Source organism: Mirounga angustirostris, unplaced genomic scaffold (genome assembly GCF_029215605.1).
Source record: "Mirounga angustirostris isolate CCGP_5_RB_7025 unplaced genomic scaffold, mMirAng1.0.hap1 SCAF_4, whole genome shotgun sequence".
Taxonomy (NCBI): Eukaryota; Metazoa; Chordata; class Mammalia; order Carnivora; family Phocidae; genus Mirounga; species Mirounga angustirostris.
In genome coordinates this window covers 107367528-107439616 of record NW_026991712.1, presented here as the reverse complement: position 1 = coordinate 107439616, position 72089 = coordinate 107367528, and the positions used below count along the sequence as shown (strand labels likewise).

At 38.2% G+C, this 72089-nt stretch overlaps 1 protein-coding gene across 1 annotated transcript; it reads left to right on the top strand.

The window, feature by feature from the left end:
- Positions 1-23292: 23292 nt before the first annotated feature.
- PLPPR4 (phospholipid phosphatase related 4) lies at positions 23293-63360 on the top strand. The gene is made up of 7 exons (XM_045897126.3): positions 23293-23546; positions 46458-46643; positions 53177-53306; positions 55451-55646; positions 56744-56801; positions 57565-57738; positions 60790-63360. The coding sequence occupies exons 1-7, from the start codon at positions 23325-23327 to the stop codon at positions 62113-62115; spliced, it is 2292 nt and encodes a 763-aa protein (XP_045753082.1). The 5' UTR covers positions 23293-23324; the 3' UTR covers positions 62116-63360.
- Positions 63361-72089: the final 8729 nt, after the last annotated feature.

The window sequence follows — 72089 nt, the reverse complement described above, 5'->3', positions numbered from 1 at the left end:
AAGAGGGCGCCTGGGTGGCTCAGTTGGTTAAGCGACTGCCTTCAGCTCAGGTCATGATCCTGGAGTCCCTGGATCGAGTCCCGCATCGGGCTCCCTGCTCGGCGGGGAGCCTGTTTCTGCCTCTGACCCTCCCCCCTCTCATGTGCTCTCTCTCTCTCATTCTCTCTGTCTCAAATAAATAAATAAAATCTTTAAAAAAAAAAAAGAATATGAGGAAAAGAAATTCCAGAAACCATTCTGAATCCAGCCTAGAAATTAGTTTAAATTATAACAGAAAGTCAGAAAGCCCTCAGAAGAATGGGACTTAGAGAAAAAAAGTAGATTTGAATAGTAAATTATATGTTCAATTAAGAATCCAGAAGTATCTTAATGATAAGACAAAAGTATATGTTTTATTTAATATATTAAATCTTGTCAGCTAATATAATATGAAATAAAAAATGCTGGGGAAAAACTGAGGGTTGCTGGAGTGGTGGGGGGTGGGAGGGATGGGGTGACTGGGTGATAGACATTGGGCAGGGTATGTGTTATGGTGTAACACATATGAGCGCTGGGAATTGTGTAAGACTGATGAATCACAGACCTGTACCCCTGAAACAAATAATACATTATATGTTAAAAAAAAAAAAAAAAGAAGATAGTAGGAAGGGAAAAATGAAAGGGGGGAAATCGGAGGGGGAGATGAAACATGAGAGACTATGGACTCTGAGAAACAAACTGAGGGTTCTAGAGGGGAGGGGGATGGGGGGATGGGTTAGCCTGGTGATGGGTATTAAGGCGGGCACATACTGCATGGAGCACTGGGTGTTATATGCAAACAATGAATCATGGAACACTACATCAAAAACTAATGATGTTATGTATGGTGATTAACATAACATAATAAAATAAAATTTAAAAAAATGCAGGGGAACATGACAGCTGTTAGGTAACTATTATTCAAAAGAATAAACCAAGATAAAGATTTGAACAAAATTTTGAATAAATAATGGGGAGTGAGAAAAGATAATCCATACGAAATTGTTCTTTAGAATATTCTTTTGACTAGAAAAAATAAAACGGTGTAAGGTTATGTTTTCTTCTTTATGAACACAATCACATTATTGGTTCCTCAGTGAATATTTATGTGGTAATAATATTGAATGTCCGTTTATTGCTTCTCAGCTTTTAGAATCAACCTATGAACAAGTATTAACATTTCAGGTGCAATGGCAGAATAAAATATAAATCTAAGTATTAGAAATACCTGTTAACACATATCTTAACAAAGAATGTGTCTATATCCTTCAGGAATTTATTGGAATAGACCAGTTTCAACCTTCATAAATCTACTTCCTAAATACAAAAATTCTGTGTCCCCTTCCGAGAAAATGGAAAATATTTCAGGAAATCTAATTGGGTGAAAAATTAATAAAATTAGCCCCAAAGGCATGCTACAGTTATACCGAAAATTCACTCAGTGTTTAATTTCCCACATGAAACTTTGTTATGCCATGTTTTCCAACATAGATGGTTCCTTAATCATTCTTATCACTGATTCTATCCCTGTAGCTTTCAGGTCGTGCCTCCCAATAATTTCCTGTATTTGATTTCTCCTGAGAGTCATTTGCTTTCCAAGATGTTACCTTGTTTCTCTTGGGTTAGGCCATACTTGGCTCTAACCATTCCTTCTGATTTATTAATCACTATAATTCCCCTTTTTTGAAATGTCATCTTTGGGATCCATTTGATTTGAGTCCTTCTTCTTTTCTCTTTCATTACTTTGTTACCTAGTCACTCCCAAACCTCTAAACTGGTCACTAAAATTTAAACCCTTTTAGAAAAGAAGGTACTTTCTTATTTTTTTTTTTTCCATTTACCCACTTCCATCCTTGCTCTAATTTCAAATTTTACTTTTTTTTTCTTTTTCCCCTGAAGCAACTGAGTTTGCCCCGGAAAATCTAAGCAAACTTGATTCCTTGAGACACTGTCCAAACTACAGCTTGCTTACATTCCTTCTCAGTTTACCAGGGATTATAATAATTGCATTGACTTAATTCTGTCCCTGAGTTCAAAAAATATCCCTTTGGTTCCCCTTTTCTGATATTGTTAAATCCCTTTGTGTTAGAACCCAAATGCTACAGACTGAATTCTATCTCCCTAAAATTTACATGTTGAAGCCCTAACCGTCAATGTGACTGTTTTGGAACAAGGAAGTAATTAAGGTTAAACGAAGTCATAGGGTAAGTCCCTGATCTGATGGGATTAGTGTCCTTGTAAGAACAGACATAAAAAAAAGAAAAAAGAGACACCAGAGAGTTCTCTCTCTCTCTCTCTCTCTCTCTCTCCACCATTAGAGGGCATAGAAATAAGGTGGCCTGTCAATAACCCAGGAAGAGGGCCGTCACCAGAATTGAGTCTGCTGGACTTTGATCTTGGACTTCTAAACTCCTGAACTGTGAGAAAATGAATTTCTACTGTTTAAGCCAGCCAGTCTATATTATTTCGCTATGGCAGCTCAAACTGACTAAAACATTAAACTCTGGGTCCCTGATATACAAAACATAAATAGAGCCTATGACATTAAAATCCAACCCACAGGCAGCATGAGCCCACTACTGATGAATTCAAGAGCCTCAGAATAAGACCTTAAGGGGTTAGCCCTTCCACAAGAAGGTTCCTTTCTTGACCCTGAATAAAATTCAAAACAGGATAAAGAAGAACAGAATTTGGGCTCTCAACCCAAGTGCCAACTACCTATGCTTGGCCCTCCACATTTCAGTTAGAATCTCATGCACTAGGGCTCTGAGAACCATGTGAATCTTATCTGTCTTTATATTATAAAGTTTTGGCCTGAAGTTCTAGATAAGAACCAAACAAAGACAGCAAAATTGATTCCATCCACCAGCGCCAAAAAGACATAAAAACCCTGCATAATGATAGAATTCCTGATATTCAAACCCCTCTCTCAGTCGGCCTTGCCATGGGAGCTATAGCGTGCTGTGCCCATTGCATCATTTTTGCGACGATAGAATGAATGCACTGTACTTACTGAGATCCACAGGGCCTTGGCTTGTTAAAAACAGCCATTGCCTTACAGACTCCGGTCACCACAGTGGCTTTAGGAGGCTGGATAACTTTATGTGGCATTTGTTCACAAAATCTTGTGGGCAAGTCAAACTTTCTAAGAACTACATAAAGTGTTTTCGATGTACTAGATAATCAAATCCCCCCCCATTCTGATAATGAATTCTAAAGAAATAATTTAGATTTTTATAATAAAGAAAATTTGATAACAACTCAAATGTCTAACAAAATATAAGGACTATACATACTAATGCGTTAATAGTTATCACAATATAGTGTATTTTTCTGTTGTCCTAGATTTGCTAAACTTTGTGTACTAAACACTTACTAATTGAGCCTGTGCTTTTTGAATAAAGACTGTAAGATGCCTAGAAAAGGAATCATTAAAATTTGGGGTGCATTTTTTTTGGTCACATATTTCTTGTAGCCAAAACGGAGTTCAAACACTCTGCTTCCAATGGTTCTGACAAACAGCTTGAAAAGCTCTTTCTTTGGCCTTAGGAAAACAATGGACCGTCTGTGTCTGGCCAGATGTATGGTTACAATTACAATGTCATCTTCTTTTAAAAGAATGGCTACTTAACCCAGATGAAAGGCCATTCACAAGCATGCCCTAAATAAGTGGACACAACTGTTTTGAAGCTGTTTTGGCAATTGATGCTAAATTGTATTCTGTCACATATTTTAGGCTCAGAAATATGTGAGAAAAAGAATATGCAGACCAGCTCCAACCCCCCAGAGGAAATGGAGGCTTAACAAAATTTCTAATTTTTTAAATTTATTGAGTCACTTGTCAATTATTTATGTAAGACTGAGGAAGGAAAGATGACTAATGGTCTACGCATGTCCTCAAGTAACCTTCAACCTAATGAAAAGTACCAAGTACAAATGTAAACAATTGTACCCCAGGTGCTAGAATGGATTATGAAAATAGATACCAAGCGATTCAGAAAGAGAAGTGAGAGAGTGACAAATTGTAAATGTAGGACAAACTGTGTATGGCTTTTCCTGTCTTTGTTTGTGTCATTGGATAATAATGCAGTGGGCAGAGAGCTGTCTCGCTGCACAATTCTGGTCAGGATATAGAATACACTATGAATAGTGTTCCCTGCGGTTATGCAGCATGGCAGCCCTAGAAAAGGAAAACATTATGGCCTTCAGAGGATTACAAAGACCGGCAGGTGGCGGCTTCGAATCCACCACTCCCTAGCCCTATCAGTAGTAATGCTTTTAGTTGCAAAAACCTAAGTTTATGATTTATGAAACAAAAACATCATTATCTCAAATTACATAAACTGAAGACAGACATGATTTCTTCTTGAGAAACCAATTCTCAGTGCTCCGATTCTTTTTTGTGTATAGATGATCTGCTTTTTCTTCCTGAGAGCTGAAGAAGGTAAGGGAGAAACCACACAGGTAATTTAGAGCTGAGCGTGCCAGGTCGAGAGAATTGGCAAGTGCAGAGTGCTCTGGCTTCAGCTCTGCATACAAACTAACCTGGGCTGCTGGATTTCTTCCTTCCTGTCAACGATCTTCTCAAATGTACTTTCTCACTTCACCTTCCCTGACCTCCACATAGAAAATAATGACCACTCCTCATGCAGCCCTGCCTGTTTTAGCCTCCCTTTCCTTTTAATTCCATCACCTTCACTATACGACATATATTTATTTTTGTATTTGTCTATTTCCTTCCATTAGAATGTAGCTCCTTTGAAGGGCAGGGACTTAGTCTCTTTGTTTACTGCTGTATTCCCTATGCCTAGATTGTTCTTGCATGTGATAGATGTTCAGTAAATATTTGCTCAGTGAATGAATGAGTGGAGGGCTGGTAGCTAGCAGAAATGCATGGCTACCGTACTACTGTTATTGTGTACAAGGCATGCATTTTTGGTGCAGTTCTGCTGTACTGAAGTGCAACTTTTCAAACTCCTGCTGTCTGATTCTCTCCCATAATAAGGTAATTGAATCCAGGAAAAACTGCAGTCCTCAGCATGCACTTTTATCTAGGCTTTTTCAACTTCCTCTGTTTCTGCTCAAAGTGGGGAATTAATTTCCCAGGATGCAGCGCACCATTGCAAATCTCTCCCTGTTGCATTTTGGGAGTTGTAGTCTCTGAATGAATACAAAAATATCAGGATAGTTATACAAAAATTAGCAATTCCAAAGAAAAGGAATAGCTCCTCAGTTTCTTGGTTTGTAAAACAAACAAATAAAAACAATTGCTTTAGCCTGGAACCATGTCCTTGAGAAGAATTTAGTTTTTTTCCATCCTCTTTCAAAGGGGAAGAATTACTTGATTTCCTGAGACAAAGCATAAGTATTGATTACCTCTCTCAATTAATGGAAATTTCACCCTGGTTCTAATGAAAAATTGCTAACACTTTCAATGTTAGTACATTTTCACTATTTCATCATTTATTTTTCAGTACTCACAGGTATGTTTTCTGAAAAATATGCTAAGCTATGTTATAATTCATTAACCAGATACTTTTTTAGCCCCACTGTCAGAAATTTTCAAGTAGAGGCTAGTAAACATCTGTTAGTGATGCTAAAGAAAAAAAAAAATCTGCATCTAATTCCTAGATTGAATTAGGTAACGTACATTTTCTTCCAATTTTATATCCTATTGACAGTAAATACATCTGAAATTGATTCAAAGAAAGCATGTTTTAAGAATTCCTCATATCAGTTAAAAAAAAAGAAGATAGCAGGAAGGGAAAAATGAAGGGGGAGAAATTGGAGGGGGAAGACGAACCATGAGACTATGGACTCTGAGAAACAAACTGAGGGTTCTAGAGGGGAGGTGGGTGAGGGGATGGGTTAGCCTGGTGATGGGTATTAAAGAAAGTACGTACTGAATGGAGCACTGGGTGTTATACGCAAACAATGAATCATGGAACACTACATCAAAAACTAATGATGCAATGTATGGTGATTAACATAACATAATAATAAAAAAAAAAAACAAAGAAAGCATGTTTTACAAATATAAAAACATTGTCTTACATTTAATTCTTCCTTAGAGTTCACAAATTACCTGCACAAACAGTTGACAGAAACTGCTAATCGCTCACCCAAATATCAGAATTGTGATTTTGTTGGGGAAGGCAACATGCCCAGCTTAAAAAGTATGTTATCCAGCCCCCCACACAGTTAGGCTTTTTGCCCTACTCTTGGATGGAGAAACCATACTGGTCATGACTGGGCTCACCCTTGTATAACAGTATGAGGTCTCTTGAGACCTGCTTGCTCTTCTGCCATATCTGAGCTATCCTGGACAAGTGAAAGTTATTGACTTCTGTGAGTCACAGACTGAGAAACTACAGTCTTATGCTCTCCCTGGTACACAAGGTTACCTATGCGCCTCAGTAACATGAGGGACTGGTGGTTGCTGAGGTGGTCTGAGACCCATTCCTTTAGACCCGTCTCATGCACACTTTTCCTGCTCCTGGGTTGACAATTGGAATGCTGAAATTTTAATACCTCTCTGAGCTTTGCAGGTACATTCTGCTCCCAGATCGCTAAACCATCTGAGTTTTTATTAACCTGCAACCTCATGAGTGTCAGTCCACATATGAGGGGTCAGAGTTCAACCTCTTTTTTGAGATCTACCAATAAATAAGCTCACTTTGCTCTACTTCTAATTTTTTCTCTTCCTTCAATTTTTTCTTAACCTCCCTCTCTGGGTTTGCTAAGGGTGCCAAAGGTGGTAGGTAGAGAAGACAGGAAAAATGATAAGCTTTTTCTTACTCATTCTAAATTTCTTTTCTATACTAAGAACTGCCTTTTTGGTTCACTGCAATATATTTTATCTGTTCTCCAAATAAGTTAGGATATAATATATTGGCTATTTGGAATAAAAGAGTCATAAGATTATATAAATTACTAGAAATGAAAAAACGCATTATAATATCAAAATCCTATCTTATTCCAAGTGTATTGGTCAGAGTTCTTAGGTGTAAGCAACAGAAACCATTTCTAGCTGATTTAAGCAGAAAAGGAACTTATTTAAGGAGCTGAAAACCAGGCTTGGGAAAAAAATAAAGATTTTATAACCAGAATTGCAGGCAAAATCCTTCCAACTAAAATAACTTTTGTTGGATAATGAATCATTCCAAAATTTAGTGGCAACCATTTGTTTAGCTTACAATTTTGTGGTTCAACAATTTGAATTGGGTTCTCGCATGGGTCTGTGATCAGATGCCATTGAACTAGGTGGCTCTGTATCTGATGTTTGGCTGGATATTGGTGATGCAATAGGTCTATGTGATTCTCATCAACCAGTAGGCTAGCCCAGGCTCATCTACATAGCTGCTCAACAGGGTTCCAGAGAATGAGAAGTATGCCATTCTTTCCACCTTACAAAAGACAGATATAATTTTCACCCACCTTTACTCTTGTGGTGTATCAGATCCCACAATGCAAACTAGAATTTAATATGATGAATTTAAACAACTGGTTTCAATTAATTACGATCATTTTATCCTCCTAGGGTAGAGATGTGCTGTTCAAATTCATAACTTTAAATGTAATCACTTTTAACTATAAAAGCTATTAACCAATTTTTGTGCAATAATTCTCATGTCCATTTCTCTGTTCATTTGTTTTAAATTTTAAAGTACTCTGAGTGGCAGGACACCTGGGTGGCTCAATCAATTAAGTGTTGGAGGCTTGGGTCCTGATCCCAGGGTCTTGGGATCAAGCCCCATGTGGGGGTCCCCGCTCAGGGCAGAGTCTGCTTGTCCCTCTCCTGCTGCTCCTCCCCCCACTCACGCATGTACATGCATGGGCTCTCTCTCTCTCAAATAACCAAATAAATAAATAAAATCTTTTTCAAAAAGTATTCTGTCATTTGAAATAGATATGGCATAAATATATGTTTTTACTTGAAGTTAATAGACAAACTCGAAAAATAATTTCTAATTTTATAGAGTTCCTTTTACTCTTGTATAAATTTCACTTGATAAACAAAGTGCTTCTAATTGAATGAATAAGGTATAGTTTGGTAATTTGCTATGTCTTTGTAATATATTTTGATATACTCATAAGAAATTGAGAAAACAAGTGACTGTAATGTCTAATTAACAAATCATTTTCAAGATAGGCAAAATTCTTTTCATATAAATTTTAGAATCAAATTGTCAAGTTCTTCTAAGAAATATTTTGGAGGGGCGCCTGGGTGGCTCAGTTGGTTAGGCGACTGCCTTCGGCTCAGGTCATGATCCTGGAGTCCCTGGATCGAGTCCCGCATCGGGCTCCCTGCTCAGCGGGGAGTCTGCTTCTCCCTCTGACCCTCCCCCCTCTCATGGGCTCTCTCTCATTCTCTCTCTCTCAAATAAATAAATAAAAATCTTAAAAAAAAAAAAAAGAAATATTTTGGAATTTTTATTGGGACTTCCTTAAATTTACAGGTGGTTTCAGAGAGAATCAACAAGTTTGTAATATTGAGAGTCCCGCTCCATAAACATGGATAGCTCTTCATTTATTTAGGCCTTTAATTTGTCTCATTAAAATGTTTTAGCTTTTACTGTAGAGATTTTGCAAAACTTTTGATTAATTCCTATGAGACCTTGATAACTTTTTATTCCATTGTAAATTAATACAGCTATGTCAGTTTCTTCGGGCAAGTTTTTATATGGTGTATTATTTCACTTCTTTCCATTTTCAAATTTTCAAAATCTTCTGCAAATTGGACATAATTAACTTTTAAATCTGATGTACTGGTCCTCATGTTTTAACTAAATAGCAGTCAACTTGAAGGCCTGCAATTGTATCTAAATAATGATACAGTATATATATTATGCATTATATATCATGTATTTACATCTTCCATTTTCCTATGTTCTTTTTATTTGTTCCACCCCATATACTCTTTTTCACTTGATACATTTTCCTTTTCTCTTTTCTTCCTCCTTCAATACAATGAAAGAATCTTAGAACACAATAGACCTATTTGACTCTTCCCTGGCTTTCATGCTTTTTCCAACCTTGTGCTTTCATGAGGGTCTAATCAGTTGTTAGACCTATCTGTATAATGTTTCAATTATATAATTTTTAGAGAGGTCCTCTTCAAGTCTGTATACTTAAATCCCTTGAAAAAAATTAAGTTTGACTTTTATCTCTATAAACAGAATAAGTTTTTTTACCCTAGTGTGTGTCTGGTAAATCCAGTATCTGGAGTTCTTTTGAGTCATTCTATTGCTCCTGCTGATTCTGGCTCATGCAAACTTATCTTACTATATGCCTTGTAATAGTAAATTATTTGATGGTCAATTTTATTTGAAAAAATATCTTTTAGATAAAGTGTGTCACTTTGGGCGATATTATATTCTTCAGAAAGGATTTTATCTCCCGCTTTCAGTTCCCTGTGGACACTGACAGTAGAGGCTCAATGTTTAAGGCATCTGAGCTGCCTAGGGAGTCCCCAGAGTAATCTTTACATCCTGCTTCCAGAATGCAGCTCTTTGAGGTGTTTGCTCATAACAGGGATGGGTTATTGCCAACTTTGGCAGTTGTTGAGCTCAGGCTCAGTTCCCCGCCTTGGGAAACCTACCCCAAAGCACAGCTTGCCTCTCTGCTGTTTATGGGGTGTTTCCACTCAAGTCACCCCAATCCTCTGCACAGAAGTGTGAGTTGCCTCCTTCCCCTGGGCAAACACCTCTGGTGTCAACAACTCTAGTTCACCTCTCTGTGGTGTTCACCCTCACTAGTCCAAGATTGGTTATTTTTCACTAACTTGTTGAGTGTTCAATGTTATTAGGAAGATATTTTCCTGTATTTTGTCTAGCTCTTTTATTTATTCTCAGCAAGTGTTAGTCAAATCCCCTAAATAACCACTACTGGAAGCATCTTTTTTCATTTATATTACTAGTGAACGAAGGTAGGTATCAAATCATAATGGCAGTTAGAGTCTACTGGACACACATTCTAAAATGATCTCACAGATTTATCTAATATTACCAATATTTACAACATGCCAAAATTATATCATTTTCACTAGTTTAAAAATATCTTAAAATTTAAGATGCTAACATAAAATGGACAAGGAAAAGCTTTTTTCATATTATTTTAAGAGGCATATAAGAAAAATTTTGAAGGCTAGTGTCTGTTTTCTTTTTTTTTATTATGTTATGTTAATCACCATACAGTACATCATTAGTTTTTGATGTAGTGTTCCATGATTCATTGTTTACGTATAACACCCAGTGCTCCATTCAATGCGTGCCCTCCTTAATACCCATCACCAGGCTAACCCATCTCCCCCCCCACCCCTTTAGAACCCTCAGTTTGTTTCTCAGAGTCCTTAGTCTCTCATGGTTTGTCTCCCCCACTGATTTACCCCCTTCATTCTTGCCCTCCTGCTATCTTCTTTTTTTTATTTTTTTAAATTTTTTTATTGTTGTTAATCACCGTACATTACATCATTAGTTTTTGATGTAGTGTTCCATGATTCATTGTTTGCGTATAACACCCAGTGCTCCATGCATAACGTGCCCTCCTTAATACCCATCACCAGGCTAACCCATCCCCCCACCCTCGTCCCCTCTAGAACCCTCAGTTTGTTTCTCAGAGTCCATGGTCTCTCATGTTTCATCTCCCCCTCCGATTTCCCCCCTTTCATTTTTCCCTTCCTGCTATCTTCTTCTTCTTTTTTTTTTAAACATATAATGTATTATTTGTTTCAGGGGTACAGGTCTGTGATTCATCAGTCTTACACAATTCACAGCACTCACCATAGCACATACATAGACACTAGTGTCTGTTTTCTAAGTATTTGATTTCACGTAACTTCAGTTAGTATAGTATAAACTTGTTTAGAACAACAGAACTGACCTCATTTATCTCTACACCTTTAGTATCTGGTATAGCACCTTGTATAGAATAGGCCCTCAATAAATATTTCTTGAATTATTAAATTTTTATTTTTTTCCCAAATTTTAAAATTGTATTGTGTATGATGTCAGTGAGTAACTGACCAGCAATGGAAAACAACATTATTTTCATTAACTCTAGTCATTTTCTTTTCTAATCAATACAACAGTTGGTTTCAGTATTCAAATGACATTAAGACCAAGGTTCCATCTGCTTTTTCTGAAATATTGGTTATTTTACTCTAGTTTGCATGCCATTTTAAGTAACCTTGAAAAAACTCAGCACAGATTGAACAAATGGAAGATATTTGTATAATGTGGCTTTTGCCATTTTATGACATTTTAAGGTTTAAAATTTCCTCTGAATAGTATTTACAAAGGCAAATAGATATCTGAAATGTAAATATAATATTAAATTTTTCTCTATTGGATTTTATGGCATATTAGGGAATATTTTTAATTTCTGCCAAATATTTTGTGAAAAATAAACTATAGACTATTCTGTGTGTGTTACTTCTGTGTATCTGAAGTCATGTCATAAGTTCGCAGTGCTCCATGAATTCACGTCCATAGATGTAACATTAAAGAGTCAAGACTAGATATTGCAGTGGGGGAGAAGGTAGTTTACGAACTCTGCTCTGAGAGTGATTGGTGAGAAATGGTATATGCAGAAAAAGTCAGGGTCTATCCTGGAGACAGTAAGATCAAGCACTTGGGCTCAGAGACTAAAATTGGAAATTAGTGAGAATTAGGAGAGATGGGGTGAAGGGCAATTCTGAAGGCTGTTTATATCAGGTGTCAACACAGTTTTCTGTAAAGAAACTGAGAGTAAGTATTTTACATTGTGTGAGCTACATGATCTTTGTGACAGCTACTTGACTCTGCCTTTCTGCCACTGATATAGTGCCAAAACAGGCACAGACAGCACGGAAAGGATGTGTGTGGTTGTGTTTCAGTAACATTTTTATAAAAGCAGGCTGGGTTTGACCTGTGAGCTGGTGGCTCACCAACCCCTGCTGAAGAGGGGTTCCAGGACCCCAGGAGCTAACTTTTTGCTAGAAGGGTTCAGTCTACTTTCAATGCCCGAAGAGAGAATCAAAGCCTTGCTTTTTCTGTGGCATCTTGGCTCCATTTGCTGCCAGACCCTGGTCCTCCATAATCCAATGGAAGTTAGTCCAAGGCTGCTGAGATTCTCTCAGTGACTTGGAACCCTGCAGAGCCTGCAGCGTTGCCCATTTGGAACATTCATTGGTCTCAAAGCACAGCACCGTGCCAGGGCCAAGTCCAGAGGGGCTTTCCAAACTTAGTTACATACCCCTCCAGAACTAGCTCTTCCTTAGCAACTCTGGGTCCTATTATTTTAGATTTGGGTCATGAAACCAGAGATATTTTCCCTTCTCATGGGTTCCTCTTAGGAATCTTTATGACTCCTCCTACATGAAGACCTCTTGTTTAGAGACACCACAGATCACCTTGAGAGTTGCCCTTATTTTTTTATTTTATTTTATTTTTTGCCCTTCATTTTTAAATTGTGGTCAAAGTCTGGCTCCTTTTCTTCCACCAAGACCTTAGCTTTTTATAAAGCTGATTCATCTATCAACATACCAAAGAAAATAGAAAAGTAGTCCCCTGGCAAAAGAAGTTGTATGATACCCTTCTCTAAGGACAGTGGGTTCTATTCAATTTACATTTGCCTATGTCAACCCTTCTCAAAGCAGAGATCTACTCCAAGGTGACTTCTTTCTTTGCCTATAGAATGAATGTGCAGTTTGTCTTTATAAAAAGAAAATTTAGCCCTGTCTAAAAGAAGCTCTTATTCAGGTGTGAGGTCATTTTTTGGGGATGTAAGCAGCTCTTTCTGGAAGAGCTAGATTTTCTAAATTGAATAGAAGCTAAATTATCTAAAACGCAAATTAGACGAACACTACATATCTTGATTCTTTTAAATTGCCAGTGCACCACTTATCTTTATTCTGGCATCATCTCACATGGGCTGGCCCATCACACAATCTGCACAGTTCACCAACCAAAATCTGTCAACCTCAGTTAACCCCAGTGAGCTCCGTGCATGAACAAGATGTGTATGCCTGCAAGTAGTGAAGCTCCAGAACCAGTGCTTAGAAGGGCTTCATGGACACTTTTGTCATCACCCCTTTTTGCAGATTGTGGGTGGCAGCAAAAAATACAGTCAACTTGTGTTGAGCTTTAATTTATAGTCTATTGGGATACATTTCAGGATGATGGCATGGTAGGACTGTGGCTTGAAATCAATTAGATACCGCCTATTAACACCTCATACTTTATTTCCAGAGAAAAACTCTTATAATATCATTAGTATCAATCTTATAGAGTGTGTATTAACACAGTAGTTTTTGGTTTATAAGTGACAGGAACTCAAAGAAAAGTAACTTGGGCAAAAGTGGCTTGGAAAGAGGTGATTACTGACTCATGTAACTGAATCCCAGAGAAGCTTGTGTTGCAGCTGGCTTTGTGATAATTTAATTCAAGAACTCAAAGCTCTCTTTTATATATTCTTCTCCCTTAACATCAGCTTTATTCTCTTCTACTACTATAAGACTTTGTTCATTTGGCAGAGGGAACAGGACCATGGGCAGCTTGGGACTTAAACTGGCAAGACTTGCTACCTAAAGAGAGGGAAGGGCACACTTCCCTCCGCCTCTAATTAGGAAGCCCCTGCGAGGGTACTTTGATAGGTTCCTGTTGGTTTTATGACCATCTCTGGGCAAATCTCTATTGCCAGAAGGTAGGATATCATATATGATAGGTCTCACTTCAGTCATGTGCTCACTCTATGACCAATATGCAGAGTTCTGAGATCGTAAATGTCCCCATGCCTTGGGACCACATATTGGCTTGTATTTGGAGAAGAGGTCCTACCTCAGAAGAAAGGATGGATGTAAACCAAAATACTAGATGTTTCCAATGCCTGGAATCTATAAAATATAAACAATTGATGAAATAATAGTTTACTAAATTATAAATCAGTGACATATAATTCAATGTAAAGGGTGAACCAAAGAATTCTAGCATTTAACTGGGCACCATTTCAATGGGCACCATCTCCACATTTGCAAAGATCTGTCATTTGTGACTCCATACCTGTGTGAAATCAACTTTTTATTAATATTGTACATCAAAATAAGGTCCAGCCTTAATATACCTATTTTTCAAATACCAATGAACAAACCTTTATCAAAGGTATAACAGAAGGGGTAAAAATTATTTTAAGTGTATCATTTTCATGTAGTTTATATATTACTGTGAAATTAAATTGTAATTCTATTTGTTTTATTTTAAAGTTATGTAATATCTTAATTTTAAGAATTCTTCTTGTTTTAGCTCTTTTCACAACTGTTTCCAGAACATACTGAAAGAACAAAAGTGGTGTGAGTGGCAGCAATGGTTAAGAACCACTGATTTATAGCATCTTACATTTCCTTCCATGTCTCTTAATAATTCCTTCTTAAAATCTTTTGGACTCTTGTGCTAATTTTTCTCATAATTTGTTATAAAACATAAGCATGGTGACTATAGTTAATAATACTGTATGGGATATTTGAAATATTGCACATTTGAAAGTTGCTAAGAGAGTAGATCTTAAAAGTAGTTATCACAAGAAAAAGAAATTTTAACTATGTATAGGGATGACTGTTAATTAGACTTATTATGGTGACTGCTTTGGAATACATACAAATATTGAATCATTACGTTGTATACCCAGAACTAATTGAATGTTAAACGTCAATTATACATCAATAAAAAAAAAACCATCATGGGTATTATCATGACATTCAAATTAAGAGGGAACATGGAGAAATTTTAGTTTAGTATGACAAATACAATATAATTCCCAGTCCACAGAGGAGTTCAACAGCCAAGGAGACCAGGATAGGTGAAAAGATATATGTAAGAGGCACCTAAATGCACAGGTGCTCAGAGGAAAAAGAGAACAGCTCACATTTGGATTCTAGAAAACATCTGGAGCTGTTACAGACTGGAGATAAGGCTGGAAAACTTCACAGGGGAAGTGAGTCTTCAGTAGACTTTAAGATAATTTGAGATGCAGTATTTAAGAGAGTGCATGGTTAGCCACACACGAGGAAGAGAAGAGACGAAGATGCAGAGCTGCTTTAATGGAGCACAATTTTCTGCAGCTCCAGAGAGAGGCTCAAAATTCTCATGTTGGACTAATTATTATAAAAACTCTATGCAATCAATGGGTAATTGCAGAAGGATCAAGAGAACTGGAGTCGCTTTGGACTAATTAAAATAGGTTCTTATTTGTGTGTCAGACGCCTTTCACACTTCTTGTGAAAATTGCCAATGTGCTCGAAGTGTTGAGAGAGAGAAGAGAAAGAAGAAAGAGAGTGCTAATCCCAGTAGGATCATAAATCATGAAACGCTAAATTAATCAAAGTATTTACTCAGAATCTTTATTGTTCCAGGGTTATAACAACCAGTGTAGGGGAGAATAGAAATTATGGAATTTAGTTATTCAATAAGTATTCACTGAACTCTTGAAATGTATGGAATATGATGCTAGGGGTTGTGTGTAGGGTCTATACAGGGAACAATGGGAAATGAGAAAGAAAGATTGGTGGAGGCCAGACCAAGGACCCTTAAATGCCAGGTAAGAGACTGGAGAACCATGGAGTATTTTTTAGCAAATAAGTGACATGATCAGAATTGTGTTTTGGGGGAATTATCTTGCTGCAAAATTAAAGAACTGATCATAAAATGAAGTAATGAAGTCGGGGAAATTGACCCAGAGGCTATTGTAACATCAAAGTGATAATGAGGACTGGAACAAAATGGTGAGAGCAGAAATGTAACGGAAGGGATGGATAGCAGAGAAATGACATGTGTCATTCCCCCAATCCACTCCTAAAGATGGAAATACAAGGTTCAAATATACTAAATGAAACAAAATAATCAAGGTCATAATCAAGTGTTACATCGTGCAGTGCAAAATAAGGTCTACTGCTGTTCAGACGGAGGTCACTGGAAGCATGGAGTAGCATCAATAAAACTCAGAAATGTGAGGTGTGCATGTGTTCCGGGATAGGTGAAGAGCATATGAGTGGGCTCAGAGGCAGAATGAGCATGATCCAAGTATGGCTCAAACAAGTGCATCACAGGAGAGGACACAGTCTGCAGAGAGGAAAATGAGGCTGTTTAACAGAGACAAGGGGTGTCCAGTGGAGCCCTTATTTAGAGATGTGTTGTAGGGCAAAAAGAGCTTGGAGGACACAGCAAACTTTTGTAGGAAACCAGGTATTAAGTGATGCCAGTGGAAATAGAGGAGACACAAATACGAAAGAACAAAATTTCACTGGGAATTCAAAAGGATTTGGAGACTCAATATAAGGGATGAAAGGCACGAATAAATCCAAGAGGATAGTGAGCGAGATTTTTAGACCGAGTGGTTGGGTCCATCTTACACTTTAATTAGTTGTTGCTTGTTACTTACTGGTAAGATAGTAGAGAACCATTTGCCCAGTGTGACACTGAAAGAAAAGGAAGCATCAATTTATATTCATGTATTTCTCAACCTTTTCACACACAAAATAGTGTATTCATGCAGTACACTAAGTTAAAGTAAAAGAAAATTAAGGGCAGCTATATAAAACTTGGTGGGAAAAATTAATTATATTTTTACAGTATGTAAGCATGAAGACAAATCAAATGAGAAACTCGAGCTTACTGTCATAAATACGATTTTGTGGAATGGCTATATACAATTAAAAATTTTGATCTCTCTGACTTTGTGATAACTACCATTGAAAAAACTCTTCGTACAGTAGCTAATAAAAATCTAAAATCATTGCTTTACAATCATTGAAAATAGAACAACCCTTGAAATGACACTGAAAGAATCCAACAGCTCTGCTTTCGTTGACCAAAGTCATGTTTAAATTTCTTGTGATAATTGCATGATTTCAAATCCAATTAAAATTTTTATATCAAATGTCTCAAAACAAAAATTTTGCTCTTATTTCCAAAATGTGCATGTGTTTTTAGGGCATTCGCACCCCCATAAAAGAGACATTGTTCACCACGGACAAAATTAACAGATATAAGACAGAGAGGTATTAGACACTGCTTTTATTTTATTTTATTTTTTTTTTTAAAAGATTTTATTTATTTCAGAAAGAGAAAGAGCAAGCACGCAAGCATGAGCAGGGGGAGGGGCAGAGGGAGAAGCAGGCTCCTGCTGAGCAGAGAGCTCTATCCCGGGACCCTGGGATCATGACCTGAGCAGAAGTCAGACGCTTAACCGACTGAGCCACCTAGGTGCCCCGTAGTCACTGCTTTTATCTGTATCCATGAGGAAGCTGCTGGGTCTCCCCACTCTCTCACCACCCCCAACAGACCTGGGGTTGTGCCCAGTGCCCCTTGGGCAGTAACATGCTCTGCGGCTGATTGTCTGGGGGGTATGTCCAGTGGGTTTCCAGGTGGTGGGGCTCCTTCCTAGCTCTGTTCATTGCACTGGGGTGGAGAAGCTGTTTCTGATGCTCCTCCTCTGTTCCTTTGGCTCGCAGCCCTTTGGGCTTGCTGTCATATGATGCTCTACCCAAAGCAGAATGCTTGCAAACAGAAGCAACTTGCACTGAAGGTCCCGCACAGACCCTGCCACACTTCTGAACAGGTAAATATTTTGTGGGGCAACTGTAACCCATTCTCAACACATTAGTATATCAATGTACACCCACAGCAAAGCTCAGCAATGCAACTTTTTGTTTGGTTCCTTCTGTCACTGTATGGGATTTCTTAGGATAGCCGCTACTCTCAGAGCAAAGGCATGTTCCTGTGGAATGGGGCTCACTAGGACTGTGTAAGCCACATTTTACCATGCCTTCATGGGAAATCATAGGACCCATAGGACCATCGTGGGCAAAAGTCACTGACAGTAGGAAAATGTAAAACTCAATTAAAAATTATCTCCTGCCAGAGAATACTGTTAGGTGTCAGATTTTTTTTAAAAGGTCTTAAGTTAATCCTTTAGTGAATAAATGTCTTTGTATTCATTAGGGGGTTTTGGTTGCAGCCACCGAAGTGGACTCTGGCTAAATTTATGAGAGAAAGGGAGAGGGGAAGAGGGAGAGAGAGACAGAGACAGAGACAAGAATTTATTTGAAAGGATATGGGAATTTGCAAAGGAACAAAAGAAAGAAGAAAACCAGACTTCTAAAAGGAAAGGAACAGGTCAGTTCTGAGAATTGAAAGACCAACATTAATTGCTGTTCTCTCTGCACCTGCCATGGATCAAAACCAAGAGTTTTCCATCTCCGTATCACTCCCTTCAAAATTCAAATTCCTGAGGAATTGATTACATTCGTTTTTACTTGGCTCCCCAACCCTACTGACCCAGTTGGCCTAGAGAGGACTGAACACCTTCACTATAGCTTTGAAGGCAAGAGTAGACAGTTCATCATGAAAATTCAAGACACTGTCACAAGAAGGAACAATGGATCTTGGACCAACAAAAACAACAGACGTTCATTTTACCATTCTGACTCCATTTTTAGGTGAAGAAACTGAGTCCCTGAGGTAAAATGTTCTCCTCAGTCCATGATGAGACCAGAATTAGAACATCACTTTCCCATCTGCCAGGACTTTCCTCATTTTACTACTTTTTCTCCTTCACACATTCAGTCCTTTTAAACCTCTCTCTTTTAGGAAAATGAAATAAAATCTTACATTGCCTCCCCAAACTGCTGTGAAGTGGGCTGATGTCTGAGAAATACATTACTAAATTAAATACACTTTTTTTCAACCTTAAAGATAAATGCCAGACAAATACCCCAAGGATGCATGGTTGCCAAAAAACTGAGGAAGAGTTTGTATTTGGCTGTGAGCACCCAAAACCAATGCATAGGAAAACGACTTCTTTCTTATCTCAGGAGTCTGACAGTTTTAATGATCATGTCAAATGCATTTTCAGTCATGTTTTTTCCAGGTTATTTGTGCTGTGAAGTACTCTGTCTTGGGAAATGTCAGAGTGCTGTGCTTTCAGTGGGTGCCGTTTTTCATTTGAATGCACTGGAACAAGATTCCACTGAAAAATATTCAAGTTCTGCGAGGCACATTAAATTGTTTTTAATGCCGCCATTATTATGAGAAGCTGCAACCAGCAAACCTGAAGCAACATTCAACATACAAGTTCTGCCCTTGGCGCAAACGCGGACGTACATGGTAAGTGTGGGGTGGAGCATTTTTAGTTCAGGAATGTCCTTTAGTAGCCTCAGTGCTGGAAGTGGCTCAGAGGTCAACCCTTCCCGAAGCCTTCCTTGGCCACCACACTTGAGAAGTTTCTCCATAGTAATTACAACTGCATCCTAATTGTGTGTAGTAGCCCCTAAGATCATAGAGCTTGGAGCGGTGCCTGGGTGGTTCAGTTGGTTGGGTATCCGACTCTTGATCTCAGCTCTGGTCTTGATCTCAGGGTCGTGAGTTCAAACCCTGTGTTGGGCTCCACACTGGACATGGAGCTTGCAAATAAAAAAAAAAAAAAAATCACAGAGCTTGAGTAATCTACTGGGTTCAAAATCTCAGCTAATTGCAGTTGTTGCCCTTAACGTACAATAACTAACCTTTCTGAGTCCCAGGTCCTGTAACTGAAAAATGTGACACAGTACTACGCAGTTCTTAAAGATGTTGTAAGATTTAAATGAGGTTAACTGGTGCAAAGCATTTCTAAAAGTGACTCATCTGCAGTGAGTATCATGTAAGTGCTTTCTATTGTTATGATTAATTTATTGTCCTGTGTCTCTCCCCTTCCACCTGCATTAGACTCTGATTTCTGTGAGGGCAGGAACCATATCTCTTATTTTATCCAATGGGTATCCAGTAAGAAAAGTGCCTCCCACATAGTAGGGGGTCAATCAATATTTGTAGGTCAAAAGGATGGATAGATGAATGGATGGACCAATCTGATAATGTCCCAAGTGCTTTCACATATATTGTCACATTCGAGCTCCCAAGTGGGGCTGTCATGTGGCACTAATACGTCTTTCATTTTATGTATTAAGAAACTGAAATGTTGGGGCACCTGGGTGGCTCAATTGGTTAAGTGTCTGCTTTGGCTCAGGTAATGATACCAGGGTCCTGGGATCCAGCCCGCTTGAGGCTCCCTGCTTAGCAGGAAGTCTGCTTCTCCCTCTCCCTCTGCTAGTCCACCACCCCACTCGTGCTCTCTCTCTTAAATAAATAAATAAAATCTTAAAAAAAAAAAAAAGAAAGAAAAAAAGAAACTGAAATGTGGAGTAACTTGCTTGAAAGCAGATTTCAAATATAAATCCTGGGCTTGAGCTCTGGTCTCTGACTCCAAATCTCATTCTCTTCTGGTTCAGTCTTTTATTTCTTCTTAATGTTTTCCACCTCTGAATCCCGTCTACAAGATTATTCTATAAAAGAGGGAAATAATTTGCCCTGTTCATTGCGTTGTTTTGAACATCAAAAGTTAAAATAGGTAAAATACATCACACTGTTACCCCAATGTAAAATTATTATTGTGTTTAGTATTTGGGGGATTGCAAAAGGTAGCTGGATTGTTTTGTGAAATGACTTTAGAAGGGAAAGAAAATATTTTAAAACAGGTGAGAGAAGAAAAGAGACTCTGGTAAAGGGAGGGATAAAGGATTTACAGTAGGAATTGGCCTTGAATTTGAAGCATTTCCTGATCCCGGACCATGTGGTCAGGTCACGCTGGTCAGGCCACCTAGAGAGAAAAGGAAAGTACCTTTCTAATGTTTCAATAATTTCTTGAATTATTGAGGTGTGGTCAGCATGCATTCTGACATTTTATCACAGGTTTTCAGCTCTTGCCTAATGACATTAGGGAGCTTCAGTTTTAGCCTTCTGTTTCACCTCCCCTTCATATAGAAAAATTGAGTTTCCTGGATGATAAATTCAGAAATCTTCTTATTTTTTCCCGCTACCGCAACAGAATCACAAATTCTGTTGAGCTACCAAGAGAGTTGAAAAAAGGAAACACCCACAAAAGAACTTTGGTAGTAATGAGAAGTATAATTGCCGATTAATAGCATGATGATTGATAAACAGAATCGACTAACAATTATTGAACAGTTAGTATGTGGAAGAAACTACGTTACATGGTTTTATATGCATTGCTTATTTCTTTCCACCCATACCCCCACCCACCTCCACCATTTAATTGATTCATTCATTTCTTCAACAAATATTTACTGAATGCCTATATGCCAGGCACAATTTCAGTTACTAGATAAGACTTACTGACCTTTTAGAGCTTATATTCTAATGGGACATAAAGTCAATAAAAGTCAATGAAAAATTGACCAATAAATACTGGATAAACTATCAGATAGTGACAAATTCTATGAAGAAGAACAAAATAATGTGTAAGAATAAAGAGTAATGGAGGCCTGAGGTGATTAATTCTATTTAGGTGGAGTGAGTGGTCCTGAAGAGTTTAAATTTGGGCAAAGGTATGAATTAAGTAAGAGGTTAAGCCACACAATGTTGACAGAAGCGCATTCCCGGAGAAAGAAACAATAAGAGCAAAGTCCCTGAGGCTGTACAAAGCTAGATCATTAAGGCATACAGCAATAAATCAGGCAGAGCCCTGGGGTAGGGCTTTAAAGAAGATATGGGGAGGTTGGATTTTCTCTGAGTGTGATGGAGAGCTCTTGGAGGGTTTGGACAGAGGAGTGATACAATTGGATTTACTTTTCAGAAGATCATTCTGGCTCCTCCTGCATAAGAAATAGTTTGTACGTTATAGGGCTAACACGAGTAGAAGCTGGTAGAACAGTCAGGAGGCTATTGTGCTAGTCCAGGAAAGAGACAGTGGTTGATGTGGAGGGTGAGGGATGGGGGCAAGTAGTCAGCTTTGGAAGGTAACATAGTTCTCTTCTGATTACTTCCACTCTCTGGGTGAAATGAGTTGATGTCATTAGCTGAGAATGACAAGATTTGAAGAAAAAAAAAAAGTGTGAGTTGGTCCCCAGAGAGTGAGAAAGTGAACAGACTTTGGAAAAATACTAGGATTGTGGGGTAGTGGGGCCTGTTTGAAGTTCATGGTCGTCAGTCGAATGTGAGACACCACCACATGGTTGTGTGTTTTTCTCTACACACCTTCAGTTGTTCTGGCGAGGGCAGAGAATCTGGTTTAATTGAGGCTGGGATTTCGCTTGCTAGGAGTGGTGCATAGGGAGGTGGAAATGAAGGTTTGTATAGCTGGGCTCTGGAACCCAAGAAAATGAGGGCATAAGGTTGTACTGCCTGTGAAATGTGGACATTGGTGGATCAGATTGTGTCCCTGCTGCCAAAGATCTACTGGCGTGTGCTGTGGACTGAATTTCTGTGTCCCCTCAAAATTCTTAGACTGAACCCCTAACCCCCAGTGTGATGGTATTTGGAGGCTGGGGCATTTGAGAGTTCATTGTTTAGATGAGGTCATGAGGGGATTGGAATTGGAGTCAGATGCTTGAAATGGAGACCTTGAAGAGATTGGGGCACGTTATCATGGAAGTGGGTTATCTTTATTAGTATAATACAGTGTGTACAGTGTTTTATATTTGCTGGATGTTTTTCTCCTTTGTATCACTTGACTCTTCTCGGTTGTCAGAATAATCACAAAGTTGAGACCAGCCAAGCTCACTGTCAACAAGGTGAAGGAAGAAGAGGTGCCTCCTATTACAGTTAAGACTGTGATGTTGGCTTTGTTCTGGAGGTGTGATGATGCGGTTAGAACATGCCCTGGCCTTTGGGCTCAGTGAGGAAACCCACACATCTGCCTCCCTTGATGCAGGGAAGCCTCACCATTCCCAGGCAGGTGATGGTGTTTATCAGCAGGAAGGTGTTGTAGGGAGCCAGAGAGTCTCCTAGGGGCCCTCATTCCTGGAGAGCTGCCAGCTCTCAGTAAGTTCCCACCACGGCCTACTTTTCAGTATGGGATCCAAGTTTCAATTTCACGCAGGTAGAGGTCGGTGTGCATGCTGTAGGTCAGTGCGCAGGAGCTGGGCTTCTGCTCTCCAGCAATCCTTAAGTAAGAGCCTGGAGCGGCCCAGGAGGCTTTCCAGGGGGGCGTGGGTGTCTTAGCTCCTCAGCCTCGCTGCTGCAATATCCAGGGGTGCGTCCCCCCTTTTCCGATTCTTGACGTCAAGCTCCGACAGCGCGGAGCCCGGCAAGGGCGGTGGAGAGCAGAGGGAGGGTGCCAGGGAGGGGAAGCCATTGCAGCAACAGCTTGTAGGAGGGAGCTGGACGTCTCTCGGTGGAGCAAAACCGGCAGCGGGGGCCAGAGGAGGGGGAGGAAGGGGACCTGCCCGTTTAGAGAGCCGCCGGGTTGCTGCAAAGAGGGGCGGGGAGAGGCGGGGGCGCTGCATGCAACGCGCTGGCTCCAGCGGCGCCCGCGGGGAATGTGACATCAGCGGCGCCGGGCGCTTGCGGCTGGAGAAGGCAGCTCGCCTCGGCTGCGCGGTGCACACCTCGCCCGGGGGAGGACGCGGACTCGGGCAGGCGGCCGGGATGTCGGCGAAGGAGAGGCCGAAGGGCAAAGTGATCAAGGACAGCGTGACCCTCTTGCCCTGCTTTTATTTCGTGGAGGTGAGTTGGTCCAGCTCCTTGGCATAATGCAGGTCTTGCGGGCAGCTCCGGAGCGAATTCGGGTGCTGGACGGTGCCGGAGGCGCGGAGACTGTGCCGGGGCGCGCGCCGCTGCCCTACATGCCCGACCCTCCCCCTTCCCCTAGGTTTCTCCGGAGCTCCCCCGAGTGTGCCTGTGAGTGTCTGCCAGCCAGGGGTGATTATCACTGGTGGTGTCGCTGCTGGGTGGCCTGCAGGGAAGAGATACCTGTGTGAGTGAGTGTGGGGCTAGTTCCCTGGCCCTCCTGCTCTGCCGGTGTGCACAGCGTCCGTGGCCCACGGGGGCCATGATGCCAATATTTCGGGATTTGTGTTTTCAGTCCACGAGTACGTATCTAGAACTCTGTGAGCTTTTGGTAAGAATTCAACTGCATACAGCCATGCTCAGGAGGTATGAGGTCTGGGGATGTTTATAGAGCACTAGAATTACTGACTGCTTTATTAAAACACACACACACACAAGCGTTCCCCTATTATAATTACTATGGTGCTCATATCTGCTTCTAAAATTGGGTCTGCATCTCTAGGCATCAATCTATTGGCCCTTTTCCATGGCTAACAAAAATTATACATACCTGTATATATGTATGTGTATACGTATGTATATATGTATGTATAATATTTTTAAAATATGTGACACAATCTGCTTTTGCATGATTTCTACATGTACATTTATTTTGTGCTGAGCAGTATTAAGGATAAGCAATTAACATGCAGATGTAATCATAATGAACCTCTAACTTACCAAAATGCAGTATTTAAGAAAGGAACAATTTATGGGAGGGTTATAAAGATTGACAGGTACAGTGATTCCATGCACCGTGGTCCATTGCATTAGGAAGACATTTTTTGGGCAAGAGGTTTATTAAGTCAGAGGTAGAAAAGAGACACAATGGATAGGGTTAGAGAAATTAAATGGTTTTAGTCATAAAATTATGTTCTGTAATTAAAACTTGGATTGCAATAGAGAATATTAGAGTGTTGCTGAATTATAAATATCTTTCATTGGCCGTCTTTTCAGCCAAATATGGAGGTTTAGCACTTCCAAGTACAGATAGTAGATTCTGTATTTGATGAGGGTGAGGCTTATCTATATTGAGGGATAGCCATTGCCTTGAAATTTGGGCGAAAGGGACATTGTCAGATGGTTCTTGTAGAGGACAGTATATTTGCAAATTTCTCTTAGGTGTCCCAAATTCTAAAAATGGTTTCAGTTTTAAGAAAGACGTATGTGACTTGCATAAGTCTCAGAAAAATGATGGGTGACTCCTTCATCCATGACCCGTAGGAAAAGAAAGAAAAAGAAGAAAAAAAAAGAGAGGTATCCTGTTTATTTAAAGTAATTAATTGATTCATTTATTTTTGCCCTTTCTCTCTCACAAGGGATTTTGAGGTCATGGTTTAGATAATTTTGTTGAAAGATAATAGTTTCTCCAGAAAAAAATGTGGACAGCAGAAGATTCCATGATGAAAAGGGAACATAAATAGAAAGAAAATGGGATACCTGACTTTAAGCTAAATCATGTCAGGCCACTTGTCGCATTGCTAAGCCACTGTGGTTTTATACTAAAGCACTTTCATCCATGTCCGGACCCCTTATGTGTTCTAGGAGAAATCAGTTCATTTCTGGGTTCCACCTCCAGGATGGAGCACACCTGAGGTCAGCTAGAAGCTGACCACAATACGGATTGCAGCTGTATGGCTTCAGGGAAAACACTTTTATGAAAGAGGATGCAAACCAGAGAATTAAGGAGATGCCTTTGAAGAGTCTGTGTGTGCACTTTTGAAGTACCTTTCACAGGGGTACATACATATCACTTAATCTAAAATTTTATAAGCAAAAATGCCTCATAATGCATTTGAAATGTGTCTCTAGGAACAAGCATCTCACAAATGTCACTTCTTTTCCATGAGTGGAAATAGCCCCAAATCATTACATTCCCTTTGACCCATTCAAATAACCCTCTACAAATTCCTTAGCAGGGCAAGCTATAGAATAATTACTTGAAGACTATGCATGGAGTTTGAATGAGCATTAATAACATTATATCCTGGGGGTAACAGATTTCAAAGTGAGAGCCACAAAAATTGGATTGCAAATTATCTCCTTGAAACTTCAATGCATGATGAACCACTAAAGAACCTCTAGAAAATTGGAGAAGACATTAGTACACCAATTATTTAAGGGGTTGACAGGATGCACTACCAAGCTTCTTTGGAATGACTCATTTAGAAGCCAGTGAGAATGAGCTTTGTATCTCCTTTGGAGGATGAATAAATAGCAGGAATTAACATGTCAGTAAAATGCTCTAGAATAATGACACTTTGTTTTACACATAGTTTCCCAAGACCTTAGTAATTAAAATGGAAAAGTGAAACATGAGCGAATCTTCCATCACAGACCAGCCCAAAGTACGTATCTCAAGCCTTTCTCTGTTACCTCAGACAATAACTTAAGCCCCCACCTCCTCCCCAAATTCTAGAGGTGGTTCGGGTTCCAGAGCATTCCTGAAATGGACCTATTTTAATGGACAGGAAAGGAGAGAGTAACCAACGGAGTGCTATTTACAGTTTGTACAGTAATAATGACAACCATTTATGAAGCACTTAATAGATACTAGGAATAAAGCAAGCTGAATGCTTTACCTGCACCATCTCATTCAGTTTTCAAAGGTTCTCATTAAGAAAGACGCCATTATTGTCTATGTTTCAGAGAAGAAGAAACAGAAACTCATGGAAATTGAACAACTTGCCTGGGGTTTACGAAGCCGGGTCAGAGGTAGAGCCAGGTGTTGATTCAGAGCATGTGCTCCTAACCACTACCAACTGTCTCTCTCCACACACTGAAAGAATATTCACAGGGGCAAAGTTACTGCCTGTGGTCTCCCACTGGTAAACATAGGAATATATAGTTTCAAAGAAAGGCACATCGACAAAGATGACAGTTTTTTCCACAGTTTTCTTCCTCAGCTGAGTTCCTCCTCCACAGGATCCCTCTGGACATAAAGCGTTGGTGGACAGTGTCCACTCCCCATAATGACTCATTAGTTAGCTGCTAGGGTCCCCTCAACAAGTCCCCATGACCAGGTACAGAGAAAGAGTGGAGACCCTGGCAGTCCATGTGCAGAAGGTCAGAGGGCGGAGATTACATCCTTGTGGCCACTGGGTTAAGTGGTTCAGCCCCTAAAATCAAGTATTCTTGTCCCAACTCACCACCAAACTCAATGTTAAGCAAACACTAAATTAATGGATAGAATTCATTTTTCTTACATCTTTGGTTTATGCTGCCAGTTGTCTGCTGATGAAGGGGTTTATGCTTGACAGTAACTAAATATATTAATATTACATGGTGATTTGAAAAACACATGATGATTTCCAGCGGGGTACCTCGCTTTATGAACAAGTTTGTTCATTTGGTTTTGCATTGTTCAACTTCAAAGAAGCTCTCAAACAAGCATATCCAAGGCCTTATCAGGTTGAACAGAAAAGCAGGTTAAAAAGGAATGTTCCACTGAAGAAAAGGTTTCTTTTGCCTTTAAAGTTCCAAAGCACTCTCCAACTGATGGTTGTAGCACTTACGGTGGCGATTGCAGCCGGCAGCACACCTAGAATTAGTAAAAGGTCTTTCAAGCTTAATCATCCAACATTACATGTGATAAGGCTGATGGTCTGTGTGCCTAATGCATTTCTTTTATACAAGGCATCATAATGGTTGTGCCCGTGCTCAGACTCACCATTTTGTTCTCATTAGTCATCCTATTCAAAGATACGAGTTCACATCAATTCAGTAGGTAATATAAACAAATGACAAATACCTTTTAAGCCAAAAAGGTATATATTCTTAATAAATAAATGGGAAAGAGCTTTTTTTCATTTCAATGTTCTGTTTTATGACTTACACTTTTATTACTAATCTAATGTTCTTTTTATGGAGGTCGAAGAGCTGTGTTTGACCAATATGCCAGGATATTTTTATAGGATCACAGAGACAGATTGTTTGAAATTCTTGTTTTTCTACACACACACACACACACACCTGCACAAACAGGCAAGCACAAACCCAGGTTGAGTGAGAATATCATCTCTATCCGTTAAGCATCAAATAGCAGTATCTGAAGCATTGCAGATTCAGGATATTTTAAACACAACAAACTTGAAATTATACAGAAAGTTTTCACCAGTTTGAATGTCGTACTTAACAATGGCTATGTTTCAGGATTTTGTTAAGGCAGGTTAATTACTGTAGGGTTGGTAACCAGACAGTGTGTTTGAGAGTAAAAGCCCTTGTTTCTCGGTTGCCGTCCTACCTGGAGAACTTCCAAAAGCCTTTGTTTGAACACAGATACCCTGGTTAGGTGTCTGAACACCACGCCCAGACATTCTGGTGTCCTGATAAAACGTTAATCTGAATTTTGTTTTCTTCCCACTGGAAAGTGTCCACAGATTCTTAATTGTGGCAAACCTTAATTTACACAATTTCTGTTCTAGCTCATGATCTGCGTGAAAATTATATAACTCATTTGATCTTCTCACTGGGAAATGTAGCTAGCTTATTTCCTTCCACATAAACTTTGGCACCAGTAAGAAGTACAAAATCACATTTCTGCATTGCACATACCAAAATAGTACCCGAAGGCTTTTCCCTTTTCTGGATGGCATGGCGAAATAGTCTGCTCAAAGTAGTCCTGCAAACCTGCCAACAGAGATGAGCTGACAAATTTTCCTCCTCTTTTAGAGTCACAGTGCACAAAGTCCTCTGATGAAAAACCAGAAGGAAATAAAGAATAGATTCCTAAGTTTTAGAGAGACTAAATGAGGACATTTCCACAAATACCAAGTTTTGGTAAATATGCAGAACCTGCTACTAGGGAATTCTGCGCTGTTCTAGGTACCATCGCCATCCAACTGTGTGTCTGTGACCAACTCACTCATAATGTTCTGTGGTCTACTTTTCTCTAACAGAAAAAAAAAAAAAAAAAACACAACCCCAAAACATTTGGCTTTTACCAACCTTAGAGGAGATTAACAACAACAACAACAATAATGATAAATAGAAGAATCAATTTCAATTCTTTATGTGACAGACCCTATCCATACATTATCTTTAATCCTGAGAACTACCCTAGAACTAGTGTTAATATTGTGATGAGGTGATTATTATCCTTATGTTTTAAATCAGCAAACTGGAGCTCAGAGAGCTAAATGTTTGTGCGGACACACGGCAATGAAGTGAAGCAGCCAGGATCCGAATGCTGGTGCATCTCACTCTCACATCGCCATCACACTGCTCCCCATCATTCATGCTCTGCTAAATGTAACAAAGCAGTGTGATGGGGATACCCACCTCCACCATTCCCAGGCTAGCTTCATGGTGTCTGAAGGCAGGTCCTGGAAAGATGTCTGGTCAGGGCTCCTTCTGAGTTGTGGAATAAAGTTTTTCTCTTTTATTCGGCTACTGAACTTGGCTCCATTAGTGCTATCTCCTAGTCACAGGAAGAGATTTAATCGTGACCCGAAGGTGTAGATGACACGGTATCTGTCCGCCTAAAAAGGCGCTTCCTTTGGGAAGGCACAGGGCACTCATGAGTGTCCTGTGGAGACCAAAAGAGCAGCTAGGGATGGCGTGAGGAGGAGTTGGAACTGAAATAAAGCTTAGAAAAGGAGAGTATGCAGGTCTGTGGAAGAAAGAATCCCAAAGAGACAACAGAAACAGAGAGAGGCCAGGCCATAGGGGGATTAGGAGAAGATGCATGAGAAAATAGAAGGTAGGCGTGAAATGCGTGTGAGGGAATGGGGTTCCAGTCTGTGAACAAGCCATGGAGTTTCCTTTAGGCGTTTGGCTTGTCTAAGATCGCTTGTTAAATACAAATCATTGAAGGCACAATTGTCAGTGTTTATGTAAGGAATGTATTACGGGTATTACGCACAGCAGATTTCCTACCAGCATACGTATACAGCCCAGGCTATTTTTCAGGCAAACTCTCTTTTTAAAAAAAGTGAGGAAATATTGTATTACAGAATTAAGTCTAATAAAATCATGCACTCCAAGAACATCTGGTTGGGTTCCTCTATCACAGGTGAAGAAATTGTGCCTTGAAAAGGTTAACTGAGTTACCAAAAGACACACTCTGGTTAATATCAGATTGGGAATAGAACCGCCTCCTGTTCTAGTGCTCAGTCCTAATTATTACTATTTCTAGAATTCCTCATATTAGAAAATTTCCCCCTGGATTATAACACTAAAAATACAGGTCATTCTAATTGTACATTTGAGCAAATTGTGCTAGTTGTTTGAAAGTTACATCTCAAGACGTAGGGTGCACATTTCATGACATTGCATTCCGTTAGTCGACATGTTAAAGCAATTGTGAATGGATCTTCTGCTTTTCCAAATTGTTAGGCTCTTTGAAAAGCATGGTTGCTAAAGATTGTAAATTTGGAAGTGATATTTTTCTTTCTCATTGCCTAACTGCCGACTTATAATTTCACAATTGCTTCCTTTGACATGAGGTCTCTGACAGACAGGAAAAGAAAGAGAAAACATTGAAGGAATAAGAATATAATTTACATTATCAGTAACAAAATAACTGAATTTTCTATTATAATGTAATGTAACTTTTCACATCATTGTCTTTTTTGATCCTTTAAATACAACTGAGCAGTAGATACTAACTCTGTTCTACAAATGAAGTGACTAAGACTCAAAGAGGTACAAGTATATGCCTAAAACCCAAGTAGTACTATACTCCTATGTTGAGCACAAGAAAAAAAAGAAAGAAGTTTGTATTTAGACTGTGAAATGTCTATTTATGAGCATCTTAGCTTCTATGATTTCCTCTAGAATTAATTAGCTGAGAAATGTAATTCCAATAATTTCCTCATGGTCAAGTGGATTTTGGAATATGGAAGCCAAGGACAGAAATGTTAATTTTGACACAATTAATGTGGAGGTGTTTTTTAGTAATTAGACACTGAATCAATTGCCCTGTAGTTCCATTATTCTTTGGTTGTTTTCAAATCACAGAACATTTATGTTAACTCAACATAAAGGAAGATAATTGCTTCCTTATTTGCTATAACAAGATGGCTTCTGTATATTTTTCTAGAACTGGCCTTAGACCATTGAGGTATAAATTAAAGAGAAGGAGAAATATAGGTAATTAAAATCAATGTATTTAGAGGAAAAGGTAAATGAGGTATCAGTTTGTTTAGCAGACTGTTGTTTGGGAGTGGGAACCATGAAACTATGTGTGAATGTGTTGTTTACAATTTAATGTCCTCACCAAAAGCCTGGGCTATGTAATTGCCTTAGTGGTAAAACTGCTATTTTATAAAGTCTTAATCATGCTTCAGAAACCAGGCCCACGTGGACAGAGCCCAAAAGAGACCAATCTTAAGTAGTCTCCAGAAAAGGGGTGCTAAAATGAAGTACCCAGATATAATCTGTTGGTACCTTCATGACAGTTCATTTATTCACTGAATAAATATTTATTGATGGCTTATTATGTGCCTTTTAGTTAAATTAGTGGAAATAATATGGAACCATTACTGGCATTCTTCCTAGTCCATAGTAGAGTTTCAGTAAATTTTCACTGAATGGATGGAATAAAACAGCACTAATAGGCACATAAATTTGTCCTTGACTTTCTTTTTTTCAGCTAAAGGAGACGTTTTTATTTATAAAGTAAGTGCTGATGAATGTCCCATCAAATATGTTGTTCTGTCTCATGAATTATTGAACAATGGAAGATTAAATCAATCTCCAAGGTCTATATGAGTCCTCAGTTCTTATACTCATTTTATGATCTAAGGCATACCTATGGAGTTTTTGAGATTTGAGACTTCAAATCGGTGTCATTTAAACGAAGAACTAATTGTTTTAATTTTCATAGATAATACTTTTAGTTACATAAGGCACACATTCTAGCAAACTCTGGGCAAGTAACTCACTTTCTCCAAGTCTCAATTTCCATATTTGTAAAAAAGGTGCAAAAACTGTGGGCACACTTGTTTTTGTGACTCTTTGTGTACAAATTATATAATGTGGCTAGCAATTTCTAATGGAAACTGAGTGCTTAGTAAATGAGTTTTCTCTTTCCCATTTGACAACACCCACCCACCCAACCACCCCTCATCTTGTCTAAAGTTAACTTTTTATGTGGCTTTAGACTTTACTAGATTCCCCAGAAAGGAGTTTGTTTTCCTGATTTTTTTTTTGTATCACACATTTTGGTATGTTTTATAATGTGCATATAGTGATAAAGTAATCCGTTTCAATATATAAATACATATAAACCAAAGCTTATTGGACTACATGCTCATTTTTTATTGATAGAAGCACACACCACACACACACACACACACCACACTCACAAAATGGAAACCACATTTACTGAACATCTTCTATATACCTTATATGAACTCAGCAGCAGTTATCCAGTGCAAATTACATATCTTCTCATGTTTCATTTCAGACATCTATGAAATTTAAAAAAAAATTATGTTCTACAAGAAAAGATGAATCAAAGGGTAATCTAATCTTCTGGAATAAGTGACCTCACTTAGGCTATTAAGGTGAAATTCATTGGAATTTTTTTTTTTTTGAGACAGTTGGATACACCCCAAAGAATTAACAAATTTTTTGCCTCCTCTGTGATGATCTGGAGATGCTTGTATTGTAGCAACTGAGATCTGAGTGATTAAAACACAGCTCCCAACTGTAAAGCTTTGGGTTTAGATCCTGAGTCTTCTCCATGGGAAAACATAAAAAGATGGGCAATAATCTGTTGCAAACTGTATACTAGAAAGAAATGAACTTTTGAAACTTTTCTACCCTGGGTTTCTACTTCCAGTTGAATGTTATACATACATGAAGAAATTTATTCAATGATACTAGATTCTTTGATATTTAAGTTTCATGCATATATAGTTATTTCATGGACAATATTGGTTCTAGTGACTTTTAGATAATTAGACCAGGAGATAATTCAGATAATTAATTTTTTTCATTTTTTTAAAACTCCAACCTCTAGAGCGATAGAAATAGCAGGGAAAAGATAATAGGCTCTCATAAATTTGTGTTGCATTAAAGTCACATTGGTCAAGAAATCTGTCAGTTAATGGAAATAGGGAGATAGAGACTGTACTGAGCCTCAGCTTTAGTTGTAGCCTTGGCCTCAGTCTTCTCTGCCTGATTCCAAAGGCTAGTGGTCCTTTTAGTCCAGTTCAGAAACAAGGGAAGAAATCGCTAAGACTTCATCACTCAGATAAGTGTTCCAACATGTCCAAGAAGGGCCAAGTGCAGCACCTCCCAGAAGATGCCTGCTCTCTGGGGCTATAAAATAACTTTACGGACTCTTCATTCCAAAACTCCCAACCCACCTGTCCCTTCTTCCATCACTACTCTTGCATTTTAAGATTGCAGAGGTCAACACAACAGAGGAGAGGAGAGATGGGTAATAGGAGATGACCGCAAGAAGCACAAATACCTTAGTGAGCTGTGTTTCAGTCTCACATCCTCTCCTGTGTTGTTTCTTCATTTTCCAGGCCGTATTAAAAACCATAATGAGGACAACAACTTCTAATCTAGACAGAGGCAGTTAAGCATAACAAAGGAGCAGACACTGAGCTTGGGCAGTGAGGCAGGGACCTCCCCTTCTTCAACAGCAAAATAGGGCTGCTTAGCTACACAGACCAGATGGTTGGGTTGCCAAAATCAGAGGCTGCTCAAATCTTGGCATATGTGCAGAGGCTAACCAAATCTCGGATGGATGGTTACTTCTTGAAATGAGTAGAGAGGTTGCTTAAAAATGTCATCAGCCACAACACTGCTTAATGGTCCCTCCAGCTCAGAGACATCCATCCTACTGGGCCACCTTCCAAAGATACGTGCATGGCACCAGGTAAAACTCTAGTAAGTCTGCCAAATGGCGCACGCGTGTGCGCGCGCACACACACACACACACACATGATCTCATTTACTCTTTCGACTTTTGGTTCAAACTACTTACTTTCCCAAGTTTTTGTGTTGGTCAAGCAATCCAGCAGTAATTAGATTTATTCATTTAAAACTTGAGTAATAAAATGTGCCTCTTTGCCAGATGTACTTGTATGCCACATTACATTGTATTTGGTGTGTATATTTATTCATCTGACTTTTTGATGCATGTCAAACTGAAACACATGATACAATTATACTTAATTTAATCACAGCCTTAGAATGTTGGAAAGTAAAAGTTATTAATGTCCTGTCCCACATTAATATTCCACCTTCAGTATTCCTTTTATATTCATTGATGTCTTTCACAGATACATTCAAGTAAATAAAATCCTTAGCAGCCTTGGAAAATCTTTAATCTTGAAGGTGGGCTCATAATATGCATTTAAGTATGCATCTAAGTACATAGGAGACAAGCTTGAAGGAGACAGTGGCTCTTGAGACATTGTTAAGTTCTTATCTAAAAAAATAGATTAAAAATCCCTTTGTTGGATAATTGATAGGTCAAATAAAATAGATCAGCCACAAAGTATACACTCAATAAATGTTATGATTTAAATCAATTAATTATTACATAATAAAAAATATAAACTTTTATAGTGCTTACATAAAATAGTTTAATGATAAATTTGGTACCTGAATTTAGTGAACAACTCAAAAATTTTTCAAAAGATTGATGTCTCTAATTCAATAATTTCTGTGTTTATAACATAAAATTATATGTCACTTTAGATCTCAAAATCATAATTTTGGTTTTGTTATTCCATATTTCAAAATTTTAGTAATTTTCAGTTACATTTCATTTCCCTGACATTGCCTGACAATATTTATTTATTTTTCTTTTACTCCTATGTTGTTTCATATTAGGAAATATGTATTGGACCCCAAAGGTACTATGTATTTCCTTTGTAAGACCATTCAGGTGAAAATATATATGTTTTCTCTACATGAATAAAATAATCCAAATAATAGTGAAAATAATCCAACTAATAGTAAAATCCATTTAATCTAAGTATATTAAAATTTTAAATTTTTAGGGGATATCAAAAATACATGCATAATACCAATCATAGCAGAAATTGTAGGGAGGCATCCATGGTATATAAAGATAAAATGTACTTTATATTAGTTTACTTCTGCTATTTCTCAATGTCTTTGTGAAGGCAAAGGTCAGAGGTGGAAGTTTTAGCAAAAGGCAGTAAGTATAATGATCACGAACGTGAACTCAGGCGTTGGGCTTCTTAGAGTTTATAATCTAGCTAACCAGCTGTATAATCTTGCACAGATCATGTCATATGTCTATGCCTCAGTTCTCTCATCTGTGGGGATAATAATAGTACCTAATAATAGTAAGAGGTTTTGCAAAGATTGCATGAGTTCAGAAATGTAAACTTCTTTAAAAGGCACCTGGAAAATATTAGTAGCATTAAATTGCTACTTGTACCCATATTTTTAAAAGTCGGGTATATGTTCTAAGGGAAAAGAAATTACAACTCTAGAAAGATTTAAAAGCAATTACTTTTAACAATTGAGGTACAGGTCCCCAGCCTCAGGTCCTAGTGTCTAATTTGGTTTAAAGAACAAAATGCTTTCCAAGTCAATGCATATACCTCATTGTCTAATTATGTAAGAGGAGCAAATCTTCAAAACCTGAGGTTAAAACTGGTGATTACAAAGCTTACTATCCCAAGCCTAATGCTGGGTCAGTATTCAGATAATAAAGGACATGTATTATTACTTTAAACTTTACTGTTTGATCATTGAATGATTCTAATTAATGTTTTTAGAGCTATGAAGGTGTACTTTATATTTGGATATAAAGACATAGAACAGAGCTTTCTCATTAAACCTAACATATATATTAGGTCTGGTTGCTCATCCCTATTAACTACCATTGCTATTTGAGGGACTTAGTTTGAGTTTCTTGTGTTCTTCAATGCTTAAAAAAAAATCGTTATTCGAATTCTAGAAATTTACAATAGGAGCATGTTCTGTGAGAGAAGTAGGCAAGGATCTTTTAACATGGGTATTTTTCTTTTATCATATTAACCACACGGCAAGAATTGTGTAAACCACTTAACATCTCTGCTAGAGCCATCCATCCATGTATGTATTTATTCAACACTGAGGCTACTGAGTATGTCCTTCTCTATGCTAGGCCCTGGGGACAGAGAAGTGAGTAAGACCATTTCTCTGTTCTCAAGGGTCGTATCACTGGGTAAAAGAGAAAAGTGGAGGAACAACTGCCATCCCATATGACAATCCCTATGCCAGAGGCATTCCTCGGTCTGTCTCTGTGCAGTTAGAGAAAGCAGTGCAGGGCACCTGGGTGGCTCAGTCGTTAAGCGTCTGCCTTCGGCTCAGGTCATGATCCCAGGGTCCTGGGATCGAGTCCCACATCGGGCTCCCTCCTCGGGAGGAAGCCTGCTTCTCCCTCTCCCACTCCCCCTGCTTGTGTTCCTGCTCTCGCTATCTCTGTCTCTGTCAAATAAATAAATAAAATCTTCAAAAAAAAAAAGAAAGAAAGAAAGAAAGCAGTGCAGAGGAAACAATGAGAACAGGAAAGCGTCTGGAGCTTTAAAGGTGCCCAATCCCTGGTATTTTATACTAGAAGTTATTTACGAGGGAAAACACAAGTGAAGATAAGAGCAGAAAACATCCAAGATATAATTAAGGGTTCTTAAGATATTACCAAAAAACCATTAAAATTCCATTGGAGAAACCGCACGGGGAAGAGCTTTAAGACCTTGGACTATCAGATGATCAAGGGTGTGATTTGAAAGTGCCTAGCACTTTTCACTCTTGGTGCCACTGTTGACACCCCACCGCACACATGGCCATCTCTCGCCTCTGTCCTTACGCGGCATTTCCACGGAAGCCTGGGGTTCTTCTTTCCTGAAAAGCACCGGACTAATGCCAGATGGTGGCATGTGCCAGAGCGGCCGCAGGGTGGAATGAGGCTCGTGCTTCTGGGAGTTGAACGGATACAGCTCCCCACTCTGGCTTGGTACTTAGAAGCCAGGCAAGCTGTTTAACGGAGCTGGAGCAGGGTCTTTTCTCAAAATGTATCTTACAGTTCCCAAAGAGGTCATGATGCTTACATGAAAACCTAATAAAAGCGCTTTTCTTTTTAGATATGAATTGCTGCTCGATAAATTCTACTTTCTTTTGTTTTTATTTTTGTTTATTTTATTTATTTATTTATTTATTTGACAGAGAGAAACACAGCGAGAGAGGGAACACGAGCAGCGGGGAGTGGGAGAGGGAGAAGCAGGCTTCCCGTGGAGCAGGGAGCCCTACCGGGGGATCGATCCCAGGACCCTGGGATCATGACCTGAGCCAAAGGCAGACGCTTAACGACTGAGCCACCCAGGCGCCCCAATAAATTCTACTTTCAGTAACTGAAAGTTAACTGAGCTGTAGAAAAGATAGGTAGTAGATTTGAGCACAAGAAGCAATTTTCATGGAGCGCCTGGGTGGCTCAGTTGTTAAGCGTCTGCCTTTGGCTCAGGTCATGATCCCGGAGTCCCAGTTTCAAGCCCCACATCGAGCTCTCTGCTCGGCAGGGAGCCTGCTTCTGCCTCTGCCTGCTGCTCCCCCTGCTTGACTCTCTGTCTGTCAAATAAATAAATAAATTTTTTTTTAAAAAAAAGAACCAATGTTCATGTTTGGGAGCTAAAGAGGTAGAGAAACTGTTTAAGAGTGAAAAAGGGGGTGACTTTTTTTAAATGGCACACATTTCCGGCAACACCCTCTTTCCCTGTGGCAATCAGCCTTTGTAACAATGTTGAGGGGACAGTAGGTTGAGAGCCATGAGCAAAGAAGTTGACAGCATGTTTCCTGAACTTAGGCACCTGGGTAGGAATCTGGGTGCTCCCACTCATCAGCTTTGTGACCCCTGGACAATTTATGTAACCGCCATCTGCCTCAGTATTCTCATCTGTAAATTGGGAATACCAGTAGATACTTTATAAGGTATGGACTGAATGCAACAATCTGTTATAGAACTTAATACAGTATCTGGCACCCACATCCCCAAAACATAGGCTATGGGATTGTTAAGAAATCGTTCATATTTTCTGTTTATTTAATGGTAATGTCCTATTTTCTTTTGATTGAATTTGGTGAACATTTACTGAACACCTAAAACATTCAGAGCACTGTGTGAAATACACAGGTCTCAATTTTAAGTACTTAATCTTAAGACGAAGGTTGACAATATGCAAAAAACTATCGTCCAAAGCAAACAGGTCCTACAATAAAATATATATGGAGTACAGGAGTCAGAGTCTTCCGTTCTGAATGTAAAGCATGGAGAAGTTTTCAGGGAGAAAAAATCATGTCATCTTGACCTTTATGAGGACAATTTTTATGGGACACAAATGTGAAAATGTAATGTCAAACAGAGACTAGAACATGTCTTTTGAGACGTAAGTATAATGGCTGTTTGTGAGTTGGGACAGTGGAAAGTAGGTATGGAACAAAATTAAACAGCAGACTAGGCTATAATATAAAAGGTCATGAGCGTCATTCTAAAAAATTGGCACTTTATTCAGTTATTGGTGGGGCACTCTTAAAGAAAACTCAGCCTAGAAGTAATGTGGAGGATGAAATGAATCACGCAGAGGACAGAGGTAGAAGACCTAATACATTATAGAGGGTAGAGACCGTGTAAAAGAAATGAGTGGAATGTCTTTGAAATCATGCCAGCACATGGAGAATTCTAGAACCATATGGCAATGTAAGCAGCCCCCCATTTCACTGAGAACAGATGAGGTCCAGAAAGGTTAAGCAACTTGCCCCAAATTCTAGAAGCTAGTGAAATAAAGGAAGGGAGAAAGTGGCTTCTCCTGGCTCTGAGGCTGACATTAGTTTCCTTCTATCACACTGTCCCGTTTGAATTTGTATCTATGCATGCCATTTAAACCACAGCCAGTTTATTTGTGAAAACTAATTTAGATACCTAGACCTTGAATGGTGTTACATACAGACTCATTCTTGACCTTTTCCTTCCCTTAACAACACTACACATGTCAGTGCGTTTTTTATAACCCGTATTTTTGAGATTCATTGTAGTTCATCTAAATATGCTGCAATTAAGATAGTGTTATAAACTATAAAGCCCTATACTATATTATAGTATATATTTTTAGTTATTATAATTACCAGTATCTTAAGGAAACATTACGAGAAATGTCATTAAATATTGCACTGTAAGAAGTGGAAAATTCTATCATCACTATGTTCACCTATGACAACCTCCTTTGTGGCACAAGTTTTAGTAAAATTACTTTTTTTTTTTAAGATTTTATTTATTTATTTGACAGAGAGAGACACAGTGAGGGAGGGAACACAAGCAGGGGGAGTGGGAGAGGGAGAAGCAGGCTTTCCGCTGAGCAGGGAGCCCGATGCGGGGCTGGATCCCAGGACCCTGGGATCATGACCTGAGCCGAAGGCAGACTCTTAACGACTGAGCCACCCAGGTGCCCTAGTAAAATTACTTTGATCTGCTAATATTTCTCCCAGTTTCAACTTGATTTCAATATATTGTATTAATGTTTTAAATTTCACATTTTATATGATTTGGGAATACTTTATCAGAATTGGTTCCCAGCCTCCCATTTAAACTTTGTTATTCACAAAAAAAATTAAATTAAATTAAATTTGTTACTACATTTAAAAATGTTTCTTTTCTTATAGATTACCTCTTGCATATGAGTGGTAAGAATCTACACAATTACATTCTTTGACTTCTTGTGCCATTATTTGTAGTAAAAGCAAAGTAATTTCGTTCTGAAATTTCTTGTGCAAGTGTTCACAAGCCAGTGTGATGTTGTTTAAATCATCCTGTATCAATCATGTGCAGCTTTTCACTAGCAGCCTTGGTCCCGATTGGCATCTTACTCTTCTTCTTTTTTTTTTTTTTTTTTAATTATTTATTTATTTATTTATTTGAGAGAGGGAGAGAGAGACAGAGAAACAGCATGAGAGGGGATAGGGTCAGAGGGAGAAGCAGGCTCCCCGCTGAGCCGGGAGCCCGATGTGGGACTCGATCCCGGGACTCCGGGATCATGACCTGAGCCGAAGGCAGTCGCTTAACCAACTGAGCCACCCAGGCGCCCCGGCATCTTACTCTTCTGACAGCTACATTTTGATACCTAAGAGGCATCTCAACTTTCCTATTTCCAGAACAGAACCTTAGATTTCTCCTACTCAAGCTTCTCCCAACCTTCCCTCTTCCAATAAATGATGTCTCTGACCTGATTGCTCAAGCCTTGGATCCTCGAAATCAGCCTTGATTCTTTCTCCTTCAGGGACCAGACTATCAATAAGTCCTGTCATTTCTGTCTCCAAAATCGTATCTGGATCTGGCAACTTCTCTACATCTCCAGTACTGCACCTGTGATCGTCTTGCTGCCATGGATGCCGCACATCCACTAGTATGGAAGCTCCTTGGATGCGGAGAGTTTTCTGTTGTTGACCAAGGTCTTCCTCACTCGCAGAGAAGTGTCAGGTGCACACTACATAGTAGGCAGTAAGTTTTTGCTGAGTTTTGAGGAGCCTTCTAAATTTTCACTCTGCTTCTACTTTTGACTCCCCACAATTCATCCTCAACCCAACAGCCAGAGTGATGTCTGTAAAATATATTTCAAGTCATATTATACCTCTGCTTAAATTCTCCAGAGGGTTTCCAAACGTACTTTGCATAAAATATTAACTCCGGCCACAGCCTTCAATTCTCTGCAAAGCTTGGCCCCAAATCCACCTTTCTGACTTCTTCTGTCACTTCTCCCTTTTGAGTCTGCCTTTTACCTGGTTTTTAGATGGTTAGTTCTTTCTTGCCCCGTGAAGTGACACCTACTTAGGTAGGCCTTTCCTGATCTAAAAGAACAATCCAAGCGCTCAGTTACCACAGCCTTCTCTTTTATCTTCTTTAGAGTCTATGTTCTTTCTCATATTATAATTTTTAAATTGTTATCTGCCTTCCTCAGCGAGAATGAAATCTTCATGAGAACAAGGACTTTGGTTTATTCCATCTATATTCCCAGGCCTAAAGCTAGCTGGCTCTCAGGAGATATTTGTTGAATAAATAAATAAAGGAGTATTAATATTATATACATTAATTGGCTCTTTGCGACTATGTTCCCACCAGTTTAAGAGGATTTCATAAGACTCTACATTCATGATGGCCATGAAAAAGGAAAAGAATGGAACTGACCTCTATTACTCTAGGCCAAGAGCAAAGTAGACGCTCCCAAATGAGAAGGAAAGCTTGTTTTTATTATCAACATGCTAAAAGCAAGTAAGTTATCTGACCTAGATAAAATGTCATGATAGATTCCATAAAATGTTTTGCTAAAATTGATACATACCGTCGATTTGTTTTTTTTAAATAGGCCTCAAAAAATCAATATTATCTAGCAAATGTAATCTTTTGAATCGCATTTCTTTTGTTTGCCTTGTCCTCTAAAACTGTTGTAATCATCTCTTAAAGATTGCTTCTATTATTTTTACTCACAAGTTCCTTAGCAGATGGTAATTATAAGAATCAATCTCTTTTTTTAAAAAAGAAAAAAAATTTTCCTAATCTTCAGGTAATTTCCCTCCTCTGTATCGTTGCATAAAAATAGCAAGTTCATACTTTTTTCTTGGCTACAAAATAACTAGAGAATAAAATTCCTAATGCCTGCCTATATGGATCTTTTAAAATCTCTTTTAAAATCTCGTTTTAAATGCAATCGAAAGATGTCTGTGCAATTTTATTTTGTATATATATCAATTCTATATTTGTACCCAAATTAGTATATACCATCTGTTAAAATTCTTCCATTTGTTGATGAGTATTTCAAAAGATGAAAGATACCTCTGAAGATAAGTGTGTTAGAAGGAAGCATTGTAATTTAATTTATTATGTTATCTGGTAGTAAAATACAATATAGGACAACAATGTATAAAATTACTTTTTCCTCAAATATTATAAATATTTTGTTCAAATCACTATTCCTTTTTTTTTAAGATATTTATTTATTGGGGCGCCTGGGTTACTCAGATGGTTAGGCGTCTGCCTTCGGCTCGGGTCATGATCCTGGGGTCCTGGGATCGAGCCCCACATCGGGCTCCTGGCTCAGCGGGGAGCCTGCTTCTCCCTCTCCCTCTTCCTCTTTCCCTGCTCATGCTTTCTCTCTCTCTCTCTCTCTCTGTATCTCTGTGTCTCAAATGAATAAATAATAAAAAAAATCTTAAAAAAAAGATATTTATTTATTTGTCAGAGAGAGAGCACAAGCAGGGGGAGCAGTGGGAGAGAGAGAAGCAGGCTCCCCGCCGAGCAAGGAGCCGGATTCAGGACTTGATCCCAGGACCCTAGGATCATGACCCGAGCCAAAGGCAGATGCTTAACCGCCTGATCCACCCAGGCATCCCCAAATCACTATTTCTTAAAAACAAACTGAAGTAGAATGCAAAGGATAAAAGATTTTTTAAAAATCCAGAGAAACCAACACCAAAAGGAAGAAAAATATGGCCATTATTTTGAAAACAGATGAGGGTCTTGAACCATGTTTCTATAGAACTGTAAAAGCTATTAATACATGGGTAGAAAACTGGTGTCACTGGGAAAATCTTGAAAGCAGGCTGATGTCTGAAATGATTAAGGTGCATAACATTACTGAAGGAAATTATTTTCACTCAAAAAATTAATTTATTATATTCATATATATGCATATATTTTGGAAGTCACTCTGATGTATAATATTAGTGGAAGTGTAGAAATGAGTAAGATTAGGCCCCCACTTTAAGGAGATTTTCATTTGGGAAGCAGAGCAAAGGCTCCAGCTAACTTATAGCAGATAACTATAATAAAGAACAGCATATAAAAATTTCCTAAAAAGAGGGGCCCAGGGGTGACTCAGTCCGTTAAGCGTCTGCCTTCAGCGCAGGTCATGATCTCAGGGTCCTGGGATTGAGCCCTGCGTCGTTGGGCTCCCTGGTCAGCAGGGAGCTTGCTTCTCCCTCTCCCTCTGCACATCCCCACTTGGTTGTACTCTTATCTTTCTCTCGCTTGCACATGCTCTCTCTCTCAAATAAAAAAAAAAAAAAATTCCTAAAAAGAAGTGCTAGGGAATTAAGAGTGAGGAAATTACTCTCAAAAAGGATTACCATATAAATAATTATGAAAAAGGGGACATTTGACAAGTATAGTATTATTAATAGTTACAACAACAACAACAACAATAATAATAATAATAATAACATTTATAAGCTATTCTTCATTCTAGGTATTGTTGGAAATTACTTGCAATAGTTCATTTAATCCTTTCAACTGCCTGTGATGATAGGTACATACTGTCAATGTACCTATTTCATAGATAAGAAGACAAGATTTAAGGAAAACATTTCCAAGGTCACACTGATGGTAGTGAGTGGAAGAGCTGATATTAGGACCTCCCTTGAAAACTATATGACCCCACTGGTTGAACTACAGTATGTTGAATTCAGAGTGTCCCTCCCTGTTTACACATACACATGTACCTACATGTAAATACATAGACACACGTACAATATAGGAATAGAACTTTCATTTCACGGCTGCATCTTCACTGGTACAGTTAAGCAGATTCTAAAGTAATCATCCACAAAATTCAATGGCAAATAATGTCTTTACTAAGGAAGATTTGCTTAATTTTCAGATTGGTCATGTTGATTAAATTTTGTTCACCTTTCTGCAGAAGACATCAAACTCACTTTACTGGAGCATTAGTATCTTAAACTGAGATGATCAAATGTCATTTCCGTGGGCATCAAGGGTCTCGGATATGACTCCCATTTACAAAATATCTTTCTAAGACCTAAAATATGAACTAAAGGCATGGGAAAGAGGAAAGAAGATGGGTCATCAAATCTGGTTTAAATGAAATACTTATCAAAAACTAATGATGTAATGTATGGTGATTAACATAACATAATAAAAAAAAGTGAAATACTTAACATTCACATTAATGGAGGGAAAACTTTTACTGACTTTATGGAGACAGTACTTTTACGATAATGTCTGTTTATGCTAAAGTGATACATTATTTTTATCTAAAGGTTTGCAAATAGAAGCCCTTAGTTAAACAGAACTTTAAGCTAAACAGCACCCCCCCATTAATTGATGCTAGTTGTATTTCCTTACCCTAAAACTCTAATCCTATTTTTGAAGGAAAAAAAAGGCATAGAATAGTGGTTAATAAATAAGACTTTGGAGCTACAATTCATGGGCTCAAAATCTACCTCTGCCACTTACTAGAGGAGACTGGGCTTATCCACCTGCAAAACAAGGATAATAATAGCACCTATGTGCATATCATAATTAAAAGTCTTAAGTTAAATGAGTTAAAAATGAATTAATAAAATTATTTAAGGTTTCTAAGATAGAAAACTGATGGCACATAATAAGGGCTATATGCATTATTTGTTAAATTAAAAGTAAAATATATTTAAGTGGATTTGAGTGAAAAATCTCAAACACGCACATGCAGCATGAAGTGGTGCCTTACTGGTTGAGACCGAAAGCTCCTAGTTGTGTATTACAGGAGAGAGGGGTGGTGGGGAGAAATGATCAGATATTTGGAGTGATCAAATGATCATGGGTTCTAATGAGAGAAATGTGAGTGTTTTGATGTACTTTTTGTTCTATTGAAAAACATCAATCTGAAAAACAGGAGGACAATGCCAGATTAATCTCTATACATAATTAGTTTTTCTAATAAACCTAATTCTCACCTCATTATAAAAAGACCCTTGGGAATAGAAGGTATAATGCTGTTTTGTAAATTTATTTTTTTAACTGAACAACCAGATATCACGGATGGTCAATAATGTCTTCATCAAAAATCTGCTCTGTTTAGTCAACTAAATCTTGTATCCTCTAAAAGTAACAAAGCCTTAAGCTAAACAATTCTTAATATATGTGTGATTTAATCTGAATTTTCAAATTCTGAAAGGTCTACCATCAATGTATATGCAGTATTTTCTCTTAAGTTGAGAGTAGGTGTCTCATTATCTTATGATCCTTGCTGGCCAAGCCCATGTCCTGTTCAACCATATTATAGCTAGCATCCACATGGTACCTGACATATTGTAGGTTGAGTGAATAAATAATTGAATCCATAATACAAAGTCTCAAAGGTAAATGTGTAATTTAGGTTTAACCAGACAAACTAAAGGACGTCCAGTGAAATTACAATTTCAGATAAACCGTAAATAATTTTTAGCATAAGTAACCTCCAAATAACTGCATGGGACATACTTATACTAATAATTGCTCATTGCTTACCTGAAATTATAATCTCACTGGGTGACCTGTATTTTCATTGCTAAATCTGATAACTCTAGTCTAGTTATTAACTTACTCAATCAGTCATTTATCAACAAGTATTTATTGCAGTATTAAATTATTAAAAGATGTACTACATGCCCACCATGTGCCAGGAACAATTCTATACCCTGACTCAGCAATAAATAAATATCACTGGCAGACTCTCACTTCATGGAGCATGTATTTCAGTGGGAGACGGAGAAAGGGTGATGAAAAATAAACAGGTGAAGTATTAAACTGACAAGGTAATTTTGGTTAATGATCGATGCCATGAAGAAAATCAAGCAAGATGATAAGGGCTGAGAGGGAAGGATGGATCAAGGGCTACCTTTGTGTGTGTGTGTGTGTGAGGGGAAAAAAAGCCTTTATTGATAAATAGTTTACAATGAACTAAATGGAGTGACGGTTTATTGGGGAATAAAAGCTCAGGCAGGATCTCCATGTCTCCACCCCAGCTCTAGTTTTCAGCCTCTGCCTTCCTACTGGTCAGTTTGGATGATGAGGCATTGGTGGGCATGCCCAGCCTCCTCAAGCCCTTGGGGGCCTCTGTCTTCCTGACCAGGGGTTCACGCACCATCTTAGACTCGCCACCCCTAGGAGGAACAGTGGCCTTGGCTTTGGGCCTCTCCTTGGCCACATGGTCAACAACTTCTTTAGGGCAACTGTCTTCTTTGTTTTGGCTGGAAAAGCAGCACCATTCTTGCCCTTGGGGATCATGGATTTTGAACTCTGACTCCCAGCTTTTGTTTTCCTGTGGGCCTCACCATCTTGTCTAGTCCTTCTGCCTTTGACCTTTGACTTCCCACTAGGCCCGGTGGCACTGGGAAGGGCCCATGTTGCCTTGTCTGGTTGTTGGGAGACCTGATGACAGGAAGTCATCATTAAATGATGAGAAGAAGCCAGTTTATACAAAGAGCCAGAGGAAGAGCACAAAAAGAAGAAGAAACGGCAAATGCAAAGGATACTAAGTAGAAATGAATGTGACTGTTTAGGAAAAGTGTGGAAACCAATTAGATGATAGTGGGAAGGAGGCTGGGGAGTTGTATAAACACTGTACAAGAAGATGTAAGAAACTGAAACAAGAGCCAGTTCATGCAGAAATTTATACTCCATGATGTGACATTTGGATATTATTCAGGTAGAATGGAAAGCACTATAGTGGTTAAGATAGGGAGGGATATGATCAAAAATATTTTCCAAAGACCCCTTGGTTTGCTGGGTGGAAAAAGGATAGGTGGGGTGGGGAGAGAAGACTTGAAAGTACAACACCAGTTAGGAGGTGATCTGAGAGCAAAGGTGAGGGACAAGACATGGGCTCATAGCAGGCTGGTGACAGAGGTAGGTGAATTAGATGTTCTGAAAGCAGAAACCATAGCATTTATGAAAGGTTTTAAGTCTGAGATTGGAAGAGAGTGGTGAGAGAAGGGGAAATAGCCATTTGTTTCCTCTTAAAGACGCACTGGTCCTATGTGTGAGCCGTGCACCATAATGAATTGCTCTTCTATGTCCTTCCTTCTCAGTTGCCTATATTGGCATCATCAGTGGTTAGCCTGTATTTCCTTGAACTCACGGATGTCTTCAAACCTGTGCACTCTGGATTTAGCTGCTATGACCGGAGTCTTAGCATGCCGTATATTGAGCCAACCCAGGAGGCAATTCCATTCCTCATGTTGCTGAGCTTGGCTTTTGCTGGACCTGCAATTACGGTAAGAATTGCCCCCAAATTATGTTTGCCAGTCCCCAAAAAACTAAGAATGACCACAAGTGTGTAACAAATGGGTTAAAAACAAACAAAAAGTGAACTCGACATCTTGGAACAGATCATGTCTTTGAGATATTTTGAAAATGTCATGTGACTTAATAGTTGAAAATTACTGGCATTAAAAGTTAAGATTGTATAATTGCAAAATTGATGGGTCTCTAATGTTCAGTTTTACAAAATCATTCTAAAAAAATGTTTGTAACTGCATAATTCCCCTTGAATAGCTAGTATGATATTTCTGATATACTTCCTAATTAATGTGTTGATATGGTATCTGCAGTCTGGAAAGCTGGAAGGGAAAAACAAATTAATTATATAGCCAAGAACTTTCTTCTCAAAAAGCATGTTGATATCATTTACAGTTTCATTTTGTACTGGATTAGCATTTTTTATTGATTATGAGCACTGAGCACCAACAGTTATAAGGTAAAAAGAGCACAACTCACATTCCTGGCACGTTGGTTCACGCATGCGTGCACACACAAAAATAAAATAGATGCAAAACAGGCATTTGTATTTTTAAATATATACTATAAAGAAATGCCCTAACCTACTGGAGTTGAATTTAAAACATAGTTATTTTTAGTTTGCTAACTTACACATTATGAATAAACACATTTTCATTAATCCATTAATAGTAAGACTGGACAAGCCTTTCCACCATCTCTTCTGCTCCCAGAATCCCACATAAGGGACAAGAAACATATTTCAAGGTTAATAATATTTATTTCTACCAGTAGGAGCTCTTAGTTCGCTTTTATCATGCTCATGAATGTCAGAGGAAGTGGTTATTAAATGAAAAGCTGTATTTGAATGGAGTTTTTACAAGATTCCCTAATGAATCGGCCAATTCTGGTTCAGCACATCAGCAATTTTAGAAAAGTCTATACATAAGCCTTCCAAAGTTTATACTTTTATGTAGCTATGAATTTGTTTTTTCAAAATTTCCCCTGCATTAAATAATTACAGCGTATGTTTACACTCTAAATAAATCATACAAAATATTTTCAGGAGGTAAAATAGAACTTAATATTCCATACAACTTTATCATACTTAAAAGGTCTCAAAATCCTTTGTAAATTAATGAGTTATTTGAACTCCAGTTAACTCCAGGGTGATTGGAACTATTAATGATGTGCTTGGAAATAGCTGAGACTCTAATAAAAGATATTTAAAGTGCAGTGTTGCTCAGAATAACAGCATTTTCCTGTCATTTCTCTAATGACTTATTAAAAAACCCATATCACCAGTCATTTGACAAGAGCAAAAAGAGTGTATGCTTTAAACTGTTACACCAGAAAGCATTTCTCCTAGTTGGGGTGTAACCCCCAAATTGATTGTAATAGAATACTTGAAATAAAATAAATAAAATTCTGTACAAATGTTCATGTTGAACATGTTGTGTTATTTAACACAAGACTATGTTTGATATTTAATCATTTAAATAATTTGTTTTTTATATGTCCAGAAGCCTTTCTTCCCTAGGGTATTTTATTAAGTTGTTAGGAAAGCAAGTCTAATTGTGGCACTTGTTGCTGACACCGTTTACCTCACATCAGTCCCTTTGCTGACACTGTTACACATCCTGGGGACAATGACCTTGGTCTCATCGCTGTGTTCCTGCATCTGTGAATCCTTCATTTCCTTAATAAATTCTCAATATGCCAGTTAGGGATGTTTTCCGGGGCTTCCAGGCCAAAGCTTGCTTTCTTGAGCCTTGAGAAATGACGGGGCAAATCTGCCATGGCTACCTCTCACCAAGTTGGACCTCAGGAGCTCAGTGCCAATTCCTCCTACAAAGGGCCCACGAAATCTCGGGGTCTCCACAGGGCCCCCATAGTGGCTGCATGCCTCTTAATAGAACAAGAGGCAGACTAGGGAAATATTTATATTCTGGGGTCCCTAAGTTCCTCCATATCACTTAGAGCTCCACAATACTCCAGGAAGTCAGTGGTTCTTCTCTTCCACAATGGGTTCGTAGCTCTGGATAACCAACTCAGTGGTAAAACAAATCTTGATTTTGCTCACATCAAATACTGCTTTCACACCTTTCTCTCCAAACATGTATCATACTTCTTCTAGATTTCTTTCCAATTTCATTTTCTCCTCTATCTTTAAGGACTTCTCCCAAAACATTCATTTTCTCAACATTGGTCTTATGGGGTCTATAGTCTTCTTGTTCCAGATCCATAATTCTGTCTCTAATCTTACTACATAGTTACTACTCTAATCTCCTTCTCCTCTGTTCCTGAAGGTGAAAAATAACAAGTAGACTCTAATTGCCAACTTTCAAGGTTGCTGTTTTCTTTTTATCTATATGGTAGCATAAACCTGTTACAAAATGGGGTGGTGACGGAGGAGGGGAAACAAGAGGAATCCTTCCTTTGGAACGGGTTTTTAAAGCCCAGTTCTGATGGACATTAATGAGGGCACTTGATGTAATGAGCACTGGGTGTTATATGCAACTGACGAATCACTAAATTCTACCCCTGAAACTAATGATATACTGTATGTTAAGTAAATTATATTTAAATAAAAATTTAAAAAAAAAATAAAGGCCACTTCTGTGAGGAGAAGCACTGTATTCACCCACTCCTCTGAGAGAAGAGCAAGTAAAACAAAAGGCCTCATGTCAGCAATATTTTTTAAAAGAATCTTTACATGAACAAAAGAAGATCAACTGATTTTTGATACAGGCCTTTAAATATAAATCATTTAGTGTTTGCTTTTCAGATTTTTTTAAATGCTTTGAGAGACATTTTAAAAATATAACCTGTCTTCATGATGTTGTATCAGAAACTGTAAAAATTCCTTTCAGGTCTGTGAAATACATTTTCTTATGTCTCTGAAATTGCCCTTAAATTGGAAAATTTCATCCTGAATACTCACTTTTCCTTTACTTTAAAGTAATAATGAAACAAGCATTTTGTTCAGTCCTTTAGAGATTGTGTCTCAGGGAAAACAACACAGGATATCATAAATCTTCATGTAATCTATATGAACAGAAATAATGTATACTTTCTCTTTCCTGGAAGTAAACTTCTATTACATTTTATTAAAGAATAAGTATATCTAACTTTATAGGAGGATTCTACTGGAATTTGATTATAGTTCCTAGACAGTAACTTTATCTTTATGACAATCAAAATATACAACATTAAATGTATTAGGGTTTCCAAAAGACATTCACTGCAAATTTAAACACTGAAGATACTATGATAAATATTATACTTTTTGTCATTCTCTTTTGCTGTTTTCAAAACAAACACTTTTTTTAAGATTTTATTTATTTATTTGAAAGAGTGAGAGAGAGAGCAAAAGAGAGCATGAGCTGAGGGGAGGGGCAGAGGAGGGGAGGGGTAGACTCCCACTGATCAGGGAGCCCGATGCAGAGCTCCATTCTAGGACTCCAGGATCATGACTTGAGCCATCCAGGCGCCCCAACAAAGACTTTTTGATTGTGACTTCTCCCTGTGGTGGCTATTCCTAGGGCAGTGCCCACATGATTAATAAAAAGAAATATATTTGTCACTGTGTCTCCCCTGAACCCGAGCCACTTCAGAATCTCTTCCAAAAACCTGCCCATGATATTCAACAAGCAAAAAAAAAAAAAAAATTCTTTTTTGGCCTGTATACAGATTAAACAGAATATTGTGAAAAGATCCTTTTCAGAAATTGTTTTCTATTTACAAATGACAAAAGCAACAAATAATTTTATTGTCAAAGCCTAAACTCTGAAACCGTATTTTAGCACACCCAGCATGCCATTCAGAATGAGGAAACGAGCAGGCGCATTTAGAAATACATCAGGAAACATCTCCCCTCCCCGTGAGGAGAATTCCATCTTTGGACAAAATTGAAGCACTTTGAAAATTCATGCAGTGACATGTAGATCAAGGTTAAATGAATAGAAGTGTGAGGAGAAAATTGATGTGTTTCTTAGAGAGGACAGTTGGGTAATGTCAAAATAATGACAAGAAACCTCTATCTATAATCAAGCCAAATAGTATTAAAGCACTCTCTTGACATATGAGTTTTGAGCATATTAAAAAACTAAAATAAAACTCCTGAAATCTCAAGGTCATTTGAGATCATGACTATTGTGTTGTATGATAAGACACATTTCCCTAATGGCACTACACAAATAAATTCTTATATAATTTAGCATTCATGGACAAAATGTGAATCATTACATATATAATTGAAAAGAGGAGAAAAAATTATTCACAGAATTATTTTTGAGGAAGTGAGGATGAAATCAATATCTTTAACCATACAACAGTGCATTTCAAGGATGAGTGGTTAATTTTCTTGAAATGATGAATTTGAGATAACCATTATCTTATTCTATGTGGGTGGTATATCATGTCACATCTATCTATGCAGAATATAGGACCTATTGTGTTTCTGTGTCTAACTTAAAGTGATAATGTAGGATGATATTTTTCAAGAAGTATAAATAATTAACTCACTGTTCAATGATTTGGAAAAAAAAAACCACTTTTTGATGATTTCTATACAATTGATCTTCAGGATATTTATCATATATGCCACATGATTTTCACACATGTGTGGTTATTGGTAGAATTCCATTAAGAAAATTATTTTTTATACAAATTAAGATTCTTTATAATTATACACATACCATAATACCTACAGAATTAAATATAGCAGATTGAACACTCAAAACAGAAGGTCGTAGGCTTACTGTCATTAGTTTAAAAAAAAAAAACTATAATTTTAAATACTTCATAAAACAAATGCTAAGCTAGTGAGAAGTGGGAAGTTTCCCTTGGGAAATTTGTTTGAGCCCCTTATCATGACTATGACCTTTAAAGTGGCATCATCACTTATATCTAAGAGACTGCCAGTATCTCCTGTAATTTGACTCTTCTCAGCTCCACACATTTCTAGAAGTCAATGTCGCATTTCACAATAATCTCTTACATGATAATCTTAAATATTTGAATTTTTTTTACATAAATAAAACTCATAATTTCAAATCCTGCTTCTCTTGTACAGCATAACTAACGGCCTGAAAGCCCAGGGTAATTAGCCAATAAGCATCCCACAGTGAAGGTAACAAATGCAAATCCCACAATGCCAACCATTGTGCTAGACAGTGAGAATAAAAGGTAAATAAGAAATGGCTCTTCCCTCAGGGGGTTATAGTCTAGTGAGAGACAAACAAATGAACAATTGAGGTGTCTTTTAACCAAGCTATGCTAAAAAGGAAGGATGAGGTGCTAAGGAAGCCACAAAGAAGGAGACATAATTCAATTTAGGGTGATGTAGGGTGTTTCAAAGAAAACTTCTTGAAGGAAATGATGCCTAAATGTATTGGGTCCATTTCTTGATGTCCTATGTCTTAGAATCCTACAGCAAATACACATTTCTTTATCTTAACGTCTTCATCTAACATGTTAATCCTTCTGATACTACAGTATGGCTCTCTGTCCATTGTAAACCCTTTTTTTTTTTTTTGAGAGAGAGAGAGAGAAAGCGCGGGGTGAGGAGGGTCAGAGAGAGAGGGAGAATCTTAAGAGAGAAACTCCATGCCTAGCGCAGAGCCCCACGTGGAGCCCAGTCTCACGATCCTGAAATCATGACCTGAGCCAAAATCAAGAGTCAGACACTCAACCGAATGAGCCACCTAGACCCCTGTAAACACACTTTCTAATCTTATACCTAAGAAACAGTACCCAGCATTCTTCAACAAAATCGCTACCATCCACATGTGACTCTTTCCGTGTTAAGTCTAAATTGATTTAAATTTTAAATACTTAATTAAATACAGTGAAATGAAATAAAAAATTCAGCTCCTCAGTTGTAGTAGCTAAACTTCAAGGCTCAATAGCCACATGTGGGTAGTGGTGACCCTATTGGGCAGGATGGGAAATATTTTTATCATCATAGAAATTTTTATTGGACAGCTTGGCTTTAGATCACACCTTTCTAACCTCAGGCATACTCTCCATGGATTGAACCTTCTGTTCAATTCCGAATTGGTTTATTGGGATAATATGCTAGTAAAATTTTCTAATCCTAGCTCTGGTGCTTTCTTTATTCCTCCCCAACCCCCCAGCCATCTTGTTTTTGTGCTTTAAGAGATGAAATGCCAAGACTCTAAGACTTAGGGCAGAATCAGTCACCGCGCAATTAATCAATAAGGCATCATCCCTGGATGTTGTTGAGCAAAGGTCCAAAGACTGAGTGCTGCAACAGCAAGAAAATGCCAGGACAATATCACACCCTTGACCAGTACATAGGCACACAGAAGATTCAACAAGTGCTCTCCACAGTGCCCTGATTGCTTCTTCTCACTGCTCCCTCAACTACTCAAAAGAAATTGCTCACATCTCTAACGCTTTTAGAAAAATATATCTTTACCTTGTTGAACTGATGATGTGTTAAGAGATAACTTAGAATTCATTTGTACCCATCGAGTCCATTCTGAACAGCATCCTGTCTTTGCAGATTATGGTAGGGGAAGGAATTCTCTACTGTTGCCTGTCCAAAAGAAGAAATGGGGTTGGACTGGAGCCCAACATTAATGCCGGAGGCTGCAATTTCAACTCCTTCCTTAGAAGAGCCGTCAGATTCGTTGGTGGGTGTGGGGAACCACAAAGAAAGGAAATTTTTTTTTTTCAAAATAGAAATGTTATATTTAATTACAGATATTAAGTCTTTAAAGCTATAATTTAGATGTATAATTTTGGGTACATGATGAGTTTTACATTATACAAAAAAAACTATTAAAACACTAAGACTGGAGCTTTGTATCTGTAATGTGTTATTTACAGTTATAGTCCTTGTTTTGAGAGCTAACATGCCATGCATTTCAGTATATTTTTGTCTTAGCTGTGGTGGAAGCATAAATTTACTTTAAAATGGTTTCTCCGGATGTGTGTTCATTTTTTAAAATGGAGAATAAATGTCAGCAGGCCATTATGAATGGATAACTCTTCAGAAATTAGTTTAGCCACATCAATGATTCCATTTCAGTTCTCCTGGAGTGTTTTCATCCAGAAGTTACTGCACATGGAAATGTCACCACAGAGAACTGAATCATGGCTTTTTCCTTGGTTCTATCCTCTAACTTTACCTCCTATTTTTTATCTAAACCCTCATCTCTTCTTATTAGCCTGGGACCATCTTAATGTTTGAGTCACAGGCCTCTTTGTTTTTTTAACCGAGTTGAGAAGTCAAAACACAGTATACCACACCAGTATGAATGTTTTACATTCATTCCCAGTAAATCAGTAAAATTACTTCACCGGTAACCTCTCAGCTCAAAAGAATAGGTAATTTTATCTAATATCTAGACAATAATTAAATACAACCTTCTCTCCCACTAGAGGAAAAGTCTGGTCTAAATCATGCCCTAGACTCTGCTCCACTAATCAAGGTACTTGGAGATAGTAAGCCAAGAATAGGCCCCTTAGTGGGGTCACAAATTGAAGCAAAGAAAGAAATCTTCAGGACATATAACAGATCTGAGAGAAAAATTACGCTAATGTAACAAATGCTTTGGACAAAGGGGCATATAACCTCTGTGAAAAGCTTTGTGCCTGTGAGAATGGTCCATCCTACCCTAGCAACCCCATCCTCTGAGGGACTGGAGATTCTCATTTTCCAAAGATAAAAATGGATGGGCTTCCCCACTGAAGCATACTCTTCTCCAAGACCTTGCATGCTGCTAGGAATTAGAATGTAGAAAGAAAGGTCCTATGTCTTGAATCCCAGGTGATCAGGTGGAGAAGGAATTGGGAGAATCGTTGCTAGGTGGGGATAAGCAGAAAAGGAAAGTGGAAAACAGGGTAACAGGCAGGCAGGCGACCACGGTCTGGAGGAATTTATTGAAGAATTATCCAGCTGCCTCTTGTATTGATTTCTATGAGCACATCATGAATCAAAATCCAGACTATCAAGTCAGAGTGAATCCAGGGTGTCGAGACAATGTAGAGGAAGCTGGCGAGTTCAGATCATGTGTATGTGAGCAGAGCTAGATTCCCACGCAAGGGACTTGGAGCAGGAATGGAGTTCGAGTGAACAAGTCTGAATCAGAGTTTGTGAGTTTCTGGTTTGAGGCTGGCCCCAGAAGACAAAAGAAAGAATTTGGACAGGGAAATACAAGAACATCATCTCTGAATTCCAAATATGCAGGAAGTCTCCCACAGCCCTGTACCCAAGATAAGATTATTATTTCCTTGACAGGGCCCGCCTGCCTTCTTCTCTGTTTTAATTAGCATTCCCTGTATGACTACAGCTTGTGGGGAGTTGGAACCAGTTCTGTAAAGCTTGGCAACTGTGGCTAGAGTTAAGGAGTACTGGGGAGAGGGAGCCCTGGAAGCTCAAACATGCTAAGCACTTTTTAAATTATTTTGAATTTTGCTTCATTCCGCATATTTAATCCTCCTCAAATCACACAGTTGGTCATCTTCACATGTCTCAGGTGTCTGACAAGTGACCTATGGTAATAATATTAAGAATGGGTCCTATTTAACCAAACTGACAAAAAATACCCCAAATGACTACCTTGGATATACTCGTTGCCCTTATTTTGGAATTAAGTATCTGGTTTAAAGGTTTAGGAATTTTCTATCCTTATTTTCTCTAAATAAACTCAGAGAAAACGATCATGACAGATTTGCAGGTCATCACATTAATGTGTAATAAACATGGTTGATGATGGCACAATGTCGACATTAAGAACTAACTTGATAACAATTTCTTTCCCTTTGCGTATAGGTGTTCATGTGTTTGGACTGTGCTCCACAGCTCTCATTACAGATATCATACAGCTCTCCACAGGGTATCAGGCACCATACTTTCTGACCGTGTGCAAGCCAAACTACACCTCTCTGAATGTGTCTTGCAAAGAAAATTCCTACATTGTAGAAGATATTTGCTCAGGATCTGACCTTACGGTTATCAACAGTGGCAGGTCAGAAATTGAGATTTTAAACCTTCCCATGTCAGTGTTTTCATTGTTCATGAATAGCATGGGGTATCATTTTAGACATACATTTTTTGGTCATAGTGATTTTGGTTTTATTTTTCTTTTCTTTATTTTCAATTCAGTGATTTCTTTAGTGGTTACACCATAGAAACTCTTTGGTGGCTTATTCCAAATCCTTCTGTCTCACAAATTTCAGCCGCACATTCTTGCCACTAATCTTCATATCACCAAATCCTATTCATGTTTTGCGATCTACCTTAGACCTCATTATGGTTTTAGGTTATCACAATTGGTTCAATTTAGGAAGTTTATAAATAATCATGAATTACACTCAATATGTGTCCTGTATTGCTTAAGTGGAAGATTAAATATTTATATTTGCATCTCCATTGTATGTTGTATTTTAAAAAAATCATGTGAATCTTGTTTTTGGTAGAGTTTTATACGTGCATCTTCTTTGTATAAACCCAGTAGATCAGTATAGCTTCTAACCTTGCATTCTAGAAAATAAAAGACAGAAAAACTCAAGAAAATTCAGTTTTTTTCAATCAATAAAGTAAAAATGAAATTTTTTGGCAAGAGATAATGTTTTGGAAATTCAAAAGAAATAAATTATAAAGGACAAAGGGCAGTAAGTGATTGCTATAAGAATTGCATTTATCATTCAGTGAATTCTCAAGATCAGTTTAAGAGTTGAAAATACGTTAATAAGTGCCCTTGAAGAAGCAGAACCTGACTTTGACTTTAAGCTGACATAATTTGAATACCAAAGAACAATTATAATGTTTTCCAATCCACTTCTATTTTCAACCATCATTCCAATGGTGTAACAAAGTGATCCCCTCCAAAGCCAGCACTTTCTATTGGAAAGCTCATTACTACTATTCTTTAATTCTAATAGTGATTAGCAGTATTTATTTTATCACTCAGATCTTTCCCCAGAAAACTAAAGAGAAATTAAAGTTATCACTTATTGCCTCGAGGCTTTTAAGTTGAACATTTTAACCACCCAGCGTTCTTGAGATGATTGTTAGCAGTGGATCTGAAATAGAAGGCATCATTTGACTGTCTTCTTTTGGCAGGAAATCATTTCCTTCTCAACATGCGACCCTGGCTGCCTTCGCGGCTGTGTACGTTTCGGTAAGTCTCTGACTCTTTTTCATCAGTCTGTGTCCTAGAAAATATCAGGACAAACAAGTGTCGTCTCCAAGTGACTAATTAGATGATATAGCCGTGTAATAACAGAACAGTGAACTTGAGCACAGCAGTCCTTCAACACAATTGCATCAAAAGCAGAAATTCGATCATACTATACACAACAGTACAGTAAAAGAAATTTTCTACACAGTCAGAATATTTATTCAGCCTGGTATCCCTTCAGTGTAATATATCTCATGGCAAGGTCTTGTGAACTATGTGAATGTTATAAATTCTCAAACTGAAAGAATTGTGCTAAGCACACACATACACACACACACATATGTGCTTTACTTTCAGTATTTATGTAACAGTGAGTTCAAAGTCAGTGTAAACTTGGTAAGTGACATACAGTGACTCCTCATAGTATCTGATTAATACAGTAGTCTATCAGGTCTTATGCGAGAAAAGCTGACAGCAATTATGTGACAAGTAACATGGAAACTGAATAGTTATCTGGCTAATTCTACTGCTTCAATTTATCTTTCAAGATTTCATGTAATTAAATGAGATCTTTTTTTTATTTGATGAGTTTTGCTATGGACTTCTTTTTCAGGTATAGAATATAGCCATAGCAGGGGGAATGGAGCATTAAAGTTGATGTCAAGTGTACGAATTAGACTTTGAGTCTAACTTTTTATATGATTATAATTTAATAGTAAAATGACCTTTCTAACGTACTTACCAGATTGCTTTCACTTTTCAGATGTACTTCAATTCCACATTAACAGATTCCTCTAAGCTTCTCAAACCTCTCTTGGTCTTCACCTTTATCATCTGTGGGATCATCTGTGGGCTCACACGGATAACTCAGTATAAGAACCACCCAGTTGATGTCTACTGTGGCTTTTTAATAGGAGGAGGAATTGCTCTGTACTTGGTAAATAATTTACTATTCTCATTTGATAAACCACAGTTTAAATGGAAAACATGCATAGAACATTTTTGCACTGTAATAATTTACTTGCAATGTAGCTTATATTTGTGAGAAAATCTCTGAGTGCATCTCCATCCTAAGCCAAAACACATTTCCCACTTTTAGCAAAATAATATTTTAAACCCTTACCATGGACCAGCAACTGCAACTTTAAGATTATTGCATTTTATCCTCATACACACACACACACACACACACACACACACACACACCAGAAAGAGTCAGGGACTATTTTTGCTAGTATAATTTTACAGATGAGGAAAGTGAGTATTAGTGAAAGTAAGGTTCATGACAGTAAAGGTTTGGTGGAAGTTTATAGAATATGCCCAAAAACACAAAGGTAGCACCTGGATATATTAGCACCAACTAATACTGAATTCTTTAACAGTACTCTATTTTCAAGCCCAGTCTTCCTTCAGTGAAAATATTCTCAGCAGAAGGAAATTGAGATTGTCCATTTCATGCATTCATTCATTCACTCATTCAATATCTGATCTGTGCCAGGTACTAGACTGAGCATCCATACAGTGAGAAATAAGACCCAGCCTTAAAGAGTTTTCAGTGTAAAGACTAATAAGAATATAGATAGTTGCAGGATGTTAAATGGTATATTAGGGTGTGAACAAAATGCTTTGGGAATAGCACACTGAAGAAGGAATTTAGACAAGCCTTCACAGAAGTGATGTGGTTATTAAGAAATAAGAAATTTTTTTCTTAGGGTAAGGAAAGGAGGAAGGACATCCAAGCAAAGGAATCGCACAGGCACAAAAATGGATGTATGAAAGAGCAAGTATAAGTGGAAGGTGAGGGAACAGAAGGAATGAGAGATAACAGCCAGGTTTCTAGCTTGGAAGACGGGGCAGATGGTGACTTCATTAGCAGACCAGGAACATGATGGAGGAAGCAAGTTGGTGGAGGAAAAGGGTTTGATGAGCTCAATTTAAGGATCAATAGGCAGTTGAAGAGTTGTATCTGGAGCTCAAAAGGGCAATCTGTAGTGGAGAAATAGACTTGGAAGTCATGGACAGTATTGGTGGAAGTACCATTATGGTTACAGAGGTATATGAAATTGCCAGGTCATAAGAATGAAAGGAACCCAGGCCACACCCACATACCAGCAGCATGCAGAGAAACAGGCAGTCACCAAGGAAACTGAGAGAAACTGACAGAGAAATGAAAATCATCTATCACAGCAATTCAATCATGGGATCTTGATGCCCTTGTTTGTGGAAGGTGTTACAAGACAATGATGACAAAAAGTTGTAAAAGCCCTGAAGCAAGCGATGATTTATTTTTCACTTTTATAAACTAGCATGGTCAGGACTGTCACTTTAAATCTCCTGTTTACACGCATGCTTTCTTCAGTGGAGGAGAAAGTGATCAAAGTACAGTTAGCAGGCCAGGAACTGGGCATAAGCTTGGGTTTCCCATGAGAGTGTTGACTGTCAATGTGTCTTACAGAATAGGCAAGGAAGACTGAGAACTGCCTCTCTCAAATTCATGCATTGCCTTTGTGTGGGTGTGATTTCATGATGTCCTGGAATTAGCCTGGGCTCCATAGTCCGAAGGATTTGGGCTTGAATCTCAAGTATCTTACATTTGGCCAAGTTACATAATCTCTCAGAAGCCTGTTTCTTCACTTATTACATGAGAGTAATAACTGGCTATTTCATATCACACCAAGGATGAAGCAACTATATTTATTGAGCACAGTGTTGGGCACTGCATGTTGAACAATATGGCAGAGTTTACTTACAGTCTAATGGACGATTTTCCCAAACTTACACCTTTAAATACAATCATTAATAGAGCATTAGGTAGGGACTGCTCATCCTGAGAACTCTGTCAGTGAGAGCAGAGATAGATACATTTAGAAGAAAATTTGAACCAAGAATTAAAATAGAGAAGCAGAAGCTGGACTTATTTCATTTCTGTTTGCACTCTATGCCTGAAATTGGAAATTCATCAGTTCTAAGCCAATGCTATTGTAAATTGTTAAGCACTCTATAAAATGTTAAATCCATGGGATTCTTTTGGTTTGATTTGAAAAGTGGCTACCATCTATGGAAATTAGCTCCCAAATAGGTATCTGTTGCTTTCTCTTATCTCTAAACTAAGCATCTCAGAAGATGAAAATCCAACAGGGATTTGGTCATCCATGTGTAAAAATTGTAAAAATTCTGAATCCAAACTTTACCTTATCCAAATTTTTATCCCCCAAATCTAAAATAACAAAAACTTGGTAGGTTGAGTATAAAGACAAGATTAAATAAAATTTAGCTCAAATTTAGTGTACTAGCACTGAATTGATCAAATATTACTTCCAAACTTAAGACCAAGTTAAAGGAAAGAATGTGGGTGCTCCAAACTAGTGATGATGGTCAACCTCTCTTTTGAGAATTCTCTGTACAATGCTGAACACACAGGGCTGTGCTCGATCTGAGGTGTAACAACATTTTGTCTCTGACCTCACTGCAAAACCTGATAGCATGCTTTATGAATGATTCATTGTTTTATATTTTTCACACCTCCCCTGCTTTCCATCAGAAGGTGTGATTAAAAATGGAAGGTAAAATAAATCAGTTAAGCTATTCAAGGTGTCATTCAACAAGAGGTTCCTAAATCCAGGAAAATGAATTGCTTTGAAAAGCAGAAGAATGACCTTATTTCTCTCATTGTCTGTCTTTTCTTCTCAAAACATACAGAGGATAAGATTCACAAAAACACTCAGTAGGATGGAGAAAGGAGAGAAAATCCAACGAATAAAAAATGACGGGCTCCTGATTTCTGAACAGATAGTTCAGTGATTTATGATATAACTCATAAATGATTTCCTGAGTAATTATAGTTTGGGTTTTTTATTATTTGTGTTAGTCAATGGTGTATAGAGAGCACATACCTTATTTATTATATGCTTCAGTGGGTCCTCTAGGACAAATTCTTAGTAACCGTGTCTTCTAGTGCGTGCTGTTCATTGTTTCTCTTCAATACTAGGGCCTATATGCTGTGGGGAATTTCCTGCCTAGCGAAGAGAGTATGTTTCAGCACAGAGATGCCCTCAGATCTCTGACAGACCTCAACCAAGACCCCAGCCGAGTTTTAGCCGCTAAAAATGGCAGCAGCAGCGATGGAATTGCTCACACAGAAGGCATCCTCAACCGAAACCACAGAGATGCTAGCTCGTTGACAAACCTCAAAAGGGCAAATGCCGACGTAGAAATCATCACTCCACGGAGCCCCATGGGGAAGGAGAACATGGTTACCTTTAGCAATACCCTGCCTAGAGCCAACACCCCATCTGTAGAAGACCCTGTCAGAAGAAATGCCTCCATTCATGCCTCTATGGATTCTGCTCGATCAAAGCAGCTTCTCACCCAGTGGAAGAATAAGAATGAAAGTCGGAAGTTGTCCCTGCAAGTTATAGAGACTGAGCCTGGACAGTCACCACCTAGATCCATAGAAATGAGGTCAAGTTCAGAGCCCTCCAGGGTGGGGGTGAATGGAGACCACCATGCTCCCAGCAATCAGTACCTCAAGGTCCAGCCTGGCACTGTTCCCGGGTGTAACAATAGCATGCCTGGGGGACCCAGAGTGTCCATTCAGTCACGCCCTGGATCCTCACAGTTAGTGCACATCCCTGAGGAGACCCAGGAAAACATAAGCACCTCCCCCAAAAGCAGCTCTGCTCGAGCCAAGTGGTTGAAAGCTGCCGAGAAGACTGTGGCCTGTAATAGAAGCAACAGTCAGCCCCGAATCATGCAAGTAATCGCTATGTCCAAGCAGCAGGGCGTCCTCCAAAGCAGCCCCAAGAACACCGAAGGCAGCACGGTCTCCTGCACTGGCTCCATCCGCTACAAAACCTTGACAGACCACGAACCCAGTGGGATCGTAAGGGTTGAGGCTCACCCAGAGAACAACAGGCCCATCATTCAGATCCCGTCCACGGAGGGTGAAGGTAGTGGCTCCTGGAAATGGAAAGCCCCTGAAAAGGGCAGCCTTCGCCAAACTTATGAGCTCAATGATCTCAACAGGGACTCAGAAAGCTGTGAGTCCCTGAAAGACAGTTTTGGCTCTGGAGACCGCAAGAGAAGCAACATAGATAACAATGAGCATCACCACCATGGCATCACCACCATCCGGGTCACCCCAGTAGAGGGCAGCGAAATTGGTTCAGAGACGCTGTCCATTTCTTCCTCCCGCGACTCTACCCTGCGGAGAAAGGGCAACATCATCTTAATCCCTGAAAGAAGTAACAGCCCTGAGAACACTAGAAATATCTTCTACAAGGGAACCTCCCCAACGCGGGCTTACAAAGATTGAGTGATGGAATTCAGTCACTTGAGCGAACCCCAAAAGACCACGTGTTGATTCTATCTGTGCTCTGTTCCAGCGGATTGAGAAGCCTTCTCATCAAACTGGGTCATCTACCATCAGCCCGGAGCTCAATGACTCTTGAGAACTACTACACTCAAGCTTGTAGATTTCACATCAAGGGGAGGGAAAAGCACAATGAAAGAACCTAAGTAATGTGATAATGTGAAGAATCGTAAGACCTATCTTCAAACTCAAAAGGTTTGCAGAAGGCAGTATCAGAAGAAAGTGGTTTCCTTCTGTGTATACTATTTTACTTCCTGAATGTGCCAACTTTAGGGATTTTTCTTTATAATTAGCTGTGGGAATCCAGAACCCATGTTTCCCTACAGCAGAGGCCATGCAGTATTATATATTCATTTTGCAGAATCTGCACCTAAAGCTCAGTAAGGGTGGTGCTGATTATTATAGTACATATACCATGTAAACTCTCAAATTCTATTTAGCTGTGAAATAGTGGTGTGCAATTCCTTGTCAAAGAAATGCTACTGTATTAAGAAGATGCTGGCTGCTTTGTGTTAGAATAGGACACCCCGCAGCTTCTCTGTAGTGGCTCTGTCACAGTCAAAAAAACACGAAAAGGTTTTGTGCATTTCTTCAAAATTATGCTTTCTTCGACAACAAAAATTGTGTAGGAATATTTTCAGTGAGAGGGAGTAACTAGTACTTTTCTACATAGGTTTTTTTTTTTTTTTTTTTTGCTGCTTACTTTTTAAGTATAGGTACTACTACTGATTCTGTTTTTTAGTGAGTAAATTTGCATAATTTTAAAAATACATCTTTTTAGAGTCTTTTGAAATTGTTGTGATCATATTTTGCATTTTATGGCTCCTCCTTTATTTATGAATTAAAATATTTTTTTGATGTTATGGATATGTTTTTCTATTTTTAAAGCAAGAATAACAGTTGACATTCCTTGAGCAAAATATATCGCTGTGAATTTATAAACAACTAATCTGAACCAACACTTGACATTGTGGGTTACATTGCCAGCAATATTGGTTGAGTCTATCCTTGGATGTCTCCAACCAGCTGGCTTTGGTTGCTATCTTAACAAGTAATCCAAAAACTTCATTTTGTTCCAGATTATTAATTTTTGATATCCTAACAACCAGTAAATTAGAGCAACAGGAGTTGGGTTTTACCTTCTTCCCTCAGATATTTTGTTAACTGGACATCAACAGGAAGAATCTGGGAAAAAATGCAAATTGATAAGTGAAAATATCTCACAGTGTAAATTAAGAATGTATTTCTTCAAAAACTCTAAATAGGCACCATTTTGTGCTTAATATGCAAACAACAGTTTTGCTACCTATCCTGAATAAAGCCTTCAGCCTAAATCAAAGGAAACCAATACTATCAATGAGAAGATAAAACCAGAACATTTGGAGGTGTTTTTCAACTTAAAAATTTAAGTTTGGAGAAATAACTTGGTTCTTAGAACTTAGTATCAAACCTTTTTTACACCATTTCTCAAAGAATTCTAATATACACTCAATGATTGCCAAGGGGATGGAAGGTAACAACAAAGCTGGTTGATCTGATCGGTTTTGTTTTCCATGAGAACAGAGGGAGTTGTTTAGAGATAAAGACTATCATATCATTATCAACTTCTACAGGAAAAGGGCAAAGCTTTCTAGAGTCACCAACCTCCTCAAAGCATAAAAGCATTAGGGATTTAGCTGAAACCAGCAGAATTGAAAACTCTGGCAATAAAATATGATTCAACTACATCCCTTCTGGCAACTTCCTTCTCAGAGAGGGGAGTGGGAGTAAAACATTGCCTTCCCCACTTCTCGCCTCTACCACCGTCACCACCCTCCTCCTGGCTTCTGCCATCTCATAGCGAGAAAGGTGGACTGGTTTTAGTACTCTGAAGAAAAAAAAAAGCTGCAGCATTTCAGGTGCAGTAAGATGTTTCCTAATCTTTCCTATTTCTTAACAAAAGATTTTAAAGTACTTCTCTAGTCATTGAGGGTTTTTTTTTTCTTTACATAAATATTGATATATTCTTTTTCTACTCAAAGTGCCAAAGGCTACAGTTTTTAATGACTGAACCAATTGTACCACATTGTTAAGGAAATATAATGACAGTCGCTAGAACTCAGACCTCTGCATGTATATTTGATAATACATCTTTTGTAAAAAAAAAAATTCCAAAAAAATGTTTGTTTACATTCCACTGGTACCTTAATTTAAAATAAATGAGACTAACAGGTGGTATCTCTTCTTAGTGTTCTATTTATCTGATTTGCTAATGAGAGCACTTCTTCCTTTGTTAGGCTGTGCTTTACTGAGAAAACCAAGTATTGAATAAAGAGAGTAATTATCTTTTTAAAGTAAATAAAATTATGAAAATATATATAATATATATAAAGTATTGTGTTTAATAAAATGTTATGCAATGTTTTCCAAACTGATAAAGTTTGTAAAGTGCTATAATGTATTTTGTTAAGTACAGATTAAAGCTATTGTGTGAGTATATTGTGCTAACATCATAGAAATAAAGATTAGATTTCTTCATCAAAATTGGAACATCTTGGTTTTTTACTTCAGAGTACGAATGGATAATAACTTGGCTTATAGGAAAACAGCTGAAGAAACAAGAAGGAATCAGAGCTGATTATATTCATAACTGTTTAGAAGAAAGAGTGTTGCACTCACAAAGAAAAGTTTGTCAAACCATGTCATAATGTTCCCACATCACTTAGAATTTTGATTTTATGCTTATCACAGGAGCTCTTTTAGATTTACTTAGACATAGATTTCTCATGTATCAATGTTATAAAGTGTAAAAATGAAAATATGTCAGGTCCAATAGCTCTGAATCCATTTTTGACTAAGAGTAGTTGATGGGCCTCTTTTCCGCAATATTATTGCCCTCTGTGGCAGCTTGTCTTTAAAAGAATGCTCTACTATTAACTCCAGGATTGTTTTCCAAGCCATTAGCATCTGTTATATGAATTTTGCGGCTGATACTCTGTATGTCTCACTAGAAGGTACTAACACAAGTTTTTAGACCTCGACCAGGAATTATGCTTTACTCTAACGATCCTGAAGTGGCGCACTTACTGAAACATGAAGTTACAGTTATCCAGTCATGCCATCAAGTTCATGCATACCAGGCAACTATATCAAGATTGCCACCTGGCCAAAAACCACGGTACAATGCTACTCATTATAGAAAACACATTGATTTTAGAGATGTTAACATATGAATAACGATATGTATCTTATCATGGCTGAAATACAATATTAAGACTCTGGGTCTTGATTTTTCATCTCTAAAATGGGGATGTTCAGCTCTATTATCCTTTCTAAAAGATATCCTAAAGTCTTTTCTAAATTTCTACTTATTAAGTATTTTATCCGGAGAGCAAAAACTAATGTCAGGAGAATAAGAAATAGCTTCCTGGCCTAACATGACTAACTAATGAGTAATTGTCATCTTGATCATACAGCAGATATAAGCAAGACAATGGGGTTGCGAAGAGTCTACATCAACCATATCATTACATGATATGTCAAAATAGGTGATTGGTATGCAAGTAACCCTGATCCTAGTACCTTTCTCATCAGGTATCAGGTGAGTGCATTCTGGATCATATACACAAGAAGCTATCATTAGAGAATCCATATCATTTCTGTCTTTTACAGGTCAAGTCTTTACTGAATATCTGTGGGTCGTTTCTACTATAGCTCAAAGGGAATTGAAAATTTAAGCGTGGTTCAGAGAGTAATTTAATTAAAATAATATAACTGAAGGAAATCAAAAGGAATTGAAGTGGTTTCCTCTAAAAGGAAAATGGATAAAAGTCTGTTTGTGACTGGACATTTCATTTCCTCTGTTTATTGAATGTGTCTCCTGCCCTTAATCTGTAGAAAGCTTCTAAAATGTCCTAAGATCAAATGTTGCAGTTTGAAGAAAATATAGTTTTAAGTAATAGTATATGATATTACAGGTAAGATCCAATTATGGGAAATTCCCAGTGACCACACTTTCTAAGTGCAAAAGAATATCTAGATGAGTCCTCTGATACAGAAATGACTTTTATTTCATTGTCCATACCATTGTTAGTCAATGAAAGCTCCTAATTGTTTGTGATTGTGTGCTGTAGTCGATAATAATGAGGGTTGCTGGAGTTGAGGGGGTGGGAGGGATGGGGTGGCTGGGTGATAGACATTGGGGAGAGTCTGTGCTACAGTGAGTGCTGTGAATTGTTTAAGACTGATGAATCACAGACCTGTGCTCCTGAAACAAATAATACATTATATGTTGATGAATAATAATAATAATAATGAGAGCAAACTGAGCACATCTATTGTTCTACCACCAATTCTATTTTATGGATTTGTTTAATGCCCATTTTATCTCCTTGACTCCCCCTACCTTAAGATTCTCAGTCATTGCCTTTGAGGAAAATCCAGCTAAACTTTAATGTTAACTTTACAAAATAATACAACTGACAAGTGGGAAATGGGTTTGAAAAAAAGTATGAGAATGGTATTCCCTTAAAATCTCTTTTTTTCCTTAATCACTTCATGACACTTTGTAACCAGGTACCGCCTTTTAGAAAAAAAGCTAGATATTCTCTATACTAGAAACTCTTTCTTCCCCCCATGTTATGGTTTATACCTTCCAACCTGAGATGTCCTTCTGAGAAAAGGTACATCATCTTTGTGTACTAGGAAAATCTAATTCACTCCACTCCCAGCTCAATCTTTCCCATTCTACATCTAATTTAAATAATGACAGATATTTCCAGAGGCATAAAAAGAAGTATTTTAAAAAACTTACTCAAAATGGGTTAAAGACTTAAATGTAAATATAAAACTATAAAACTTCTGATAAAAAAAATACAGGAGGAAATCTTCAGGACCTAGGACTAGGACGAGCTACTAGTCCTTGGTTAGATATGTGGTTTGCAAATATTTCTTCCAGCCTGTAGTCTATCCTCTCATCCTTTTAACAAGGTCTTTCAAAGAGCAAATGTTTTACATTTTAATGAGGTCCAATGTGACCTCTCCCTTTGGCCATGTTTTTAAAGTCAAATCTGAGATATAGAAAAAATCCTCAGAACTCAACAATAAAATGACAATAAATGCAATAAATATTAAACAACAGTAAAATAACAATAACACAGTAAATATTAAGACTAAAAGAGTAAAACAGTAAAATAAGAAATGAACAAAGGTATGAAGGGACATTTTACCAAAGAGGATATAGAGAGCGCAAATAAGAACATGATTAGGTGTTCAACATCATTAGCCATTTAGGAAATATAAATTAAAACTGCAATGAGATATTGCTATACACATATAAGAATGACTAAAATAAAAAATGGTAATAATACCAAATGCTGACAAGAATGTGGAGGAATTGGATCATTTACCCATTGCTAGTGAGAATGCAAAATGGTATAACCACTCTGGAAACAATTTGTCAATTTCTTTTTTTTTTTAAGATTTTATTTATTTGACAGAGAGATACACAGCGAGAAAGGGAACACAAGCAGGGGGAGTGGGAGAGGGAGAAGCAGGCTTCCTGCTGTGCAAGAAGCCCGATGAGGGGCTCGATCCCAGGGCCCTGGGATCATGATTAATGACTGAGCCATCCAGGCGCCCCAACAATTTGTCAATTTCTTTAAAAAAACAAAACTAAATATACCCTTATATGACCTAGGAACTACATTTGGGGGCATTTTCCCACAGAAATAAAAACTTATGTCCACACCCAAAATACAGTACTTACATATTCATCTCAGTTTTATGACTAATAGCCCCAATCCCAGATGTTCTTCCATGAGTGAATGGTTAAACAAACCATGGAATACTACTCAGCAATAAAAATAAATGAACTATTGATAGCGCACTATTTGAATAAATCCCCAGGGAATTATGCTGAAGGAAAAAACCACTACCAAAAGTTTACACGCTGTTTGATTCCACCTTATGAGACAGTCCAGATATGGGCAGCCCACATATGGAGAAGTGGTTTTGTCATCTTTACCACACAACTTCCATAGTTTTCCAGTTGGAGTGGGGTGAGGAAGTCAAAGATACGCACTTTGTCTTTAAAAAGAAGACATAGGGCACCTGGGTGGCTCAGTTGGTTAAGCGACTGCCTTCGGCTCAGGTCATGATCCTGGAGTCCTGGGATCGAGTCCCGCATCGGGCTCCCTGCTCAGCGAGGAGCCTGCTTCTCCCTCTGACCCTCCCCCCTCTCGTGTACTCTCATTCTCTCTCTCTCAAATAAATAAATAAATCTTTAAAAAAATAAAATAAAAATAAAAAAATAAAAAAAAATAAAAAGAAGACATAGAAGCTTTATATGTCATGTGTGATCTACCCAAATGGCACAAACCAGATCACCTTACTACAGGAAAGGCCGGGGATGTAGTCTCTAGCTGAGGTGCCCTGGGCCCAGCTTAAAATTTGTGTCTTTTCTAATTAGATGAAAAAGGATGAGAATGGCTCCCAGAGGTTGATGATCATTTTCTGTCATACCAGCTTCAAGACCCTTCACAATAGGACTATAGAGCCTTATATTTCACTGCTTCTCCATACAAAGCTATTTGCTGCAACAGGTCAGGTTCTTCATTTGTGTGGGGGGGGAGGGGAGGTGGGTGGGCGACTGAGAGTGGTTTATTTTTAACTCTCTGGAAAGTCTTTGTTCCCCTTTTTCCCCATTGTCCTTCAAGACTAAATGTCAATATTCCTTTATTTTCAATTTTTCCTTTGTTCTAATTTTAGGGCTGGAAGGGACTTGAGATATCACTCATCCTTTTAGCTATAATTACTATAATTACCTACGTTTCACATATGAGAAAAGTAGAACACGTGAGAAGTGATTTACTCAAAACCACACAGGTGGTGGATGCAAGAAGGACACTGAGGATAGGGAAAATAACTCCTGTTCATTTTGTAATACCTAATGTTTAGCACATCACCCACCGCATAGGTTGGACACTCAGTAAACATTTGAAATGAATGAATGAATGAATGAAATATTTATATTTATAAATCTTTGTTCTGCATGACCAATGTAGTCACTTACTCAGTTTGTATTATTAATCAATTTGATTAATGAGGCATTGAATATTTACTACACATTAAATTATAAGCTTTTATATAAGCAGCTCCTAGCACAATAGGTACTCAATGAATATAAGAATTGAATGAGTACAGTATGCTCCATTTACTATAAGTGAAAAAATTGTAGAAATGTGTAAGAGAATTCATCACATAAAGGAAAATATGAGAGGATTTGGAAGGGAAAGAAATGGTCATCCATTTGATTGTGCCCCCAAATCCTACAGTTCTCAGAAATCACCTCCACAACTCTGAAGCCAAGTAAGTGTTATTTATATTTTTCTCCTTTTTCTTATTTGAAGCATCTTTTTCAAATGTTGATACTGTGTAAGCCAGATTTCTTGGAACAAACTGTCTCCTCACAATAGATATGATTTTGCAACAGTTGTTTGTTCAAACGTTCCCACCTCCACAGTAATCTTAGTGGAGGAAGGTGTCAATAAAGAGTGCTTACTTATTCTATCATTAAAAAAAGAAAGAAAGAAAGAAAGCCCTCTTTGTAGTCAGTATTCAAGCTTATTTTTCAAATTCAAAATCAGATATCAGAGTCCAGGGATTATAGCAATTTCTTTATATCTGGCATATCCACTGGACTCTTATTCCCACCCAATCTACCATTTAGGATACCACAACTATTTTCACAATTACGGAGTAATGTCTTTAGGGTCAGGCTGACAAGTATTCTCAAGTATTCAAATTCTAGCTCCAATTACTGTGCTCCTCAGTTTTCTTGCCTGTATACTAAGGATAATAGTTTAGGGTTGTTATGGACATTAAATGAATAAATATAGGCAAAACAGGGGCACCTGGGTGGCTCAGTCACGTAAGCGTCTGCCTTCAGCTCGGTCGGGCTCCCTGCTCAGCGGGGAGTCTGCTTCTCCCTCTGCCTCTGTACCCCCCTTCACATAAATAAATAAATAAATCTTGAAAAAATATAGGTGAAACATTTGAAATACTGTGCAGCAGTATAGAAGTATTGGGTCCTATTCTTGGGCAATGCTGTGTGACTTCTTTATCTCCAGTCTTTGCCTCTCTCTGGAAATATACAACTGCCTGCTTGATTGGTAGCTCTACTTAAATATCTATAATTATCTCAAATTTAACATTGTCAAAATACTTTTCCTGATTTCTATTCCCAAATGTATTCTTCCATTTTAGGAAGAGTAAACTGTTGACCCCCACTACAGTTGCCAAAGCAGAAAATCTAAACTATATACTTAATCCATTCCTTCCCCTTACCGTTCACTTCTGAACTAAGTCCTATCAGGTCTCCCTCAAAATAAATCCTATGATCTCTTTCCCCCAGTCTCATTGTCTTTAGCCTTGTCCAGACCACCATGGACTCTTGATACTCCTCTCTAGGCTTGAGGCTTCCATTTTCGCTGCCCTATAGTCCATTCTTCACATGGCAGCCAGAGTAAACATCTTAAAAACACAAGTCAGATAAGATGTCCTCCTAAAATTACCCAAATAGTTTATAGAAATTCAAGTTCTAAAAACAATGAAAACTTTACACATGGGTATCCAGTCCCCTTCACTGGCGAAGAGAAGTTTCTTGATGAAGGAACCCCAATCTTCAGAGATGGTACTGCTCCTCCCCCAACTTGCCCTCTCTCTAAAATAAATAAATAAATCTTTAAAAAAATAAATATATATGTGCTTGAGCAAAAGGGTTATAAATTATTTCATATAAATCAGTGATCATTTCATAAGAAAGCCGTAATGTGATCTACATTTTAACAACTCCATCTTTTAGTAAATACCTCAGGTGATGATTATTCTCATTAACATGTGGAACCATCTGGAAACTATTGCAATAGGCCATACTCACCAAGTGGACAGGGACTGTGTTTTACTTGCCATTGTATTTCTAGTGTTTACTACAGTGCCTCAGCATTGAAGAAACTCAAACTCATCTATGACTTTATTAAATCCTCCTAACTCTTCAAATCTGAAAAATGACAGGCAAAAACTCCAAAAAGTTAAAGAACTTTGTCAAGCTCACTAACTAGCTCTTGACAGACCTGATTTTAAAATCCAGGGCTCTGGGATTGCAGCTATGTCTGTGATGGTGAGCCACAAAATATTTGGAATTTTTCCCCTTTTTGGTGAATATCAGGCTCAAAAATATCCACTCATTCAGCCTGGAGGAGGCATCCAGATTTGTCCATCCAGAAGGTGGAACAACGCATTTAATTCGCCAAAATCCCATCAAGGGAATTTAGCTTCGAAAATTCCTTATCAATAGCAAAAAATATATACTTTCATTTTTTTTTTTTAAAGATTTTATTTATTTATTTGACGGAGAGAGACACAGCGAGAGAGGGAACACCAGCAGGGGGAGGGGGAGAAGGAGAAGCAGGCTCCCTGCAGAGCAGGGAGCCCGATGTGGGACTTGATCCCAGGACCCTGGGATCATGACCTGAGCCGAAGGCAGTCGCTTAACCGACTGAGCCACCCAGGCGCCCTACTTTCATTTTTTTTTAAAGTAGGCTCCCTACCCAGCGTGGAACCCAGCATGGGGTTTGAACTCACCACCCTGAGATCAAAATCTGAACTGAGATCAAGAGTTGTATGCTTAACCGACTGAGCCACCCAGGCACCCCTTGATTTTTTTTTATAACACACATTTGATCAGAAGCCTTGTTCTAATATGAGTTTACTTTATCTTTTAAGATAAAGGTAAATCAAACTACTAATTCTGTCTTTTTTTTATTATTTTTTTAAGAGACACTATAGCTTGGGTGCGTGGGTGGCTCAGTCGGTTAAGTGTCTGCCTTCGGCTCAGGTCATGATCCCAGGGTCCTGGGATCCAGCCCCATGTCAGGTTC

What these genes read in the sequence shown, in the direction of transcription:
- PLPPR4 (XM_045897126.3), top strand. Translation starts at nt 23,325, where the DNA reads ATGCAACGCGCTGGCTCCAGCGGCGCCCGCGGGGAATGTGACATCAGC. An exon ending in TTGCTGGACCTGCAATTACG is followed by an intron (nt 46,644 to 53,176) that starts GTAAGAATTGCC and finishes CTGTCTTTGCAG; the next exon opens with ATTATGGTAGGGGAAGGAAT. An exon ending in GAGGAATTGCTCTGTACTTG is followed by an intron (nt 57,739 to 60,789) that starts GTAAATAATTTA and finishes CTTCAATACTAG; the next exon opens with GGCCTATATGCTGTGGGGAA.